Here is a 72,089-nt window from a genome sequence, read left to right as displayed (position 1 = left end):
ACACAGGCTTTAACTTCAGATGACTTCAGATTTAGTACTATTACAAATCTGGCCTTGTTTTTGGACCTAGACCCAATTTTCAGTTGCCCCATCAGTTAATTGCTAGTTTTATGTTTTAAGAAAAGGCATTATGGCTCAGTTGTTAAGCTCAATAAGATTGTGCATTGTGCTTCTTCTTTTGCACTTTTGCATGTATGTGCACTACACTGCATGTATTCCCCTGTGCATCCTTATGTACTGGTGCATAAATTAAAACTTCATGAAGAATTAGTCTCCCCTACATTTACAAACATAGCATCCAGTTCCTTGGAGAAAAGAAGTTTGCCAGAACTAATATCAGTCTGGACACCACCCCTCAGTCTCAAAATAAGATTTATGCAAATGAGCACCCGGATTACAAGTATTAATATTAACACTTCACTACTACACTTATTAAGTGAAAAAAGTAGGATTACATGTCACCACCCCTTTCATCAAATGACCTCTGCTTAGTCATGGTTAGAAGTGAGCGCATGAGTACAGTAGTAGTTTTTCCACTATGCAATGCTTTCAATCTGCTGAATCAATCACTATCCACAGATACATTTCCATCTTTTTTCTTTGTCTGTTGATTTAGGCTTGCTCAACTTTGCCTGGGTCATTTTGGGAAGTACTACAACAGACGAATACAGAAGTCGCAGCAACTATTTCACAATGCATGTAGAGGGGTTGCAAATTCTAATCTCATTTGACAAAAACACAGTTCAAATTCTCCTGCATTATTGTGAAATATCTCTTTTCCTGTTCGGGGGAATACAGTACAGCACAAAGCACACAGTTGGTAATTACTTGAAGTTACAAACCCTAAAATAACATGACTGGCCCAATTACAACATGGCCCTCATTACACAGCCCTACAGAACAGAGGGAGAAATCCAAGAGCAATCCAAACACAGATGTAAGAAAGCACAACACTTCAGGCAGGTGTTGAGTTAGCTCCACTATGAGGGACGTCCAGCTGTTAGAGGAGCAAAGGGCGCACATGTCCTCGTATACTTTTAACGCTTCATGGTTTTTATCTTCATTTTTCTAGTTTCATCAGAAAATTCCACCTGTAAAACTTGTATCATTAGTGGTGGAAATAAAGTTGTGCAGAGTTCTAGTGATATCTTAAAACTCCTCCTGTATAGCAGTAATTTGTAGAGGCATATTATTTGGGCTAGAACTATAAGTTACTCTATGTGACATGTCAGCTGTATTGTGAGAGTGCTTTAGGGGTGGGCGATTTGCCAAAAAATTTATATCATGATTTTCTTGGAGCCAGATTATGATTTTGTATCTTTATATTGTCTTGTTGGGGTAACTAAAGTCGCCTGTTTCTTCATTGCAATTGGTTAAATCCACCTGTGAAGATTTGTGGAGGTGTCTGAAAATTGTTGAATCATGATGTGTAATTTCTTTCTTTTTTCTTCAAAATAGCACATAGTGTCAAAAAAGTGAGATTACAATTCCGTTTTTTTCACCGTAGTGCCCCTCCTTATTTCTGGTTAATACTCTACCACCTTAACGATGGTCATTCCAATCTTGAATTCCATAAGCAATTTAATTATTTTGGATTATTGTTTGTTGCAGATATTTAAGCAATAGTACGTGCTGTAAATTTGAATGCTTTGAGTACATTTGACATCACATACTTGCCAAGGATTATCCTTAAAAACGTCACTCACACACGTTCTCTTCGACCCGTGCCCTCCCCTGTGGTCAGGAGGAACTCTGGGCCTTCGCCAGTGGAGTGTTTATGCAAGCCCCTTCAAAGTGAACCAGTGAAAGGGTGCACTGTACAAAGGACAGGAGTGTAAACAGCCCACTGTTGGCATAACACATGAATGCACCAGACGCCCAACTGCTCAGAATCCTACAAATATACACGCATATCTGACTGATCTAGACATACACTCAACACATGTTTTATTGGTCATTCCTGGGTTAACGTTTTCTGCCACTATACTCAAAGTGGTCATGTAGATGTAGTTTGCATCTTTCCTTAAAAAACTAAATTCCTTGAAACCCAGTCCAAATGTCATGTTGTTTGACTTGCTGTTATGGTTAAGAACTACATCCCAAATTAGACCCTTTTCTTCTTTCTGCCCAAAGCTTGACAGGAAAAGTTTGCCACTGGAATTCTTTGCTCGCATATAGATCACTTATGATGGATTGTGGATGAACATATAATGAGCTGCATACATCACATGTGCAAACTTTATTGAATTCAACCACATGGGTCAAAGTCTGCATAATAAAGAATACACAAATAATACCACTCCATGTTATAAAGACTCCTCATGAGACATCATATCATTTGTTGTGGTGACCCTTTAGGTTAAAGGAAAATACTATGACTATTCTACATAATTGTATCAAACTGGCTTTTTGCAGAAAATGTTCTGTACAAAACACTTTTGACAGCAGTGTAGTGAAACAAGACAGGACACAGCCCTCACTTATCACACCTGACTGACTGACTCTGGCCCTGTGCCAAAGGAAATTTTCTTGGGGAACTTTAAAACTGGTTTGAACACAATTTTATATGAATGTTTTCGTTAACCCCTCTGGTGGGGTTCGAAGCAACTTTTTAATCAAGTAAGTAGTTCTTCATTAATTTGACTCTTTTTTTTCAGTGGCAAAACCTCCTCTAACGTGTTGATAATATATTGGAAATGAAGGAAAGTTGCTCCTCTCCTTCTTCTCACGTTTACGAACACTATTTTTGCTAAGTGCTTGAAATAATGTCTTTGCTTGAATCCTTACATGAATTAGTTCTATAAACACAGCTATAGAAACTATTGGTGTGGTAGTGTTGTGGAGTGGCTGGCACAGCTTGCCCTGGTTAAACTAGGCCTCTCTGGGGGAGCAGCTCCTCTCCCCAGACGCTGCCAACTCCCTGTGCTGCTGCAGCTACATGTTCAGTGATGTGCTGGAGCCTGCCTGTCTTTACCTCTGCCTCACAGAACAGCACTCACAACCTGCTCATCGTAAAACACCAACACTGAGGCCATGTTGTGGTTTGTACAACATTCACTTATATGTAATCAAATCTGTGCCCCTTTACAATGTTTAAGTGCAGTGTTTGGATGTTGTATTTTCTTATGACTTTGCAAACCAGCTGATCTGATGGAGCAAGGTTGAGTCGTAAACATTCACAGTACAACTTCCAGGAATTGTGACACACCAAGACACGCTTAACTTTTATACTGCTTGTTTAAAAGCAACTGCTTTAGCAAAGCACAAAATTATTTAACACATAACGTTGCCTCATATATATCATGTGTACCTCTAAAAATCACATTTTGGTAAATAAGCTACCTGTTTGTCTCAGCAGACTGGATAAGGTCAGGTCGACTATTGAATGTGCAAAAGTGACAGTTTTGATAAACTAAACGCATGTGTGCGTGTTAAGAGCATTCCTGCGGCTGTGTAAGTGTGTGCATGTGTGCGGCACGCCATTTCTGGAGGCATCCTTAAGAAGAGGAAGAGGAGGGGCACCAATTATCAACCCCAATAAAACAACAACAAACAAACATGATCATTGTTCTGGGCTCACCTCCGCGCACCACACCCCTCCATAAACCTTATTTCACCAGGACCACTGACACTGGGAATGTGCTGTGCTGTGCTGCATAAGCACTCTCCTGCTCCACACCTGTGGAGCGGCACGCTGCCTCCACGTGTACCTGCGCCTGCTCATGAGGCTATAGGCCACACAGGAGACGCAGTCCACAACAGCATCCATGTACACACATATGGCATTTACTGTGTAGGAGCTCCAATAAGGAAGTAGTATTTGCTTGTTAATTAATAGCAGTAAAAATGTCTTGACTTTATATAGTGCTAAGATTCCCAAAGTGTTCTACATTGCATCAGAAGTTACTTCAGTAACCCTGGCTGCCCTGGGGCAAACTGACAGAGATATTGCTACCAGTCATGATGGCTCAGATTGGCAGCCTTGCTTCCTTTACTCTACCTCAGGGCAGCTGTGGCAGAAGGAGCTCACCACCACAGAGTAACCGTGAATGAATAATTATTGCTTTGTGACACTCTGAAGGCTTGTAAAGCTTGTAAAGAGCAATACAAAAGAAAGGTATATTATTATGATTAATTCCTGAGTTGTTTGTAATGATACATTTGTGACATTTTAATGAGCTTTATTCTTTAGAAGGAAGCATTGAGGGACCTAAGGCTTTCATAAGGGAAATAATTATAGTATTATTCATGTGTTCATAAGTAATTAAAATAGTATCAAAGGCATCAAAAGACTTTTTGTAACAAGATGAGTGATATTCCGTTTTTTTTTACCCTTCCCAATCCAAATGATATAAAACAACTTTTAAAGGACCTATATTATGTAAAATTGGAGTCATGCTATAATGTTGTTACCTCCTCAAAAACATGGAGTTGTGTTTTGGTTCATTCACACATGCTTGAGCAATACTGCATTATTAGTCAACATCTCCAAAGCTCAAAATGCTCTGTTCCACCTTGTGATGTTGTGAAGCAGTAGTTTCATCAGCAGTTTTGGCACTTCCAGGGCTGAAATTATCCAGGTGATTCTAGTGAAGGCGTGTGGAATTTAAAAACTCAGTGGAGCACTTCCTGTACTACCACATGGCATCACATTGTGGAACAGAGTGCTTTCTGTTTGAGAGAAGAACTCAGCCTAAATATGCAGGGTTTGTGTGTTATACATATGTGAATGAAATAAAACACAACTCCGGCTATGTTTGTGATGAGGCAACAACATTATAACATAGATCCAAAAATAGTGTAATATGGGCACTTTAACTGTTGCTCCTTGTTCAAATACACAGCCATCTCCCCCCTGTAGGCACCCTATTCAACCTCATATTACATAAATGCATGTGTTTGTGTATGCATGTTTTCTCCCACTGAGCAACCGTATCTCTGCAGACTGTTGTTTATGTGTTATTAGCCCAGAAAGGCGGGCCACTGGGGAGATCATCTGTAAACATGAAGCTTGTGTTATAAGTAAGTGCACCCTTTTGAACAGCCAGTCTCCAGAGATAGTTTGAGCAATTTGTTTTTCTCTTAGCAACATATACGCAGTTGTTTTACCTTCGAGCGAGGCATTTACAAATAAATAAATGCTGTCTTATTTAATTTGTAGAATGGCGACATGGGAACTGAAGAAATAATGTGGAAGATGCAAATAGGCCTAACACTTTTATTGGCAAGTTTTAATATACTGCGTTTTATGGGCTAATATTAAAAGTAGAGCAAATTATGCTGAATGATTTATTGGACTATGAAGTGAAGCAACTTGGAGCATGTGTGTGAGGGACTTTGCGTGTTGGCTGTGTTAAACCGGGTTTGTTTGGTGCTGACCAATCAGGCGTGAGCATTCGGACATCAAAGACATGACACTGCCACCATTCAAATCAATGGCCTACTTTTTTCTTTCTGTCCAACCCACAGTATGGGTACACAGTTTTTTTTTTTTTTTTTTTTTATTATTGTCATTATATTTGAGTAAAACCAAAAAAAAAGCTCCAGAGTTCACATTGTACAGTTATTCTGATATATTTCATTTTTTGAAATACTCAAGTGGCAAGTATTGTAGTATAAGCTGCAATTGCTGTAGTTTTATCGTGGTAGTAACACTTTCAGCCTAAACAAGCGTTTCCCATAGTCTAAAAACAACCTAGACTATACATTGGCATCACAAATCATACTTTATTACCCACTGACTTATCATAAACATTTGAAAGTAACTATACTGAGCAAAAAGGACTTCTTTAAGTAATAAATGTCAATTATACTCCACAAAACATATAAGATTAATTTATTAAAATCTTGTGCCACCATAATCTCCCCAGAATCTATAGGAAACACTGGATATATTTATGTTTTGTTTGACATATTGTTTGTTATAAATATAGAAAGATTAAATAAAAACACACAAAATGTATATTTGTACTTCAGCTTGATTACACATTTGGCATATTGTTTAGCCCATATAAATAGTCAGAATTTAGCTGGCAGCAAAAACACATTCCGCCTTAATGGTTATTCTCCAAACCCGGAAGTGCAAAGTTTAGCTGTTTTTTCCTGCTTAAATGTAGGTACATGCTGCACCTCTGGGTCATAATTATAACATAGGCCCAGCGCAGACGATGACCCAGCTGACCCACTGTGTTAGGACCTCAGTGGGATAGGAGCCAGGCTGCAGCGGTCTCCACCCTTGTTGTTTGGGCAGTACCGAGTTGATGTGGTCAACACTATTTTAAACATTACCAGACTGTAATGGCCTCTGGAATTTTACAGGTCGGGTTCTTCTTTATTTAAGTAAAAGACATGCTTTTATTGTGGAGGTCTTAGTAAGTCTAATTTGTCATCATTTGTGGAGGAAAGACTGAAGGACTTTCACAATAGTAAATGGATTGGCTGCTGTCTGCTCTCTGCCTATCTATCTTTATGTCTGTTGCCATCAACCTAAAAAAGTGGCACTGTATGTTTACAAAGATACAGTACCTGAACTTTGCTCTTTGCTCACTAAAGCCCTTATTTGAACCTCTCACACAAACCACTTTGTGACTTTCTAACTTTGCCCCAATTAATGCAATCAGCTGTTTCACTCAGAATGATAGCCCACTTCATGTGTTCTGGATATTTCCTATGTAGTTCAATTTAGTAAATACAAATAAATGTCCTATATTACACAAAATGGATTCTTGTCAGCTTTTAGTCATGTTATGTTACCTCCTCCTCCTGTGAGTTTGAGTTTGAGTAATCCTTTATTAATAGTCTGTCTACATCCCCAAAGCTCAAAATGCTCTTCCACCTTGTGATATCATGAAGTGGAGGTTTTCAAGTTAACAGCTACCTTTTATCCTTTGTTTTGTAGAGATTGGCAGTTCCAAGGCTGAAATTATCCAAATGATTTTAATGAAGGTGTTTGGATTTTGAAAACACAGTGGAGCACTTCCTGTATTACCACATGACATCAGAAGGTGAGAGTGTTTTCTGTTTGAGAAAAGAACTCAGCCTAAATATGCAGTTTTTGTGTGTTAAACATGTGATGAAACAAAACACAACTCCAGGAATGTTTTGAAGAGGAAACAACATTATGACATAGATCAGAAAATAATATAATATTAGCGCTTTAATAGTTCATGTGCATCATTCATACATCATACATGACAGAAAACCTCTTTTTGTCACACCAAACAACTAAAACTTAAGTCCGATTTTATATTCACTTTCCAATCTTCAAAGACTATATGACTGTATATATGACTCATGACTGCTCTCCCAAACTAGAGTTACGTGTTTATATGGAGCAAAATTCTAATTATATTTTGCCTATTACTTATGATTTTGGGAAGAGTCTGCTAATGACCTTCCCAACATTGTCCAGTTCACATCTTCTCTTTATGGTGTCTTGTTTGTGTTAGTTCTTTATGTTTTATTGCTTGTGTCTGTCTATGTCTGTGAGCTCTCTGGAGGCCTGCTGTCCCGGGACAGTCTGAGCTGCTCTGCACCAGGAGCAGTGCACACACTCCCAGATCCCTCAGCCCGTTCCCACAGCAGGGCAGACACCAGGCCTGTTTATTTAACCATTAGCTGTGGGGGAGGGGCTCTAACCTGAGTGCACTGGGGGCAGCTTTTAGGAAGATTGCATTGGACACACTCACTTTCCTCTACATGTTTGTTTTAAAGAGCCCACTTTCACATACTCCCAAAGAATGACATACCATTTTATGCTACTTTTCAGCATGTGATGGCAATAGTGTTTTTCTTTGTGATTTGTCTAGCATTGATGTCGTTTGTGTCCAATTTACTGCACTCAAAATTATGGACTTGCTTGGGCTCGAGCTTGTTGACTCAGTACTCTGATGCGTCTGTACCCACACTGCAGCTGTCCCATGGAGGAGTTTGTAAAACCATAATCATAAATTATGGGTCAAAAGCACTCCCCCATCTGAAGTAGCTTCACTACTATAACTCGATTATATAAAAATGCCAAATGAGAACATTTTGTACCAAATTGTCTTTTATGAACTTTTAATATAATGGTTTTCCATCATCATTGGCTTACTCAGAATTGTACTTTGGCAGGTGCTGTGACAACCCCAAAAGCAGTGAAGATCTTCTCCTGCTTTAATATTATTAGTAGTAGTAAACAGTGGGCTATCATGTATCTGTTTTTACCTCGGGCTGTTGAGGAAGTGTGGAGGAGAGTGAGAGGGAGCGTCTCTGTGACAGCGAAAAGCCCCCGGCCAGAACTGACAAACACAGCTGCTTACTGCCACAGTACATCTAGCAGATCTGTGCGCTCCTCTCTGCCCTAAAAACACGCACATATTTAGAGGGTTGCTGTTTCACAGTGCCACCATGGCTGTCTCAGGTTGGATAATAACTCTTGGCCTGTCGGATTGTGACAGGTCCAAAAAGCTGTCAGCGCCCCACTTACCCTAAACCTGCAGCGACTCAGGACTGTGCTTACGGGATCTGAACAGGCAGTCAGCCCAAGCTCTGGTACTTTTATACAAGGACAAAACAGTTTACACGTGTTCCTGTGAAATGTTTGTGAGTAAAAAGATCTCAGAAGAGTAAAGTCAGTTTGCTGAGGAGGGTATTGAACACTATGAGAAATGATACTTTAGTTATAAATACATTAGCATAGTATATTACTACAATTACTCTGTAAGTTACTTATTTAATAAGCTGCCACTTATCCTCTACTACACTCTGTTATTATTTCTTGACATTTATTCATTCACTCCTTTAGTAAAACCTTTCCAGGAATGCATAGGTAGTAGTAATATTAGGTGAAAGGATATGCCAAAAAAGAACTTAACTTTCCAAATGGAATAGTAAACGTTTGATAAAGGAGTAGGACTCAGAGCTGCCTCCATCCATCTGCTCATCTTTACACTGCATCATCTCACGGAGGTGGAGAGTTTACTTGCATCTCCACTTTACTTTTTAAGTTCTCATTTTTTTGAGCTAGAACATGGGTATCCAAACATTGTGCTTGTTTTCCTTCAATAAATGTAAAAAGTAATTGAAGCAGGCTATGATCAGTTTAAATGTTTAAACATGTGATGATAGTGATTATGTTAGACATATACAAAAATAAACAGACAACTCCTCCCTATAAGGATAACTTTCAACAAATAATTAACAAAATGGCAACATAATAGGTATTATTGACATGTTTACAGGAGCCAAGAATACCCTGTCACTTTATAATTCACTTAAAGGGTCCATATTATGCAATTTTCTGGTCTATGTTATATAGGACCTTTAAGTATGACCATGGCATTACAATTTCTATTCTTATAAACTTCAATGTGTAACACATTATCATCCTCCATAATGTTAACATCATGGCTGGAACCCCTCCCCATTCTGTTATGCTTCCATATCCCAGATGAAAATAACTTGCAGAGGAAAGTTAATCTCCCACACAAACGACAGTAACTCAATCTGCCTGCTTTCTGGGAGGCCGTTTGTCCTCATCTCGCAGAATTAGTTGTCCACTTATGACGAATGAGATTAAAATGGAGTTAGTTCTTATTAAACTCAGAAGTGTACAAGAGGTGTCTGTGTGTTGCGGGGTGAAAAGGTGCAGACGCCAGTGCATGGGTGTGTGTGTGTTTGCATGTTTCTGACATTAGGCACAGGGTGTGAAGGGCGGGGGCTGCAGATTCCCAAGCAGGGCCTTATTGGAGATGATTATGCTCATAAAAACCCCTTCTCTGTAAATTGACCCCTCCCCTCGTTCCCTTCTCCTCGTCTCCCTCCTCTTCCTCCCATGTGCAGTCTAAACACACTTAATCAACAGCAGGTGGGTCCTCATGCATTTACCAGCGCCTCGCTGACAACCTCCAAAACATGGACTAGACTGAAGGACATCTTTCATTTCAACCAGGACTAAAAACAGACACAGACAAATGAGTGAGCTCTGATGGATAGTTTACTGAATAGATAAACTTTGGTGGTTAGATCCTGGCAGGTGGAGACATCAGTGATGAGATGTTGCGATAAAGGATGTATTAAAGGTTTAAGAACTGGTGCTGAGGAGGAGAGAGGTGAGGATCCTGCTGAGTGTCCTGCTGCTGCAGTGGAGATGGGGCTGAGAGTAGCTGTAATTCGTATTGTATTGATTAGAGTGGAGCAAGAGTTTATTGGTGATTGGTAGGTAGAAAACTGTGGTTTGCTATGCTCCATGCTTGGTGATAGTAAGCTACTATTGTAGTCACAGCTGCCCTGGGTAAGACTGCATTGTCCCCTCTGACCTCCACTAAGCACTATGTACATACCACAGTCCCTTGGAAAAGTGGGTAAAGTGTCTTGCTTAATAACACAACAGCAATATTCACTAGACTAGAGCCACTGCTGCCCCACCACAGCTCCTAGTATTCCCACCAATCTCCCATAAAGAACTATAGACCCAAGTTTTCAAGGTCTGGCATAATCGGGGACCATCAAGGAGGTATAGCTGAAGGTAGGGGGTAGTGTCTGCCTGGCTGAATTATTCATTTTTGTGTAAAAAAAAAAAGTCTGGTCCCTGACGGATATGAATAAATGTTTCAATGAAACCAAATGTCTAACAAATTACTTTCTTTTTACTTTGTTTCCTAATTTGTCTCCTCTGTGGGCTCCAACCCTTTCCCAGCACCGCCCTACACTTACTGCCATTGGTGTCTCTTGATTCAACAATCGGATACGCCAATGCCAGGGATCTGCTAGGTTAATACGGTTACCCGGATAACAATCTCCCCCGTGATAGATGGCCACACAGTGTATATGTGTTGAGTGATTGAGCAAGTGGCTGAGTGAGTGAGAGATAAAGTGAGCGCTAGCCGTGTAAAAATGTGTGTGCGTCCGGTCTGCTGGCTAGCTCTGGGTGTGTTAGCGAATGGAATGGCCCGCCGGATCCGTCAGAAGAGAACAATGGCTTTTAAATGAATCGGGGAGCTCGTAAATCACACAAAGAGTGAAGCCCAAATGCAGCGCTGATTGCCTGGACGTCAAATTCGGAGGCGGACGACGGGATGGAACGGATGAAGGGGAGAGTGAACGGAGGGCCCCAGTGAGACACCTTGTTAACGCCTGAACAAAACGCCTCTATTAGGAACCAATGGCCTACTTATGCAAATGACTCTGCACAGGCAGTAGTACAGTAGCAAGGTTTAAACTCCTGTCCTTGGGAGGCGCATAAAGCCAGACGGGACGCATGTAAATAATTCAAAGCATTATTTTATATTTTAAGGGCTCCACTGGCTTGTTTGTTGGATGTAGAGTAATGCATAAAAATCTTGCAAAGTATTAAGCTGCAACAAAAATGGCAACATTAGAAATTTACACACAACTCAAAAAGATGGACAATATGAACTTAGACATCATAGACCCTATACTTGAAAAAAATATCAGGGGTTTCAATTAAACCTCAATTCGTCAAAAGAAGACCAGCATTGAAGTTAATATAAAATGTTTAAAACACTTGTAATTACCTTATCTAACAACACACTTTTTCACAGTAATGTATAACATAAAATAGACTTCTGTCTGACACTGACGTAAACAAAAAAAAATGCTCAAAGAATTTTAAGTGAAGATAATATAAAATGGTACCAAATGTTTAGAAAATAAGCACTGACATATAACAAAGCACAGACCTCTGCCAAGGCATTGACACAGACATGAAAATGCTACAATTCTGGGTTTTCAATTTCAATATTTTTTACAATAATGTGTACAACATAATCATATCCGTCAATGATACACTGATTGTTTGTTAATTTACTGAGTGAAAAGGCTTAATTGGGTCAAATTCATAGATTTCTTTTGCACCAGAAAGTCATAAAACCAGTCCAGACTTTGTTCTTTCTTCACTCACTCTCCAATTTGCACACTTTGGATTAACTCTACATAAATTTGCTGCGTTGAGATATAATGTGGCTGCTTCTTGTCTTGTCTGTAGTTGTGACGGTATGTGTTAATGCTGGGGAGTTGTAAATCATTAGAGCCATCTTCATTATGGTTGGTGCGAGCGTTGCCTCAGAGCTCAGATGAGTGGTAGGCGCAGCGTAATTACAGGTATGTGGAGAGAAAACATGCAATTAGACATGTCGCCCAGGCTTTTTGCACACTTCTGCTGCTCCTGTGTGTTCAAACCGCTTATTTCTTACACAAACTCAATCCAGAAAAAGTTGGGATACTGTAGAATGGAATAAAATAACAATAATACTCTGTAAATCTGCTGAAATAATTTTAATATATTATGTTGAATGACAAAAACTAACTAATTTGAAAAGGGGTGGCAGTAATAAATAATAAGAAAAATGGTATGAGGGAGCAAATGTTGGATAAAAATTTCTTCAGTTCTACTTTTTGGAATGGCCTTAGCCCTCAATAAGTCATGCTATATTAGTCATTTGAACTAAGTCACTTCCTATATATATTCCTGTTTAAAGTGCAAGCAGTTTCTTTAATTTTCATTTTCTTAACTGCTAAAACTAGAATTTGCATTTTCGTTGGCTGGTTTTTCACCCTCTTTATACAACAACAACTGGACATGACCCAGTGACGACTGTTAGGGTGGACCTCTGTGGGCACCGTGATGGACTAGGGTTACATGGGAGAGGTCAAGGGTCGCGATTTGTTGGACAGTGCTTCTCGGCTCAGCTGTCAGTTGTCAGGGAAAGCGGACAACGAAAATAGAAGAAAGAAAATGAGTGTGAGAAAGTGATGACATTGAAGAGACAGGTGTATGAATGAGTGATGTATGTTGCGCATAAGAGTAGCATTTTCTGTTTGATTTATTTAAGAGCAAAAAGTAATTAATGTTATATAATTTATGATACAACTTTATCACTACACCTTAACTAGCCTTAATAACGCATGAACAATCACTTACTTCATGATGAACAGTTTATTAAAGAGCCCATATTACGTTCTTTTCAGATATAATGTGTTAGAATGTGTAATAATGTTAAGTCATGTTGTGTTTTGTTTAATTCACACATGTTTAGCACACAAATCCTGCATATCAATAAGTTCTTTCTCAAATAGAAAACTTTGAAAACCTTCTTGATGTCATCTACTAATACAGGAAGTGCTCCACTGTGCTAAAAGCTCACAAGAGTTGATTTTGCACAATGCAGGACCTTTAAGAATGATTTAGGCCTAGTAACTTCTTAATCAATACCTTAATTAACACTAAGTTACTAAGCAAGACCCACTGTTAATAAACTATTTGTTCATTATAAATTAAGTCTTTGCCCATGTTTTATAAAGGTCAGTTAAGGTGTGGTTGTTAGAAAATGTTACTATTGGGATTTGGTTCCACAGTCTCTGAACTCTTATCCACTGTGGTTATTGTGGACTGTGCGGCTGCTGGTAAACAAGTGAGAGACTAAGAATGAACTTTGAACTTTTCCCTTCTGGGATGGCCACAGTGTCTCCTATATCATGTAGAAATTTGCATATTGATTGGGCAACTTTATTTACATGCCTGGCAGTTACAGTTCTGGTTATATACAGGAACTTTATTCAGAGGTCACTTTCTGTCTTTAAATGAAAGACACATTTTAGGAGCTACCTTGTGATACTTAAATTTATATTGTGTTTAATATTATCTCGAAGGTTGGCCGTGGTCTTTGCCTAGCCACAAGAATCTCCACCTTATACTAAAATTGACTGCTGTTGGCCATTAGCTTTGGTAGGTACATTGCCACATAACTTTCTGACCTTCATGCCTCAAACAAGGTGTTAACTTATTGCTCCATAAACTCAAAAAACGTATGTTCCATTGAACTCTGAGCAGTGGTTCTCAAACTGGGGTTCGTGTACCTTTGTGGTATGGGCTTCTTCTGATGATGGCTTTTGCAGCTAAGCCCTATGGGTAATTATAAGACTTCTGAATGTCTGATACCTAAAGTCTACCCACAGCATAGAAAAGCCTGTTGTTCCCAAGACAAGTATGTTTTTATAAAGACAGGTGCCCTTTAGCAGAATGCAGAGTAGTGTGGTAAACTAAGCAAGTGACTATGGGTTAAACAGGTGGATCTTTACCATGGGAAAACAACCAGTCCAGTTGGTTGTTGCTGTGTCCACATTCAAGTATTTTGTGACGCAGTGGTTATAGCATAAGCACACTGATGTACACTAGAGTGCAGGTTAACAGGGGCGTGGCCGAGCTGTGATAGTCATAATTAAGAGCCTTAAGGAGCAGAGCCCTTTAGGCCCAGCCCAGACACTCTCCTCAGACAGATCTGTTTATGGTTCATTACTCACAATTATATGTCGCAGCCCACTTGCACTTGTCTCACACTTTCCCCAATACTTTAGTCTCTCCATCCATCTCCATTTAGTTTATGATGTAAATACAGATACAGAAAATATTTACAAACCTTCCATTTGCAAATGCCTCTAGGCACCGTCGTGATGAATGAAGCTCTTTGGGTCAAAGCTGAGGTTCACTCAGGACACTAGACAAGCCTGCCCTCACATACATCTGCAAAAACTACACTATTAATATTGTATATATAATCATAAATATTTGTATATTTTAAAGAGTGAGCCTGTGTACAGTATTCATCCATTCATACTTAATACTACTTGTTTTGTAACTGCTGAACAGTTGAACTACAAGACACTGTTTAGGTCATACAAAACTATTTTTAAAGTCATATATGGTACAAGTCAGGGTTGAAACTACTTTTACTTTTAGTTCATCTTCCCACTGAATACATTTCCACAATTTAGTGCTCCCACTACACAGAGCTATGTGAAGGAGGGAAGGAAACAGGTGAAAATGTTTGGTCCAATTTTAAACACGGGCCTGTACAAACACACATCCCTCTTAAAAAGCTTGAACAACACAAGACTTAAGGGAATTTCTTTATACAGCTAAATAGCAACCAAATTTACTAAGTTACACCTCCAAATGCCCCAGTCTTGCCTGATGATACTTTTAAGTTGCACTATGTAACTTTTTTACCTTTTTGTAGAAGATCCACCATCTGCTTGTCTCCATTAAGATGTTACTTTGCTTGCAGATGACGCTTCCAGACCATGTTACAGGTCAGGTCTGTGGAGATGTGACCCCTCTACATGTTTTTCAAGGACTTTCACTTAGGAATAGATAATGCACATTTAGGCGTGCACTGAAAGATGTTGCCTGATGTAGATCTTGCATCACAATGCAAAATAGAAAATACAGTACAATATAGGTAACAGAATTGGGTCATATTGTCTAGACATTTAATACATTTACTAAATCTTGTACAGGGCAAGAGGGCACAAGCTCTGCATCCCAGATCCACCTATAATTTAATCTAAACTGGTAAAAACTGGCATTGCAGTCCGAAAACACCCATTTCACAAATACTGAATAAGTCCCTCTAGAGTGATGGTGTATTTCATAATAATAATGATAATGTTTGAGCACATTTGCCAGAAACATACCACATCCCGGTGTGAGCTACAGTCTGTGAGTCAACAACCACAAGAGGCAAAACGCACAAACTCCCCTGTTGTTACAACAGTCTAAGCTGTGCTCTGACCTGCATCTCGGCAAGTGTGCTACTGATGAGAATATAACATGTCAAACATTCAAAAATACTGGGCTCTAATAAAGAGTGCGTAGGACAGGGGTATCTACTTTTTTCCAGCAAACAATGCATATCAAAAAACAGACAAAACAGACAGCTGATCAAGGGCCATAGACTGCTGCTCACTACAGTGAATAACTGAAATATGTGCATTTATAACAGATTAGAATGATTTTTCCTTGATTTTATTCAAGCTTAGATCCTAAAAAGGACACACTAAATAGTTGATATTGGCTTTATCAAGGTAGATTAAAAAAAAAAAAGCATGTCTGTAAAAAGCACTGCTTGAGGTAATATAGGCCAATTCACTCAGAAGCATAAAGTCCAAGAAAAATTGGTCTGAAGGCTACATTTGGCCCCTGGACCATAGTTTGGACATGCCTGGTATAGGACTCGAAACAGTCGAAGGATAATAAAAAAGAAAGATTTAGATGTATAGACTTTTTGTTCCAAGCAAATGCTTAGGCCAGTTGCCCCAGTTAGCTGCAAAATGAAATGTCAAGCTTATATTCTTTACCGGATTTTTATCCATGTGGTTGAGCAAAATTTGTTCTGCACCAATGCAGATACACTGTAAAACAGCTCTGCTCTTACGGTAAAAATGAGACAACAGTGTGGTGTCTGTAATTGTAAACTGTTGATTATGCATGATTATTTTTGCTAGCTTTACCGTGATGGCAAAACTCTGCTATAGCCTCTGAAAGTTGTGAAACTTGCTTATAAAGAATCCAATTATTATCATAATATGACAAACCTAATTCAGATTGTCCAAGAATCCACCAACTTCACAGTCACATATACTATTTTATTTATCCTGTTTTATTACTTGGCACACATTTTCTGCTTTACAGTATATTAGGGCTGCAGTCAACTAAAGAAATTGGTCGACCAAAGACTTGTCCTGTAGAACGATTAGTTGACTAATTGGGAGTGGCAAAAGTCTCAAAACTATTATGTGTCTATATCCGTCTGGCAGAACTTCACAATTCACACACTTCACACACTTCTGTTTTCTGTCACCCCATATAAATCCTTAGAATCTAAAAATGACCAGTCACAACACAAATTTTTGTCACTATCGACCAGTTAATCGACTAAATGACTAGTCCTACTAAGTCCTTTAACATATTATTCACTTGTTTTGCTTGCTTTTTATTTACCATTTCCTGTGTTGCATGGAAAGCCCCCTTAGACAGACAGCGCAGTCCTGATGCCGTACTTTGTCTGGCTGTGTCTCGGTTCAGCGGGCTATGTAAACACGTGGGGTGGATTACAGCTGGCCTGGTAGGAGAGCAGTGGGACATGCAGTGTGCGTAGGTGTTCAACATATTTATGTAAGCACGCTGCCATATGTGTGCTGGAGATCGCAGTTACTGTACAAGACCAAATGAAGAGCTCAGGAAGGGCTGCTTCTCTATCTGGTGTGTGTGGGATGGTGTGCGATTCTGGTTTAGGGAGTGAGGAGGATAGTGAAATCTGGAGCTTGTGTGGGTAGTGGATGCCTCATTAAGCCTGTATACTCTTGAGTGCTTATGGACAGCTGTGGAGATAATTTCAAGCAAAAATGGGAGTCAAAAGATCTTGTAAAAAAATAATCTAAATGTGGACAATGAAACAAAGTATAAGGTAAATGGTTTTAGGAATAAGTAGAACAAGGAAAATCAATGGAAAACTAGACAAAAAGTGTCTCAGTGATAAAGCTATACTGTGATTGTGTCTTCTGGCAAGGCATTTCTTCCACCGTGCTTTTATGGTCTAGTACAGCTTTGGTAGATAGAGAAAGCTCTCGGTTGACATTGTGTTGCCTATAGCTGTTTTAACTAAGTCATCAGATGTTATAATACTCCCTACAATGGAAGCTTGGTAAGACTTGATTGGAGTCCAACATAATAATATTCATAGGCATGATGACTAAGTGTCTACCACTCATGCTTTGCAGCAAGAAGGTTCTGTGTTTGAGCCCCAGGTCACCCGGGCCTTTCTGTGTGGAGTTTGCATGTTCTCCCCGTGTCTGGTTGCGTTTCCTCCGGGCACTCCAGTTTCCCCCATCAACCCAACAAAACATGTTCCACAGGTCAGTGACTCCAGGAAGAATAGCTGGAAGCAGAGCTAATGGAGGATGAAATAAATACAAATAAAAAAGCTCAAACTTTTTGGGGTTTTGTAGTTTAGGGGTCTATTTTCACAAGTACTGCAAAATCCTTACATAACTCAATCGTAAAGAATCCATTTACATGAATCCTTCGGGTTCTGGTTTGCTTATTATTACTCTGTTCTGTAGTTGAACTCTTCTTAAGTTTTGTGTAACAAATCTAACTCTTGGCAAACAGCATTTTCTACACCATATTTCAGATTAGGTTGTGTATACCTTTAACATAACACAGGTTTTTGAGTGTCTGTATATGTCGGCGTTCCTCTTGCTGCACTCCCACAAATGCAGTGTTTTCAGAAGGAAATACCTTGACAGGTTTTTGGAGCAGCCGACTGGGCACCTCTCTCCCCTCTCTCTTTCCCCCTCTCCCTCACTCCTCCCACTCCATCCACGCTCTTCCTTTGGTGTAGTTTTTGGTGTTATTTTACACTCGCACACCCTTCCTCTGGCTTAGACCAACACTCTCCTCCCAGGCACTAATGTTGTATAACAGTGATCAGAACACATGGAGGACTGGAAAAGTATGAGAAATAATGTTTTAGTCATTATAGTTACTTTTTAAACTTGTTAAGAAAATTGACTTTGCAGGGTAAAGGTGCGCTATGGCACGTGCCTAACTCTCTTGATTGCTTTGCTTTGCCTAGATCTTGTTTATAAAACATTCGTTTATATGGAATTCTTAAAAGTGTACATAGAGGCAAAACACAAACTTCTTAAAACTGCCTAAGCTATAAACGCTCACAAAGTTTAAAGTTTTTGAACTGGACAGCTCCTTTCCATGTTAAGTTGCCTTTTTGTCCTTGTTCTTCAAGGTATTTTTGAGCAATATGAAGAAAGATAAATACGTTTAATGCCATACTGTAAAATATTTAAATAAGGCAAGGTAAAAACAAGCAGGTGATGGACCCCCTCACTAGAAATGTTACATTCTTCACCTTTAAGTCTGTTTCATATGTTGTTGGTTAGTTTGTCCAGGGTTCCCACCATCATGGAAGTCCTGGAAAAGTCTTGAAATTTTGTAAATTCAATGAAAGTTTTGGAAAAGTCACGGAATTTTAGTATCTCTCACACAACTACAGTGTTCTGTCTGATTAATTCCAAATGTATGCGACTTTTGTTTAAAAGAGATGGCAATAAATGCACCAACAGTATTTTGAATGTTAAAAAACTATAATACCAAATCATAAGGTGGGTGGAAAGGGTTAACATTTTATATTTAGCACTAAAAATATGCTAAATTCTACACATTTCACTTTAGGTCATGAAAAAATCATGGAAAAGTTTTGAAATTTTGTTATTGAAAAAAAGTGGGAACCCTGTCTGTCTGATAATGGCATTTTCAAAGTATAGTCAGAGTACAGACTACAAGGTTTAGTCACTGTACAAACTAATAGTTATTGGACTACTGTAGTTGCCCAGCCCAGTTACTACTGTTGTGTTATGCTCTGAGTCTTGCAGCATGTTTTGTTCAGCTAAGTTCACTTTTCTAATTTGGGTGACTGACAGCTTTCTTTACCAGTCTGTCTGATGTGGGGATTAATCATGCGAACTGTGGGAAGTAGCTGTATGGTTTTTACAGTGTACTGCTTAGACAGCAAAATGGTCCCAATTAACTGAATATAGAAGAGCAGTGGGGCCACATCTATCTTGACAGTAGATTTTTGACAGCAATTTAAACATTTTCTTGTTGAAATCGCTGTAGTAAATCAATCTTCCTTGTGCCATGGGTTTGCTAGTATTGTCTGGCTTTGTGTTGTAGTTGTAAGCGTACAGTAGATACTATGAAGATAAACAGAAGAGATTGTAACTGGAGTACACTGGAGTCCATTGCTTTGTTGACACTGGTCTTGTCCTATCAGTTCTTGCATGTTTGAACTATGCTCCTAGTTGGGTAAGTCCTTACAAAGGGATTTGCCACTGTCCAAGATTACATTCTTGCTAAAAGATTTCTAAACTAATAACTGGGATGATGCAGAGGAGTGGTGGTTAAGGTCTCACAGCAAGAAGGTCCTAGTTTGACCTCCCAGACTGACTTTGTAGAGTTTGCGTGTTCTCCCCTTGTCTGTATATGTTTTACTCTTAGTATTTCAGCATCCATATACCTTCCAACAATATCATATTTGCTCAGGCCTTTCACTCAATCTGATCTATATTCTTTTTTGTGAATATTGTATACACACTGACAAATGATGCACTGACCATTAAAATTCTCACATGCTATTTCTCATTCTCGTATTTATTGATTGGGAGAAACTTAGGTTCAACAATCACACATAGTACCTACACTTACCTTGAAAACACAAACAGTACAACATATGCCTCAACAACAGAGATTAGATAACAGTAATGATTCAATAGTTACATTCTCTGTAAAAAAAACTAACAAAAAAGAACATAAAAATGACAACAAGGAATGGTTTGTGATCGTGCATTATGTTTATACCTTTGTGAAGTTGGAATGAAAAGCTGATTTCAGTTATACATAACTTAAAATGAGACAAAATAGGCTACGTTCAGACTGCAGCCTGAAGTGACCCAAATAGATTTTTTTGCGACCTGTATCCGATCTTTTAATGACAGTCTGAACGACACAGATCCAATTTTTTCAAATGCAACCCAGGGCCACTTGGATATGTGCTCCTAAAGCCAACACATATCTGATCTTTTGACATGCAACTTCAGTCTAAACTGCCAGGTCACATTCATCGCATCTACATGTCACAAATGTACACAAACGTTCTTCTCGTCATAAGAAAATTGTGTCTGAACTCAGTGTCAGTGAAGCAGCGAAGCACATAGCAATCCCACCACTCTTGGCTGCGTCTCCGCACCCACACGTTCCTTTCTATGGATGTTGCTGCCACTGCCCCACAAAATGCCATGGCCAAAAACCTCGTCCTTCTCCTTCTCAATCTCCTCCTTAAAACAAATAAGCTGTACATGTTCTGGGTCAGGTGATCAGGTGCTCAATGCTCGCTTCCATGTTTAGGTTTTGTGTGACGTCGTTGTGTCGTTTAAAGTTCACACCGGAGATCACAATACAAATCGCATTTAATTAGAAATTTGAATGACCTTTAAAAAGTCATATTTCACAAAAAATCCAAATTGAGCATTAAGCCCTGCAGTCTGAACGTAGCCTTAGTGAATGGTGATGAGCCTCCCTGTACATTTGGTATTGCAGGTTACAACTCCTGATTTCCATCACATACACTTGTCACATTTGTTACCAAAATCTTTCATGTGTTTTTCATTTGGAACATTTTATGAACTTGGACAGGATTTGTACTTGAATTTGCCTATTTTTTGGAGAAGCACCAACATGGATCTCTCCTCACTTTCCTTTGTACGTCTATTCTGAACCTGCTTTCACACAATCAGTGATGACAGTTTAAAGGCAGAGACGCACTCACATTTTGTCAGCGGCAGAAGTGTCAATGTCTCCTAATGATAGAAGGTGACACTGCACGGGTACGCACACACAGGAAGCACTCGTCTAAGGTCTCCAAGAAACAGGAAGTACCCGGGATGAGCTGTTCCACTCACTTTCAGTAATACCCAAGTCTGCGACAGCTGTCAGGAGGTGAGGTGATAAGACAATCGTCACGAGTGGAAGTGAGCAGAAAAAAAAGGAAAGATCGTGGAGAAAGTTGGTGCTGTAGTTGTGCAATCCAGAGGTAAAGATAAGTATGTGAGAATGTGCTGAAGACAAAATAATCTCAATTCAAATGTAGAAACATATTGTAGCATCCAAATAACAATTTAACCGCACAATTGTGTATATGTCCTAAGTTTGCTTTGGGAAACACAATAGCAGTTGCTGGTTAGTTGATTAACATTGCATGATTACTATTGTTTTGATTGCAAGACAAATTTAAATAAACTGTGATGTTATTTTTTTACACTGTTAAGTGCTAGTACAGCAACATTCTACATTTTATCTCACAACATGGCTTCTCTCTATGGAGATTTTCTCAAATAATTTTTCACTTTTTCACTCCAGACCGTCAATAAACCATAGACTTTCCACACATAGAAGTGCAGGTATTTTTCATCTTCAGACCACTCTCATGTCTGTTTGCCAATTTATGTTATACCTAAATATTTGACATGCCTTATTAACCATCCTTGGAGTCCTTTACAGTGTTTGTCAAATATTAGCCCCACTCACATAAATGCTGCCCCAGCTGTAATTGAATAAATGCTTAACAAATTCTTGATTAGGATGTTGACACTATCGCAAATTGAAACACACTGCCCCCAGCATAATTATCACAAAATGATCAATTTGCACAAACACATTTTATGGGATTTCACACCAGGAAAGGTCAATTACTCAGTGCAGCATTAATTAATCATAATATTTAGCACCGGCGGGCCTGCCTCACTGAGTGGGAGAGGCGGCCTACACAGTGAAGGGGAAACGGGGGAAGCAGGAGAAATGGCCTTTTGCCAGATCATAAGCTGCATCCTCTAAGTTATTCTCAAAATATCCCATTAATCAAGATATAGTACTGCAACGATACTGCTGTGATCTTCTCTTTTACAGCTATACTACATCCAGAGTTTAATGGGGGAGGGCTTTAGGTGATATCCTGTTATTCTATAGGGCCAATGTGCTACTCACATACCTCAAAGGAGAAAAGAAGTTGAATATTAAAGGTTGTTTGTTATGTTACTTTGTGGGTTACTAACAGATTGAATGGAAGTGAATGGAGGCTCTAGTATATTGTCGCAGCATTAGATAGATAGCTCAGGGTGAACTGGGGAAGCAAGAGGACTGGCCTGCTGCCAGGTTTCTCGCAATGCCAGGTGCAGAATGTAGGGTACAGAGGTGTCCTTCGGGCTCCCCTGTGGAGGGCACCCGCCTATACCCCACCTCCACTGTCCCAGTACCCTCTACTGCTGCTGGGACACTTCTCCTCCTGCGCTGCCCTGGATTGCACTCAAAACAAAATGACTTTAAAGGAGCTTATTATTATTGTGTTTTTATGTTTTCTGAGTTGACTAATGTCTTTTCTTGACCAGCCCACAGCGGCCTCCTTTCATCCTCCATACGTTGGACAGTTTTATGGCTGCTGTGTTGTGACAGTGTGAAAGGCACAGGAAGGAAAGAGAGTGTTTCCCCTGATGCCCCGTGGACCGGGGCAGATAAGCTACATATAAGAGCTCACATATGAGCCACAATCACAGCCCCTCCTCCTCGGGATGTCCCGCACAGTGCTACTTCCACCATGACTGGCCCCGATAAACCACCTCCACACTCACACATGCTGTCCTGTGCTCCATATGTCTTTGACCTCATCTCTACACATGTAAGCCTAGCAAATTATTGTGGTTCATTTGTTTTATTCTCTACAAAGATATTTATTATGTTTACACTTTTTGAAAATGGTAAATCTTCAGTAAATATGGAACACAAATTTTTCCAACTTAGAGAGGATTTTGTTGAATGAATTTGCGTTAGGTCACTGTTTTTTATTGATTTATTACTGAAGCACTATCACCCTTGCCTAACCACTTTTAAGAGCTATGTGTGAATGAAGTCCATATTGGCTGATTTCAGTGTGCACAAATGCAGTTACTGCACTTGTTATTAGAGGACTTTTCTGAAGGCCTGGGAGGGTGCCACTCACTCTGTGTATGTTATTTTCTTAGATGGCGAGCGTGTGTGTGTGTGTGCGCGCCCTGACGTAAGCCGCTCTATCTGATGATGCCCTTCTAATCCCTACAGTGATGTGTCATGAATATGGAGTTTAAGTCTCAAATCCCCAGGGACACACAGACTATACATAGAGCTGCTCCTTCTCTGCTCACAGCTCCAGCAGCTGGCCTGTCCCGCCTCGATACACCCCGCACTGACCCCTGCCACAGGAGAGGGTCCCGGCCAGGACACCACAGAAAAGGGTGATTAAAGACGGAGGTACAGTGGAAGAATATCCAGGAAGAATCGCCTGAGCAGTGCAAAATGTTCTATGTGCTCATAGAAGCGTTAAACGTGTGACAGAGATGCTTATTTTCATAATTCTGCTCATTTTTCTCATTTTTTAATGTGTTAGCAAGTTTTTAGCATCCCAAACTAAAATGTAGAGTTTTTTTTTTTTTTTTAATGCTCAATGGGACAACTGCACATAGCATTTTAATGATCACACATGTTCATATAGCCTTACCAGTCTGCAATGTTTTTTTCCCCAAAATGTTAGCAACATATAATGTCATAATTAAACAAGACACATTTCCTGAACATCTCAAAGATTTTACTGTGTGAGGCTGTTGGTTTTTTATAGTTTACTTTTACTGTGGAACACTTCTGTGGAAAACCACAAAACTATGTGGCAAACAAGCTACATTGTTCCTTGATATAAAATGAAGCATCTCATTTCTACTCCAGGGCCTTTTAATGTACAGTGTGCAGCCATGATTATATTCCCAATGAGCTAAAACGTTTGCATTTTTCTCTAACAGAATGTCACCTCAAAATGATCCTGATGTGATATATTCGTGAAAAAAAATCAGTTGTGCAAACATAAACCGTGGCCTCTAACTCCCACTGTGATATGCAGGTGATAACTGACATAATTTAAGTCTAATCACTGGATCTGCTTCGCTCTACCTCCATGTATCCCGACATACCCCATAAGCCTGCCTCCCCATGTGGCTGGAAGATAATATAGTGAATATAGCAACTCAGATATGAACTTGCAAGTTAAAAATATACAATTTTAATAGTAGCTATTTTAATGTTAATATAATTTTGTATGTTTACAACTTTCGCTGATCATCCAAGAAAAGTCTGGACCCCAAGTCGGACAGGAATGTGAACAAGAACGTCTACCCCTGGGTTGGGGTGATGAGGGGAAGAGAAGTGGAGAGAGGGAGGGCTGACAGGATGAAATGAAAGGGAAAATAAACATTCTGTGGAGGTTTGCATATATTCATTCAATCCAGGGTTCTGAAACTGTGATACAAATACATCTGGATTAATCCTGGTTTAGACTTGGTTTAGTCCTAGTTTAAATCATGTTTAACAAAAATGCATGATACTGTGAGATACTCCCTGGAATGTCAGAAAATATATGACCTTTTGTGCCATTGTAACTTAACATTAACATTAAATGACCATTAACTTAGCTTATGAATTAGTCTAAACAGAGAATCCCCCTTTATTCCTAAATATTTTCCAGTGAGATGGTGGGACATCCAGGGAGGCCCCACAGCAGGAGCTGTGATGAGCCTGACGCTGGATTTGGAGCAGGATCCAGCCCCCCGAGGGTGTGAGGGTGGAGGAGACCTACTCACTGGGGGAGGGGGAAGGCGAGGGAGAGCGGGGTGGCTGTACAGTCCTGGATCACCTTCAAAGAGCTCCTGTCCCAACGGAGCATGGTGCAGAGAGAGAGAGAGAGGAGGAGGAGGAGGAGAGAAAGTAGTTTAATGGCACTATATTAATCTATCTAATCATTTTGTAACCGTAATGTTACTTGAGTACTATTTCTTATCCACGCTGTTTTGTTCATTAGTGCCTATAAATATGTAATATTTATGGATTAATAGTTTATTGGTGCATTATGTAACTTATGTGACAGAAGGTCGCCTGCATGTCTCCATGGAGATGGTATTGTGGTTTATGGTATGTGTTATTATTTGTCCAGAACGTTCCATAGTACGGCATTGAATGTATCTGAAGACAAGATGACTCCAAGATGACCCTACCAAGAATGCACATTTTTAAAGTGTTTTTGAACAATAAAATTAATTGAACAAATGAAAGATGGGTATGTTTAAAGCCATACTGTGAAACATTTTGGACAAAAAAATAACATGCGTGAAGACAAGCAGGTGCATACCCCCGCCAGAAATGTTACATGATATACCTTTAAATTCATATAGATTATTTAAAAATAACAAGTTAAAGTTCAAAATTCTGTGATGCATGAGTGTTTGGAAGTTTTGATACTCTTTATTTTTGTCATAGTTGTTAGAAATATAAAAATAATTTGAAGTGTAGTTGTATGCCTTGTATCTTATTACATTAACATTACATTATGATTCAGATATTATGACCAAACAGGGGTGGCACAGCAGTCCTGGATCACCTTCAAAGTGCTCCTATCCCAGCGGAGGGAGCAGATTCCTATAGAGAGGAGTGTAAAAGGGGGAAGGGACCAAAACAAGGGGAAGTGTGCAAAGAAAGAAGCGATTTGTACTATAAGTTGTGCGCACCACATGCAGGCACTTGCCCTTGATAAGGCAGGCTACAGGGCGCGAGCTCCATGTGCATGAGGGGGACAGGGACAAAGGTGCCGCTGTACCTCCCCGGAGCTCCCGTGTTTAGGTCTGAAAGTGTTTGTTTGTGTAACTATGAAATATCTTTATGGTCCACACATTATATAACACGCACCACAGATCTGCCTCTAAATATACAGGCTACAAGGACATCACCATTCACATTATATTGTATTACTGGAGATGACTTGAGTGAAGTGCATTGAAATTCAAAGACATGCATGTGTAAATAGAGAAGACAACAATTGTTTTGTTTTGAATGTTCCACTTTCATAGAGGTAATGAAGTATCATAACCTCCACGCTCCATGCTCCGTTTGCGTCAACATGGCGGTTTACAACAATATGAAGTACTGAGAAATGGTGTGGATTTTCTCAGAATCATCAATCGAAGCAACAAACTATTACTTATCTCAGGTAGAAGAAGTTATATATTTTGTTTTGAATGTTAAGAGAATTTGGAAGAGGAGAGACGTGATACAAATGAGTGGCTGTGGTTGGATCGTCTCAAGTTTGGACGGAGAATTTTCACCCACTGTTGTCCAGTTCTGGTCTCTTCTGGATTCAAACAGAATGTAGAAGGGACTAGCTATTCAGGCATCCTTTAAGTAGCAGTACCTCTACTTCAGTAAAAGTTGTGACTAGTCTTCCCACTGGTAGTAATGTTTTTGTTTTCAGTATAGTCGAGTGGCTTGTGGCTGACCGCAAACCACCTGACCACCTTCCTAAGGAGGTACCACTCCTGTACAGTTGTGATGACTTTTGAGCTCTAGTGGTATCTGCAGTACTTGTACCACAGTTGTACATTTCACTCAGTATGCACCTCACTGTTAAATGGCGCGTTTTATAGATTGTGCCTGTGTGCATCGGTGACAGACCTTCATCCCCAGTCTGGGTCAGCAGTTTGTTTAGCATCAATTAGAGGCTCTGTGTTCCTCAACGCAAGCGTGAAGAAGAATTAACATGCAGTGGCACATTCCCACCACTATTTCACTTTACACTGCACCTCAGCTAAGGCAGTAGAGTGCACTGGACTCAACAAAGACCAAGGGAATCCTGGATTGAAAAAGGCCTATATTAGGATTGGGCAAAAAAAAAAAAAAAAAATGTTCTGTACCTTTCTTAAACAGTTTTAGGTTTGGATCTATATCAGAACTAGTATAAGACCACATGGTAATATTAATGAAACTACTATTATTTATTTCTATTGAAGGGTTTTTATCATCATGGTGGAATCAAACTCTGTAGCAAGTATCAAGTCTTTTCTTTAAATTTTGTTAGAATTTTTACTACCGACAATAGTCTGAATTAGGACTAATGTGACTAACAAGAAGGTTTAAACAGTGAGTAACCAGGAATGGACATGACCAAGCTAGATTTGAATCAGGGGTTAATTTAAGTAAGAATAAATAAAGGAATAAAACAATATACTTCAAGTGTAAGAGTAGTAGTACCATCAGAAGAACCAACCACCAGACGTACCACACTGTACATATCTGCCTATAGTCCTGTTCATACAGTTGCTCATACAGTGTGTGTTTGACTGCTCTATTTTACTCCCTGTCTTCTCCTTTCCTCCCTGTCTCTCGTTCAAGGACTTGGGTTTGACCACAGCCATTTCCCGTAGCCTCCGCTGCGCCTAGCAACACACTGCATACTTTCCATAGAACATGCATTTAATATGGGAGAAGATATACTGTAGATACTGGGGAAAGTCTCCACTGAAGTCTGCTAAAACTCACGTGTCAATCTCTTTGGTTTAGCTAACTTTCTTTTAAGGTCCTATTTTACGCAAAATGTATTCTTGTGAGTTTTTGGTCATGTTATGTATGCTGTTACCTCTTCAAAAACATACCTTGATTTGTGTTATGTTTTGTTCACACATGTTTGAGTAGAGATGAGCAGTTCCAGGGCTGAAATTATCCACATGATTCTAGTGAAGGTGTATGGAGTTTAAAAACACTGTGGGGCACTCCCTGTATTACCACATGGCATCACAAGGTGGTGGAGTGTTTTAATTGTTTTAATCCGTGGTAAGACTTTTGCTTTATGAACAGAAAAAAGGAGTGGTGTTACGTATTCTATTATAAGTCTTCAAGTTATCATTGTAGTAAGACAGTAAATCCAATACACAGACTATTGTCCTGATAATTGCCTTTGAAATGCCTTGCTTTACTGTTGAATTTATGATAAGTCTTGGCTATATGTTTTAAATTTTTTTTAAATAAAAAGTTCTATAATAAGATTGTAACATTGAACAACTTGAGGACATTAATAGCATCCGGGGTCATACTTCAATGATAATCAGATATACTTACTTAGTTACAAACTTTAAAAGTACTTATTATTCCCAGTTCATTTCTATTCACATACAGACTTATTTTCAATGTATTCTTTACACAATGTCTTTTCAGTATTGTTCTCCTGCTGATTAGGGCTACATTTATGACGGTGGTCTGAACAGAAGATGCAAAAGTGGCGTAGTGTCTTCACTTTTTATTCTGTATTTAGACAAACATTTTCGGGAGGAAATCTGCGCATATACGGTGACGCAAAAGTGTGTGGAATTTGATTGGGTATGCTTGCCAGTTGACTAGGTGGTGACTCTAGGTGGTGATGTATGTGACATAAATGCATACGTGACGTGCACAGGTCTGACCAGAGTTTTGCGTTTTGAGCAGTGTAGAGGGAAATGTTAAGGGGTAGCATATTCAACTTTTCCACTCTGGAGGTTGGTTTCAGATTTTTGTGTTTTTAAGACCCAAAAAGGCTGCCACCATCTAAACAAAAAGGCACTTTCGATAAAATATTTTGACATTTTTACCTGCAAGCGTTCTTGTGTAAACAGGCCCTAGAACTTCCTACAGAAAACTATTAAACTCCAAAACCATGTGACTCTGGCTCATTTCAACACAGTCAAAGACCTAAAAAGACCTGGAAATGCAAGTATTTACTCGTCACTGTCTCTAACTTTTATATTGTCTGTTTATGTGAAATGTTTTGTCTGTGGGTTGTGTTGTTAATGAGTCTTGGCCAGGACTCCCTTGAAAAAGAGATCTTTGAATCTCAGTGGGACTTTCCTGGTTCAATAAAAGTAAAAAAAAAAAAAAAAAACTGACAGTACCTGACCAGACCATAACATACAACTATCAAATTACCAATTAATTGTCAAGGATAATAATAGCACTATTGTAGCTTTGAGTTCTGAATGAGTCATTATCATTTAGCATTATTCTGTTAGAAGTGATTAAAACAAGCCCAATCGTTTTAGGACTTTTGGACTGAATTTGAGCCAGGAATTATACCACACACTCTCTCTACAGAATCCTTCATTTTGGCACATTCAGAATATTGTACATGATTATTTTCTCCATTCTTCGTCTACTCCCTCTGCGTTAACCAGGAGTTCAGTTTCAGCCCCTTTGAGTCTTTATTGTATTCTGTGATGGGACTGGCATGTTGGTGGGTTGCTGCCAGAGAGGTTTCCCAGCTGTGCCAAGGTATGCCCTGCTCCATTCTCCTGCATCGCCCTGTGCTGTACTTGTGTATAAACAGTGGGATAAGTGTGGTTTACGTGTGGCTCAGGTGCTGGATGCTCCGTGCCCTGACTCGTCTGTGCCAGGGCCCTACAGGGTGTAATTATTCTGCCCTGGGTCAGCACTTCATCTGGGGTAAAAATACCTACTCACTTATGGGAGGAAAGCAGAGGGGAACAGGGATGTCTTCACACGTTCACCCACTGCACTACAAGCAGACTATTTCTGTTCAAGGTGTAACGGGCTGGGTTTGTCCTCTGACACAGGGGGAGTCATGAGGAGTGTTACAGTCTGATTACTGCATTGGCCAGGTGGGTTTGGTACAAGGAGAATGTATTTTATTTTAGACTGACAATGCAGTCATCCCAATACAAACCATGCCTCAGATATGCTGCATCTTAAAGGTCCACTATGTAACTTATTTCCACCTGCTTGTGTCCATGGAGATGTTATTGCTTTGTCCTGAATATTTCACTTTATGACATTAAAAGTTTTAAATTCATAGTCTATCTCCACGTGATGCCCCCAGGCTAAGTTACATGTCAGCTCTGTGGAGATGCAATTTCTCACATGCAGTAGAAAGAATGTTGCTTTTTGATGAAAGATTTTCAATGAATAACAGCAAGAGCAAGTAATGTAATGCCATAAGATGAAACTTTTGTGAGATGACAGGTTCCGTCAACATATTTACATTGTACTGTTTGTTGCCCTGCATAGATGCAAAGGCACATTGTTAGTGTGAGTGAGTGATGTAAGACCTTTTGACCTTTAGATTAAATATAACTTCAGGAGGTTGCTTGGGGACATATTTTATGTGTTCATCGACTGCATGTGCCTGTTTAACTCTCAACTCACCTTTTCATCTTCACAGTGAAAATCTGACCCACTAAACACTTTAATGCCGTTCCAATATTCCAGTAGTTTCATGCAGCTGACTTTGAGTTCAGTACCTTTCCATTTTGTGAGTGCTCCTGGCCCCGCCCCTTTCACACCACATCTGCCTCTCTGCCTTCGGAGTCAAGGACGACCCGGGCCAAGCCGGCGTACACAAGGCGGCTCTGCACCAATCAGGAGGCAACCAGCGCTTGTGTCAATTAAATGGTATGTGCTTATCCCGCAAATCACAGACACATGTTGGTGTTTTTCTCCCTCCCTCTCTCCCTCCTTGTGGCTGTAGCTCTTTGCTCCACCACCTAATGCAGTGTAATCATCCTCATTACCTAATGAGGGCCTACTGTACACACAAACTCTCCCTGCGTCTCCATTTCACTACTGCACAAACACATGTGCAAAGTGCTGCCAGGTGCTCACACTTAATAGTATGGCTGTAATAGACATGTATGTGGATCTGTGTTTGACTGTCAGTGGTGTAACCAGGTATCTAAAGCCCCCAAGGCACTGAGTGAGTGTGATCTCTAGTCAGCATAGAGGTTGATGATATATTGCCCACAACATAATAATGTGATTATTGAGGATATCGTTTATGATTGCTGATAAAGATAAAAAGCACTCCTGTGTATAATTTTACAATGCACACACATCTGGTCAATACTTGAACCTCAACCCTAACATTTATAGGTCTGTATTAACACATGATAACCCCCTCCATTGTTCTCCCACTCAATAGTGATGGTTGTAATTACATGTATTTGAATGCTTTTTACTGTCACTATACGCACTGTGCACTATACGGCGTGCAGCTCTCAAAGACCTCTAACACCACAGTAATACTATTGTAGTGAGTATTATCAACAGGACAGTGCGCACTGAGAGGGACTAGCAGCTGGGGAGGGGGGAAACCCCTCATTAGCTCCCTCCACTGTATCTACTTCCTCTAATCTCTCACAATAACATAATCTCTTTAAAAGTGCTGCAGCTTAAATCCAATCTGCCTAAAACCTGACACGTGAATGAGGTCACAGTAGCCAAACATAAACATCTCCATGCACAGACCACTGTACAATGCATGCTTTTGTTATAAATGTATTTTAAGTTACAAGTGTGTTTTAAGTCTTAAAGAAAAACTAAAACTTTTTTTTTGGTGGAGGATATGTGGAATTTTGGTGGTAGCGGGTCTGACTTAGTAGTAGTTCTACTGGCTGCTTACCTTGTAGATCTCACACCAGAAATATGGGGTCAACTCCCAGCTCAGGTTAGTTTACTCTATACCACTGCCTCGTCTTCCCTCATGTTAGAATATGGTTTAAATTTCCACTAAAACGTCATATCCATTAAAAACATTATAACATTTGAATATGAACTTGAAGCAGATAATATACCTTTATACTATCCCTCTTTACCCTGAAGACCCATATTCAAGTGTGAACATGTCCTAGTAGCACTATCAGCCACAGACATAAGACACTCCACTGTTCTGACTCAGTGTCTCTGCTCTCACTGTCTCCCATGATCTTGCCCTGTCGTACAGTCTCTTTATTTTTGATGGTTTTCCATAGTGTCTCCTGCTTCTAAACCACTTACAGATGTTGGCAGCGTGGAACGTTATGGCAGCTCCAAACGAGGAAATCTAAATAGAGATCAGGCTGTAAAATAAGAGAGAAGAAGGCCTCAGGAAAGAAAGGAACTGGGGAGGGCGAGAGAGCATATGTGTGTTTGAGAGAGAGATAATGCACAAAGCACCAAGCAGCATTACGGTAGAATTATTAGAATGAGTAAAATCTTATTGGGTATTTAGGAGCCAGGATTCATGGCTGCCTTTCTTTTTAAGTGTATTCCATATTTTTAACAAGATCTAAATTACCTCATTCCAATAGATTTCTTTAATTGTGTTAGTCGGTTTGTTAGTAATGCAGTAGAAACATGACCAGATTCTCCATGTATTTTCAGTTGAGGTCAACAATGGGCCAGTGAAAATTTGGAACAACCCCAGAATAATTATTTTAAGCATAATCAGAATAAGGCCAGTGCTAGAGAGCCAGTGCCTTGGTCGGGGTCTGTCTGTTCCATTTATCCTTTGAAAAGAAATACAATTTATATTGATATTTTTGTACAGACAATTTTCCCAGATTTTGTCATCCTCCAACTTTATTTAGGATTCTTAAATGTACCCCACATACTTTCAAAATAGCAAAGAAAACATGGTAACGCTTCTATAGCTGCTAATGTGTTCCCCTAAAAGTCTATATAGTTCAAACCACAAATTCATATTCGCCTCTCCACTAACTGCTCCCCAGACAGATTTTTCCATTTAAAACAACTATGTAGTATAGTTGGCTTTAGGCACATCAGATTTAGGCAGTTAAACAGTAATTCGGTGAGGCCTGCTGGGACAAAGTTTGGCAGCAGTATGGACGTCTACTCTTGGCACTGCAGTGGTAGAGCCCCTGTCACCTCCCTCCACCTGCTTTAAAGGAAGTAGCCCAGTCCCACTGGATCACACAGGAAATATGTTGAAATGCCACATCCTGCTCCCAAATCACTGTCAAACTCATACAAATGTTAAATACACCACTGTTTCAAAAAGAAGAGTAAAAATGTCCAAAACGTACATAACCTTTTTATCAGAGAGTCCATCACCTGTTTGTCTCCATGGATGTGCCTAGAATATTCCACAGTATGTTCATTAAACCTATCTATCTCCATGGAGACAAACAAGTGATGCTAACAGGCTAAGTCAAATCTGTGGAGAACTGACTTGTCTTACATTAAGAATGTTTGTTTACAAGGTGTTTTTGTGCAATAAAAGACCTGAAATTGAATAAATGCAACATAGATATGTTTAATGGCATAATGTGAAACAGTTAAAGCAAAGGAATAACATCTCCACCGAGACATATCAGACTCTCCAGTTACTATATGGGGGACCATTGGACTTCTGCAAGTGTCTGATCCATACAGTGATCAAAATCTTAATTTGAACCCAGTTGTGAAATACCTGTTTACCTTAACCAGATACATTTGGACAGTTTGTGGTTTTATTCCACTATCATCAAAGTGAGTCTTTGACTTGAAGATTATTTGTTGTTGCTGTTGTCTGCTAATGCACTAAGCTGTGATTGCAAAGTTGAGTGACCTGGCTGTCTGGTCGCCCTTTATTCCCCTCCTTTCCTTCTTTTCTTCTAGACTTTATTTATTAATGGATCCATTTAATTATTCAGCTCACATCTCAGGGCGACAACAGCCCACAGAGCTGTACACAGGCCACATATCACATGGTACACAGTTAGGTGTTGCTAGGCAGTGACAATGTAAACAACTGAAATCATAGTAGGTTTCATCTGGGCTTCATCTTGTTTATACAGGCCAAAAAAAAAAAAAAAAAGTCAATGAGTTGATTTTTTTTTTTTTTTTGAGTTAGGGATCAAAGTACACTGAGATAAAGTATTTTGTTTGTTGAATTGTCTGCATTTACATCAGTTCCAGTTTGTCTACAGCACTGATATCAGGAGCCCGCTCCAGCAAGTTGTTTAGAAAACATGTTTTGTAATTTGCGAAAAATAACATGAATTATTATATATTGGTTTTGTATACTACTATTTCTACTACTACTTTATCAACAAACTAAATAAATACATCCTAAACAGTATTATTACATTGCAGTACAACTTTCAGTGTTTTGGAACTAAGGGTGCATTGCAAAGGAGAGAGATCAGTTTGTCGACTGGACAAAAATTTTGTTGAATACGTTTTGAAGCTCATCCAAGCTGCTTCCTCAGTTCTGGTCAGAATGCTAAGGGTGTGTTCACACTAAAATTGGACCAAAACTAGAACTAGAACATGACTAAATCAAATCTACATTTGGACACAAACTGGAATAAGTACTGTACTTATATTCTGTGTGTTTTCCTCATGTTCTGTGTGTTTTCCTCATGTTTTCCTTTACTCCATGTGACTATATGTAATATTTCCTGTTGACCAATTTTTTTTTCCACAATAAATGCTAAATCGACTTATCGTTAAATACATGATAGATGGAACAATGTTTTTGAGGGGTTCAATATTTATTTTGTGTACTTTTTCTTTGGGAAATTACTACTGGGAAAATTTTAGTGCATTTTTGGCTATTTGTAAAGACTTGAGCTGTAAAAGGTTGAATTAATAGTTTTTATGACTCATTACAGATTCAAACTAAGTACTAAAGTGTTTCATTCTGCTGTTTATTTATAGCAGCTCATGTTTTTTTCACAATATTGTACATTTAGAATAGTATCTGTAGTTTAACTTGTGCTGTGTTTAGTTGCAATATTATCGTTTAGCACCAATGTTTACTTTCATAATGTGTTATCGCGACAGGCCTACCACTAAAATGCCTTTCTCATGGCTGGATGAAACATGGCATGTACAACTTTAAAGACCCTATAGAATGAAGTGGGCTGGCTGTGGTGGAATGGGGGCAGGGGGATCTGTGTAGTGCCCAGTTTGCAGTTGAGGTTGATGGTTCAAACGTATCATTGACCCCTCAGTGTCTGCTCTTATCTCTTCCCTCTCCTCTCTAGCCTTATCCCTAACAGTGGCCAGACACGGATCAATCCCACCCGGAATTGGGTTTCACATCCCGGAAGCGCAGATGTCCACATGGGTCACTTTCCATCGACTGCTCGTCCGGCTGCTTCCATAGGTATCCATCATAGACGCCATTGACTGGTTGTGACTGTAAAGGTACGAAATCATCACAAAGAGAGACTTGCGGTGGTGGTGAGGTCAGCGAAAAATCCGTGGTCGTTATCAATCTGCGCTGTGTGGCTGAAATTAAGCCTTTGAAATATATGATGTTAGTGTTAAGGTGATTAGCTATGCATACAGTATGTTAGGATATGGTTTCAATAGGATATACAGTCACTCACTTTTACATACATGTGTTAAAATGTACAACACAAACTCAAAAATGTGAAACTGGAGACTGATCAACTGGGGTGTGCAAAAACACTGATATATTATGACTAAATTTGGTGCTACAATATTGTGACTGTGAACTGCTGTATCAGTACACAGACGAATATTTTTTGGTTTCTTTTACCAATTTTTTATGTGACCGCACCACAATTGTGTTGCTTATTTAGTGGAAAGAAATTTGTTTATGCAATTGACATAGTTGACATATACTCTGTTTAGATGAGTAAAATAGATGTAATTCATATTAACTTTGGGTTATGAAGGTGGTGGTGGTGGTTTAACAAAGAAATATTGTTGCTAAAATGTATTTGGTTCTTTGGTAGATTATTGTGTGCTAATATTGTATCGTGAGCCATGTATTGTGTATCATATCAAATAGTGAAAGAAAATGTGATTCCTAGAACCCTAGTAACAACACATCTCAAGAAAAGTCAAGGACTTCGGTTTGTAATTAAGATAATATTGTACAGTATGTGCCCTTTTAAAATGTTTCCATCAGAAGTAATGTGACCGTTTCTGCCACTGTTCAGATGTGTTTAGACTCTTCAAATATACCACAAATTAGAAACAAACTTGGAATGTGTTGTTGGTAGTTACACAATAGAAGCCTGATTATAATTTGAGAGCAATGGAGGATGCATGCGTGTTTTCAGGATGTTAGGGCGTTGCAGACAGGAGATAAGTTGCAGATGAAGCGACCATGTTGATAGTAGCGGCTTGGCTCCTGACTCAACCTGTTAATTGAAGGAGTAGGAACAGTAGGTGTGTTACATGCCGTTAAGGAAACTCACATTTGTCTTTTGTCTCTGACTCTGACTGCCTTATATAGGTTTCACTTGTGGGGACATTATAATCATTTATGACCATTTGCTGTGATGGCTCATCCTAACATTTACCATCATGACTATTTGCCTACCCTAAACCAAAATTAATCCATCCTAAAATCTTTGTTAAATTAGGTCCTAATAAAATTTAGTCCTCACGATGTGATAAATGCCTAACTTTGGTTCTTTTCAAAGATGATACATTTAGGAGATGTTATTACCTACCTTGACATGCACCACTTCTTTGTAGGTTGCTTAGGCTGACCACATCTCCTGATGCCTGTTGGTCTCTGAAGAAGCACGTCCCAGGTGTGTGATAGGAGTGTCACGGATGATGTTGGTGCTGCTCTGTATGATTTTAGTTGCCTCCTTAATCCAGCATTTGGATTGAACATGAATTTAACATTTTTATACAAAACTTGAATGCCTATTGAATTTATGTTAACTTGTACAAAAGGGGTCTACCTGCTCTTAGGACTTAGCCAGCGGTATAGCTGGTTGGTTGACTGACATTAATAAAGCATGAATTGCATTTAAATTACGTCCAATGCTGGGTGCTGGGTTACAGTAGCCACATGTTTTGACAGTGTCAAGACAAATATTAAAAGATGAAATGTTTAATTCTCTCTTTCCTTTGTGCTTCAAAAAGCCCATTGTACACTGTTTTAATCTCCTATGTTGTGCAGGTCTCAAGGGAAAGCCTGCTTTAATTCCCGGAGAGATCTCTGTGATTTAGCGAAGCAGGTAAGTCACTTCCAATGAAAGTCAATGTGCTGTGTTGCACTGGCTCTGTGTTTGTGTGTGTTTGTGTGTGTGTGTGTATCTAGGAACACCTTTTTCCAAATTGTAATTAAATCATGATTGCTCAGAGGGAGTTCAAACACTGGAAGCTGCTGGAAGTGAACACAACCATATGGCACAGTTAATAAAGAAAATATGTTTTATATAAATATTAAATATGATCTATAATTACAAGCCCAGCTCAGGAAAAAAAAGTTTGTAATTATAAACAGCACAACACTGGTTTATAAATCCTTTAAAGAGCACAATTTGTTGTTAATTTGGAGTTTTTACAATTTCACTGCTATCAATTACAATTAATTGATATCAGTGTGTCTGAAAAAAGTCAGGACAGTCAACAAAAGGGTGGGGTTGTATCAAAATATCTGACATCTACAGTTAGTAGTGTGTCTGCCCAAAGGTTATTGGTTTGATCTTAAGTCTTATCTGTACAGTACTTGACCCATATTTGACCCTAATGTCTGTACACTGCTGTGTGAATGGGTCAGTGGATCCTGCACTTTGAGGGCAGATAGAGGTGGAAAATTGCTATCTAAGCGAGCCAACCCCTCCTACTTTCTACTCAAATACAGGAGCATATGGGACCCATGCTCACAGTAAATAATTTCTTTATCAAATTTTTGTCAATCCATACACAGTCGCTTATTTGTAGCACGTGTCTTGATAGCAAAAGACTCAAAACTGAATATAATCCTGTTGGTAGCGTTAATGATGAACATGAATCATTCTTTTTTTTAATAAATTTTCCACATAGTCTTTGAACTTTGTCTGCGTCACTCAGTGTATAGGTATAGGTCTTGGTCTGGCTTGTGGATCTTTAACCCTGAGTCTTGCTGCTTGCTGCTGAGACAGTGAGGAGCGGTAGTGGCTGGCAGAGCAGAGCAGAGCGGAGCAGGCTGAGTGTAGATAGGATCTCAGTGGGGGGGCACGAACGTGTGATTGGAGACTAAAATCATTACAGTACGCCTGGTCACTGTGTCCTTGGCTCTTCCGCTCAGCCATGGACCCACTGCTTCTCTCTCCCTCCTTCTGCCTGGGACTTCCTCTTTCTTTGAACATTTTTACATAAATCTATGCTCCAAAAACAAAACAACACACCCCCATCTCTGCAAAACTTTACAAAGTCCCTTCAGGTAGAGGAGAATGTCACGGTTTGCAGGCTGTTAATAATGCATACAATTCTCAGTCATTCAAAGTGCCTCTAAAAGGTGAAATGCGTCACAGACTTGAAGTGGTTCTTGTATATTCTGTGATGCATTACATTAGAAGAAATCTGTCACTCAAGTTAGAATTAGGTGTATTTTATTTATTTTTTATTATTATTATAATTTGTAGTGTTTTTTTTTCTATGCAGCCGTCTTTTTAATTTGCAAACTACATAACTAGCTACTAACACTTTTGGTCAAACTTGTCAAAATGCAAAATGTATACATGTATTAAATGATGCAAAAAAGTAATAAATTATAATTGTTTCATATGGGTGTTTTGTTTATCAAATGACTTTCACACCCAATTTATCATAATATAACTGTTAATATGTTTAATACGCACAGATTTACACCTTTCCTTGGTTGGGATTGGGAAGAATAGAGTGCATCATATGCCTTTCAAGGAGTGTATTATAACTATGTAATAATCGATTGTACAAAAGCATGAAGAGGAGTGCGTGTGTGTATTGTGTGAACCTTCACTGAAGCGTCTCCCCTGTTCACCCCAGCTGCACTCTTGCCCTGGGCTGCAGTGGACATCCAGAGATACAAGGAGAGAGAATGTAAACTAGACTGGCTCTCCTCGGTCTCATTGGTGGAATTGCTGCCTAGCGGTTTTGTCCTTGAGAATGTGCAGACACGGGGCAGATAATGTTCTGACACCAGAAACTCTAGACCAGAGCGGATCCACTCTTACTCCCATCTTCTGGCTCTCTTTCCTCTTCTTCTGCCTTATTGCCGGAAGTGTGTCCCCAGCACAATACAGCTGCATTTTGAATCAAAGTACTACAGAATATTGGGATTTTTTTTTTTTAAATAAACTTTTTATGCAGTTGTATATTTCACCAATTTATTTCAGTATTTCATAAAGGCAGATATTCTGATATTCTCTAAAAGTTCAGTTATCTCTACAGTCGCTCCATCTCTGAAGTAATTTCTATAACCTTTTGTCTACTGTAAGAATACACTAAAGCAGGGATGGTTTTAAAATTATTATTATATGACTCGTTCCGTACAATCAGTGTTGACACGCTGTCCTTTAACCATTAGTAACGCCCGGTGCCTCTGCTGTGCGCACGCACGTGGGATTATTTTGATTTCAGCGCCTTAAACGGTGATTGTGTAACACCCGCGAGCCTTTGAGTGTATTCAGACCCACGCGCTCACAAAGGCCTAAAAAGTGATTTGAGTACTTAATGTAAAAATGTCTTCCCGGTGCGTTGCAAGGTCAAAGAGCTCGTTTTACTGCGCGCTGCTACTGCGCTCACGCGCAGGTTACGCACAAGTCAGCACGGCAGCGCGTGGGACACAGGAATGTCCCTGGACACAGTGGCCACAAAAAATCTTTAACATCGTCAATCTGGTCAAAGAGAAACTCGCCGGGCAATCTAAAGATTAAACAGTAGAGAAGTGTAGTCAGATTTCAGATTGTCTTATGTGTGTAGTTTTTTGTGATTAAATCCTCAGTGTGGTAAAAAAAAACATAAAATAAAATGAGTTAGTCTGCGCCTTTGTAAACTTTTTTTTTTTTAGTTGTGTCGTATAGGAACAAACAACTGAGAGAATATAATGCCATTTCAATGACTTTAATAAGCAAAATAGGAAACAATTTCTTTCAAAACAACCAAAAATAAGACACAACAGAAACCAGCCTGAATGAACAGTTAAAATTTAAGTGTTCAACTATTATTTATATAAACAGGGTTGAAAATTGATCCCCATCATCATTGCAAAGTACATGAAATATATGAAAACAAAACAACAACCCGCTGCTGCAGTTTCACTTCGATTTCAACACAGTTGAATCAGTAACGAAAAAGATTGTTAAATGCATGACTTTTCAACAATAGTTTCAGATGCAAGCACCATGCTTATTCGATATGATCTGACAAGTTTGTTAATTTAAATCATTAAAATAAAAACTTTAACTATGCATCTGGCCAGCAGAACCAGAATCATCAAATAATAATAAAACAGACAAAAACAACGTATCATAAAACATACAAATAGTTTTCATTTTGAGAATTTGCACAACCTGGATCCCCTTTTTTACTGACCGGCAGGAAAAAATCAGGAAAACATTTATTAACATTCCAAACGTCTAGCGTTTTCTACAAGTCCACATCAAACGTGATCAAATGTGCTTCTAAAATAGTACAAATATAAATTATCATGGGGCATGTGAAGCTACAGGTGGCCAATTAGAACGAGCTTTGTCAAGTTGGAGCACAGCGCTTTTACGCAGACTTGCGCACACGTTTAATGGGCGCGCACTTAAAAAACAGTGACAAAGTGATGAATCCAAAAAGTAGGCATGTTTAAAATAGCCATACAATATCATAGTATGTCTTCCTGGAGGGAGGTACGCACAAACGTCAAAATGAAAACTTGGAAATCATTATCCAAAAGTGCACTTGACACACACAAGTTCGTAATAAATGCAACTGAAAAAATGCACTTCCCTTTCTTCCTCTTTCTCTCTTTCTCTCTCCCTCTGAGCCCAAAAACTCAAATTGTAAAAATAGAAATAACTGAAAAAAACAAACAACAAAACACAACTTAAAGAAAGACAGAAGTTTAAACCAGCCTCCTAAATCTTCTTGTTGTGCAGTTTTGCGGTTGCATAATATTTACAAGCCTAAAGAAACCCACGCCACATGACACTGCACCGGCAGTTCTGAAGTTTGTTCCCTTTGCATTAATCTAACCCCAAACTATAGAGAAGCGCAGATCAACAACATGCTCTTAATATACACGAGAAGATGAAAGTACAAAATAGAAATTATTACCGTACATGTCCAGCATGCAGGATTAATATTTAATGCAGATTTTTTGTTTCAATATATATTTGAATATAACCAAGCAGGCAATAAATCAATGAGATGTTGCATAAAATGTCCCCATGACCGGTCTGAAGAAGGGATGGGGTTTTGCATAAAGTGATGTCTCGTGAAGGTTGCTCAGTTTCGGGCCCACTCAGAGTGTGTGAGTCAGGCTGTGGTCAGGCCTGCTCTCGTTGTTTACAAAGTTCTGTCACTGTGGACAACAACACAGAAGACACCAGCAGGAGTACTTGTTATAGTCCACGGTACTTACAAGTCTGTTAAGATGAAGACTTAAGAAAAATATCAGGCGCTCCTCCAGTCTCTTCTACAAGCCTCTAATCTACAACGATGCTGCTGCTGCTGCTCGGACTCAATGCTCTTTGTATCTCAGCTGACACGTGGGTGACAGATGGTTAAATATGAGAATACTAGATGGGTTATTTTTCTATATGAATATAAGTGTTACCGTATTAGTATAATCATAAGGGTATGGGAGGTTGGGGGTTATAAGTCAGTCATTGTGAACTCACATGAAGAACTCTGGAGAGGAGGGGTTGTCGCTCGTGGAGCCCGCCTCACGGAACCCGGCGCTGGGCCCAGAACCCGTGAGTTTCTCACACTTGAGTTTGTAGGCGTCCCTCTCTCTCGCCAGCCGGCTGATCTCCGCCTTTAGCTGCTCCACTTGGTTCATCAGCTGCGTCTTCTCGTTCTCCAGCACATGCTTCTGCTGCACGCGCTTAAACCGGCACGACTGCGCGTACCCCCTGTTTTTCAGGGTCCTCCTCTTCTGCTTCAGGCGGATCACCTCGTCCTTCGTGAAGCCCCGCAGGTGTCTGTTGAGCTCACGCACGGACATGGACACGAGTTGGTCGTCAGTGAAGCGGTCCTCCACGTTGAGACCGCCGGTGGACTGGCCGAGGTGCGCAGGGCCGTGCGCATGGTGATGGTGGTGATGGCGATGGTGGTGCAGTGTCTGGTGGGACTCTGGAGACACGGGGGACGGGCTGTCGGGGTCTTGGCTGTGGTGATGATGATGTTGGTTGTGCGCGTGACTGTGCGTGCCTGCGTGCGCGGTCAGATCGTCTGCGTGGTGCGGGATGGCCCCTGCGTACGGGTGGTGGTGCTGCTGGCCGTGGCCATGATGGTTGTGGTGATGGTGCGGACCTCTGTAGCCCTCGAAGCCCTGCTGCTGCAGCTGCTGCTGGACGTGCGCAGGCGGGGGGTGACCGTGGGCCGTGGCTCCAATCAAGGCCTCCACTGCATCCTCCGGGGTCAGGCTCAACGTCTGTGGGTCGACCTGCTGATGGTACGCGCCCCCGGGCATCCAGTAGAGCTCCTCCAGGTGGTTCTTTTGCTCCGTGGGGCTGAAACTGGGCGATGATGGCACTGAGCTGCAGGGCGTACTGATGGGGGTGGACGACACGGAGCCCTGGGGCTGTAGTCGGTTGCACTGACGCACGCCAGCGCGCTCGAGCCCGGCCAGGCCTTCCTTCTTCACGTCAAACTTCATCAGGTCAAAATCATTGACATATTCCAGGGCCAAAGGGCTGCTGGGTAGCTCTGGGCCCATGTTCATCTCTGTGCTCATGTTGTGGTCGCGACTTTTTTGCAGATATGCAAAGGTGTTTGCAAGTGTCGCAAAAACTGACTTAGTAATCAGCGTCTCTTCTCTCCTTTCTTGTTTCATGCAATAGTTCTTTTGGCTCCTCCACAGCTGCGCACTGACTTGCTGTAGCATGAAACACAGTGTGGTTGGCGGCGGCGCAGAAAAAGGAAAACGAAAAAAGTGGTGGAGGAAAAGTTTCAGACTAATGCTCTGCAAACGGTTTGCGTCATGTAGCCTACTTCTGCTGGGCTAATCGGGCAAACGGGGTTCGCGAGAGGTAGAAAGCTACGCGCCTCAGAGCAAAAAAGTAAATACCTCAGTCCATTCGGTAAAGAGTTCATAAGAATCGTTATAAATAACAGATGAAAAACCAATACCACGCTTGCTCGCGGAGACGGGCACCAGCCCTGGTTGTAAGTCCCTTTTCTCCAGGAAAATATCAGGAAGTCTTCAGCGCAGTAAATAGGGCGTCTGATTTTCGCTGAGAAGCAGCTTTTCCAGCTCTGCACCGCAGAGATTCAAAGGCTCGCCTCTCTCTCTCGCACTCTGATTCCAGCAGACTGCGCTTGCCCTTGCCTCCCTTTATCCTTATAGCGCGTGGTGACGTCGCTCTTAGAGGCAGGATCTGGACCTCTGAATTGTCCAATGGGAACAGTCCGTGGCAGCCCGAGGAACAGAAGGGAGCGCGAGGAGGGGCTCGACAGCACAGACAGTCAGCTGACCGACTTCCCTAAAGTGGGAGGAAAGTGTGGGGAAAGGGACAGAAATGCCTTCACTCAATATCGCGGAGCGAGAGCATGGAGCGCGCCAGCCTTTTTGTGTTGGAAACATGACTTTCAACAGCAAGGAAGTAATGAGATTTTTAGCCCATTTTCTTGTTTCTTGTAGGCTACCCTATTTCAGTTACACAATGACCAATTAAACAGACTATAATGTAGTTTATAGTTTAAGAGACTCTGAGGCTATGTGCGTCTGGTGTAGTTTACTCACTGTCATCCACAATTTGAAACCACATGACACGGCCCCGTGTCGTGTTAGGTGTTTTGTTTTTAGTTTTTTGGCTATATTTGACTTACCTGCTTGTAAACAGCGTATGTGGAACTGACTTACGGAGTCATTATATTAACAGTAGTTCAGCTTATGTATGAACTAAAGTATGATTCTACCGGGGAAATTGAGATAAAGTTTAAGTTTTGCGCTCGTTAAGCGTACCAGCTTCCCTATGCGCGCGCTGGAGTTGAGTTAATACGGCCAAGCAAAGACGCACTGAGCTGAAACCGGCTCAAGGCTGCCCCTGCGTGGGCAACTTGTGAAGCAGTCAGACCAAGTCTCCGCACGAGGTGAAGCTTGAGTGCGCCTTTTCGTTTCGCGTGGAATTTAATCTCAGAGCTAATTGTACGATTTCAAATGTCACATCCTCTACCTCTGTGTACAACACAGGCGTATTAATCTCTGTCGTTGATCCGCAGCGTGACACGCGGCTCTGTCAGCTGGAGTCTACAGGTTGTTGGATCAGATGGCGCGCATCATTGATCTCAGCTATAATTGCCTGGACACAAAAACATGAAGTAAAGGCAAATGTGTGCGTTCCTAGGGGAAACGAAACTTCCTGTAAATTAGTCAATTGCAAAGATCGATTGGATTATCATTTGGCTTTGCTGCTCATATCCACGCTTGAGTTGAGCCCTGCGACCAGCGCCTATTGATCAGGTGGACGCACGCGGAGCCTGTAAACTGCACGTTCTGTAATGAGCAGTTTATTTGTCCGGTTACTATTCTTTACCACTTTGTTAGTGCGCTGCAGCTGCGTTTCATGGTGTCTGAACAAGCCATATCATTAATCATATTGTGCACATTTCCTTTGTGCAAAATAAAGTACACAAACCTTTTATTCGCAGGCCTTAAGGAGCTGCAATAGAAAACTTAACATTTGTATTTAATGTCTTGCCATTAGACATTTAAGCTCGAAAAGTCCTCACGCGCAGAAAATTTGTTTATTTTATGTTTTACGTTATTCTGTCAGACAAAACGACACATTATTATTATTATTATTATTATTATTATTATTATTATTATTATTATTTAATGCATTCTATTTCATTTAATTTTTAATAATTTTATTTGCCTTTTGATATAACCAATAATGTGTTCAAGATAATTATTGACTGATAGATATAGCCTTGTAATTACAAGTTGAAAGTTGATTTTTAACTAGCCCAATTAAGTAATCTAATATTAAGAAAAAATATATATAATATCTACCTATAATATCTTTTTAGCCTATTATTTATACCTAAACGTCCTTAAATTCAGCTTTTTAACGTCACTTATTTTAATTCTAATAAGACGATCCATTTCGAATTACTTTTCTTTCGCCTCTCTGCAGATCCACCTGTGAAGCGCCGAGTTGAACCGAGCCGCGCCGCTCTAAATCTGATCCTTCGGTGGTCGGGGCAGGTTGATGCGGTGTGAGCGCCCGGCTTCGCCCTAATAGAAGTAGACTGGGCCGCCGGCAGCTCTCCCCTTTGGCAATAACGCGCTGTAATGGAGATACGAGACGTTAAAAGCGTCCATGTCAGCAGCATAACGGTGGTTAATGATCTATTAAGTGATGCGCGTGCTTATGGACAGCGAAAAAAGTGTTGATGCTTGCTTATTCGGCCCTAATGAGAGTCCCATCCTACGGATTTTAGGAATGAATAAGAGAAATAAAATCACCTTTAAAATGTTGCATGAACAGTTGAGGCGCAGAGGCTGCCGCGGCTGCAAGGCTCTCCATAGCTCGTAGGCCGACTGGAGTGGCACTGCAGGCCCGGTCACGTTGTGGACATGCGTGGCTTTTCCACTAAAACAAACGGATATGTTATCTTTTTCGATTGCTGCATCTTCGAGAATGGAGCTGCACCAGTTATCAGGCCCGTGGTACTTTAAGGACAAACTTTTTTTTCTGGGATACGTTTTGTGTTGCGGGTCATTCGGATGGGCGTAAATGTGAACTCCTGGCCCATTATTCCTGGAAATGTTGCAGCGCCTAAAGGAAAGACTTCCGAGCCGGCGGCCAGAGGCTGCTTGAGGACTGCTCTGGAGTGCTGGAGGGATGGAGATAAAGAGAGGCTGCTCTGATGTGGGGGTGACGCGCGAGGCTGGAAAGTGTTAGTTCTCTCGAACCTGAAGCATGACCATAGGCTCTAAATGCGCTTTTACGCAGCATTTGCAACGGAAATGTTCATCAAAACTAGATCCTCATTTTTCTAAATTGTGTTCTGTTACTTTTCCAAAATTAAGCAGAGGCACCGAGTATTTTTGTGTTAGAGGTACACGCGTACTATTAACGCCAGATAGGCTATATCCAAGAATGAATGTATTTATTATGTGATAAAGTGCTCATAGGAGGAGTTTGTAGACCAAGTGTGAGTTTGTTCTGTAATGTGCCCTCTTTAATTACGCGCACACTGGATCTTTAGTCTTTCTTGTCAAGCTCCAGACAGATCGATTATCTGTGTAAAACATGTATTATTAAGATGTGTCGTCTGCGTAAACAAGCTGTGCAGCCTTGGAACAAGGCGCACATCCCCATCAGAGGTAATTGACTCAACAGTGTCTTAAGAGCACAGCAAGAGGCAAGATAAGAGCAAAATCTAACAAAGCATTAATATGAATAAGTATTGATTTAACCATGAACGTCACATGTTTGTCTTTAAACTGCACCTTGTGGCGTTTTTAAATGTCTCTACTACTTTGGACTTGATAATTACTTCCCACTCTTATCACCACCACAGCTGCTGTCTGCCTGTCCGCTCAGAGGCTGTTGCGGTGTGTGTGAATTTAGGCTTATTTCTTGTGACAAGGCGCCTCTGGTGGCGCATTTGCACACTGCTAATAGTTTGACGTGGACCATCAGTGCCAAGACGTCTTCTGGCGTTTCAACTGCACCTCTCTACTATGAGACAGCGACGCTCGCATGGTTATTGTATAAGAAATGATACGGGCCAAAGCATTATAGCGGGCCTTTTCTAAGATTAGATGTCACTGATTGACATGCTGTAAATATAACAACAAATAAATGTCAGGACACACTGTACTGGCCAAATCCCAATGGATGAAGAATAATAAATCTGCCTTTTGCTGTGGTCATTTCATTAATGTAAATTGCAATGCTATGTACAATATTCTGGCAAGTGTCCAATTGGCTCTTTACTGGGGCTTATCCATAACATCAGTTTTTATCATAAACCAAATCAGCATGACCACAGAAAGAACCAAATATCAAAGCGTGCCAACACATAATTAAAGGCCACATGCTCAATTTACATGTGTGTTTTCAGGTCCCATAACTGGCTACTGTAATCTTGAGGAAACATAGAGTAATGTTTACCATAATTGAAATAATCTTCTCTGAGGCCACCTGTTTATTTGTGAGAGGCTTGTGGCTGATGAAAACGGACAGACAGGTCTAAATATCCCAAACCGGGCATGTTTTGTGTGAAAATGATCTGTCTCAAGTATCACCACCCAAACTTCCTTTTGTTCATTTTCTTAAATGGCGTACACATGGAAATGCCAAAGCATGTTTCTGGCTTATGTTATGGTTTCTTAATGGGTTATTCTGGAAAATGTGCATATTTATATAGTCTCATTTTATGCTACAAACAGATGAAGGAGGTTTAAAGGATCTCATAATGCAGTGATTCAAAAACTGTACAAAGCTGAAAGACTGGGTTGGTGCTGTTTCTTTTCGTGAGTGTATGCTCTGCTAAAAATGTAAAAGTTTAATGTAAAAGGACTTGCAAAGCTTTTTTCTTATATGTTTACGCTCATATAATGCAAGTGTTCCAGGCCTGTATGCCAGTGTGTGTGTGTGTGTGTGTGGGTGTGATGGATCTGCAGGTGGGTGGTGCTCACAGTATCAAAGATAAGAGCCGACTGAGCACTTCTTCTCATTGCAGAATTCCTGTCTCTGAGAATCTTCCTTGTTCTTGTCTCCACAGTGATGGACAAGCTGCACCATCCAGGATCAGAGTCGGCACTTTTATCAAATCTCACCTCTCTCCCCCTGTCCCTAGGCTGTTCTGGTGACCCCCGCTGTCTCCTCTCCATCTTCCCCTCCCCTTTTGGACTTATACTATTTTATTTGTTGTGTCAGAAGTTTTTTACATTGTTCAATTATGAATGGAAACATGGGATACGAAACCATAATTATAATATTTTTTTATATTTTTCCAGGAAAATTTGGCTAATAGAATAGAGCTTTGCCCCAGTCACAGAAGACACTTGCCACTGTTATAGCCTAAAACAAATAATTTTTTTGAAGTGTTTTTTATGCTTGTGCCCTCTGTCTTAATAAAAAGTGCATTATGGCTTTATATGCTGATACATTGATATGATATAATATGAATAAGGCCGGCTATGAATTCCTTATATTATAAGTGGACAGTGGGTACATTGGATGTCAGTTCAGCCATAGAGGGTCACAAAACTCTGTGTTTAAACTCCATCCACTAGCATTGTGTAAAAATGGCACTGAAGCTGTTAGTTCCCCTCTGCCTCCCTTCCATGTGCTCCCTCACCCCTCTCTCCTCTCCCTTTGGCCCGTCCCTGGCCCTGCCCACCCCGGGTCATTTATCATGGGCCAGGAGGGGAGCCCCCCAGGCCTGCGGGCCCCTGTCAGCGCCTGCAATCGCCTCTTTGTGGCTCCCAGCAAACAAGTGTTGGATCAGCAAAAGTCTATTAAAGCCTGGTGGGCCTTTCTCAGCCAATTGGGCTCGGGTCACTGAGCTGCTCTCCTGCTACTCCGAGAGCTTTGTGTCGCCACCGCTGGCTGACACACATCCCACCAAGATTAATGATTTTTAGCAGCACTTTGGCTCTCACTCTCTCCCTCTGTTTTCTACACTCATTCCTATCCTTTAACCCAATTCTTCTGCTCCTCCTCCTCTCCTTCATGGTGAATCCAATCAATCTATGCTCTAGCCGTGTAAGGTCATATGTCCATATCCATATGTGAATGACTTCTCTTAATAGCCTCTCATTATTTCCTGGATAGCAATAATTCTCTCTTATCAAAGTCTTACTTGTCAGATTGTTGTTGTTTGTTAAGTTTCAAAGCGATTGGGGTCAAGTCGGACAAATGAAAAGTGATGTTAAGAATGGGAGTGTGCTTGTGCATTACTGTGCTGGCAGGCTTCCCCACAGGGCCTCTGGAGGCTGGGGTAATTTGAAGTCTTCTAGCCTTTCATGACTTCCATGTTGATATGTTCTCAGTGTTGTTTCCAGTAATTACTGCAGGTTAAGTGCACGTCCCGGAGCCCGCTGGAGCTGCTCTATCCCTCACCTGGGACATGACTCAGCAGAGCGCAGGTCGTCCGGCCATTTGCCCTGACCACCGGAGCACTGGACCACGCCCGGGTCCACTCTAAAGCCACAGCACCAGCTCTGTTTACCAGGGCCATGTTCACTTACATCACCTAATGCACACAGCCTTATTTACCGGCACGGGGGCGGCCCTCATTGTCTGTAGACGTCTTCATGGTTTTAAAGTCCAAATGGATGCATTAAAACATATTCCCTTGTGACTTGGCCCTACACTGTTTCTCAAACTGAAATGTCAATGACCACACAGAAATTACTTTAAAAATCATCTCAAAAGTCCATCTTAAAATGCACTATACATTGTTATGCTGTATTTGTAATGTTTTATAAAGTATATAGAATTACTTTTGCAATCGTAACTGCAAATGTTGCTAATACCAATGCAAAATACATGTTTACTGTATTGATGTCGCCACAGCCAACAAGTTGAGTAGTGATTGTTTTATTGACCCTTCCTTGTTCTTGCCTGTCTCCAATCGGCATAAATGATAAATGGACAGAGTCACTTTAAACCTTTGTTAAATCAATATGAAATCACTACATTTTTAGAGGCACTGATTTGGCCTGCTAATGCAATTCATATACCTCTCATTTATTTGCATATTAGTTGGTCTTTTCATTACCTCCGCCAAGGAGGTTATGTTCTTGCCGGCGTTTGTCTGTTTGTTTGTTTGTTTGTTTGTCTGTTAGCAACATAACTCAAAAGTTATGGACCGATTTTGATGAAATTTTCAGGATTTGTTGGAAATGTAAAAAGGAAGAAATGATTTCATTTTGGGGGTGATCCGGAAGAAATCCTGGATTCTGGATCACTTTGAAATTTTTGTTAACATTGTGGTAAATGGGGCCAAAAATTTTGTTTCTCAATATCTCGGTTAATTATTGACCAAACCCCATGACATTTGACTCAGGGATGGACAATGGGATCCTCTTTCATATTCTACAGGCTGATCCGGATCTGATCCAGAAGACTGATTTTATCGCAATTTATATAAAAAATGGGGGTAGTCCTTGGCGGAGGTCTGCGCTCTCTGAGTGCTTTTCTAGTTTGTATTGTATTGCATTTATTTTTCATCAGGTGCCCTTCCTCTTTTCTTTCTGGCTTACACCCCATTTATGACACAGCATACTGACTATTACACAACACTTCCCCAAATAAAGCTGTCCCTGGCTTTACTTCATTGTGTGCTGGTTCAGTCCACCATCCACCTGCCCCAATCCTACACTTGTACTGTACTTCTATTTATATATGTGTATATTTGTATGTGAGCCTCTGTGTGTAAATGGTTATAGATGGTTGGACAGCGACGCAGTGGCAGCCTGAATCATTACTCACAGAGATAGGGAGAGACCCGGACTGAGGCGCCCCTGTAACATCCCCATGTACACCTCCAGGTCATTCATTTCTAAGCAGAGTACGTGGCATTTGAGCACTACCACCCTCCTTTATTAAGAGGTACTGCATGGGCCCGACTCCTCCCTCTAAAGGCTGGGTGAGGGATGGTTTCCGATTGGGCGCTGTGTGCTATTGTTTGTGCCTCTCTGCTTGGATTTTTCTATCGGTATTTTTCTTAATCTGACATTTTTCTTTTTGTTTTTTCAGGTAGATAAGTGGAACCATGCAACCACCCAACACGCAATTCACAAGACCTAAAGAAAGCTTCCAAAGGTAAACAGTAGCACCTAAAAAGGCACTGTATAATTTGTCATGATTTTATATACATGTAAAAATCCTAATAGTAATAACAATAGTAGATGTATTCAACAAATCCCAATGCTCCTTTAATAATAGTAATTATCTTGCTTTGTTTTGGATGAGTCATGCATACTTTGAGTAGTCGTTTATTGTCCCAGTGCCCAGAAAATATCAATTTTCACCTACTCCCTATCCCTGCCCATAGCTCTGTATACTTACCTGTGGGGTACATTTGGAGGTCAAACACAAATGTACAAAAGCAAATGTGTAAAAAGCAGTTCTGCAGTTTTTTTGTTTTTGTTTTTTTTGTCATTTTAGATCAATATTGTGGTTGACACTGAACAAGATTGTGATCTATGTGTATGGCAGTTTATCACTAAATATAAAATATAAAGCACGATATGTCTTATGTGGTAATAGAGCTGGTAGAAAATAATATATAGCATCACTAACAGTTATATATACATCTACTATTACTTGGCTTCTTCCTCTAACTTGCTTCAACTATCACTAATCATCAATTCAATACTATAGTACTTGAGCATCTTGAATAATCATAGACTGTAAAGAAGTGGATTAACGGAGTGTGACACCACCCACAGTGTTCGGCTCCAGTCAAATGAAGCTCATGATGCTAGCAGTTATAGGAGCCAATTTATAGCTGGAGTTTCATATTAGGAATAGGAATTTTAATTACAGACAAAATAGGTAAATACAACAGCACTATCATGAAGAGAGGGTTAATACAAATATGACAAGGCTCACAGCAGCAGTTACAAAGAGAGGGGTGACAATTTTTCAATGTAAAGTCAATTGGAGCTGGAGTCAATGAAGCTGAAAGCGCGCCCATGCTCACTTCCAATTTGGAACATGGTGGCTAACGGGTTAACTATGTCCATTCATATATACAGTGTATCAAAGTAACCCATCTTAAATCTTGTATAACTAGAACCCTTTATACATACTCTTCATAATGACATATTTATTAGACACTGTGTTGTTTTAATTATTATATTAACAAATATTCAGGTTGTGAAATATATGAGCACATTATATAGGGACTTTTAAACAATGGCGAACTTTTGTGCTGTAAGATTATAGTGTAGAAACACTGGTGATTCGGTGAAGTACCTCTAGTCTGTCTATATTTACCCAGCATTTGTAAGTGTGTTGTATCCATTTGATGCTCCATGTCCCTGTATATGCATGAGCCTACTCCGGTATGTCCTATGTATGTATGTGAGGCAGAGTATATGTGTATAAAGAAGGGGAGAGTCTGTAAATAAATCCGTTTGGGGATCGGGGGGTGCGCGAAGATGAAATATTGTCCCCGCGATGTGGAGCAATGTGAAAAACTCGCCAACGCCTGGGAATAACAAATCTCCCGATGTCGGCTTTCCGCAAAATAAATACAGTGGCCCGTACAAGTCATCCATCTGCACTCTGAGCCAGAACATAGACGCCCCCAATACCGCGCAACACACACACATGCACCCACCACCTCTTGTTCATATTTATTTGTTTGTCTGCTGAATTAAATGACACCCGAGGTTGGAAAGTAGTGCGTTTTTTGTGAATGAATGAGGATTTTTCTTAAAAGGTCTACGTCATAATGGGTGGGTGTCTGAGGCGGAGGGTGGACGGGTGTTTTAACTAATGATCGATTGCAAGGGATTTAATAATTAAATTTCGCACTTGACAATTTAAAAGTCTAGCCACACGCAAAGCTAGGCGAGGCGAGAAAGAGAGGAAGATGGAAGATCCTGCTCCAGGCCATGCATCAGAGGGAGATCTGAAATGGTACAGAGAGGAACAATCCAGTGTTTAAAGCATCTACTGTTGTGCTAATGTTCTGTTGTGTTCAGTTCATAAAGAATAGCAATAAAGCACTCAGTGAATTACATTTAAAGGGCCCATATTACGCCGTTTTCTGATCCATGTTATAATGTTGTTTCCTCATCAAAACCATACCCAGAGGTGTGTTTTGTTTCATTCACGCATGTTTAACACACAAATCCTGCATATGTAGGCTGAGCTCTTCTCTCAGACTGAAAACACTCTGCTCCACTTGTGATGTCATGATGTCAATACAGGAAGTGCACCAGTGTGTAATATCAACTCTGGAATTGCCAATCTTCATTGAACAAAAGGCAAAAGATAGCTGTTAACTTGAAAACTATGGCTTCATGACATCACAAGGTGGAACTGGGCATTTTCATCTTTGGAGATCAATTTTGTGCAATACAGGACCTTTAACTGACAAGTCAACGCACAGGAAAACTCAAAATGACCATGACCTGACTATGTCATTGGAGAACATACTCTACTAAGGCACTGTATTCGTCACAGCGTTGTTATGATAGTGTTGTGATAGACTCAAACATGTTTTATTTACTTATTTGCGTTCATTATAACATTACGGAACTACTTTAAAAATAACTCCATCCTAATAAGCCTTAATAAAGCATGAAGAATTGACTTATAATTCATAACTTAAAAGCCATGTTCCCATTTTTCCCATGTATTTGAGCAAAATTTGTTTTGCTGCAGTACAGATATATATTGTATAAGCTGCTCTTGATGTTAGCTGTCCACATCTAATTATAAAGTGTGTTTTTTTGTTTTTTTGTTTTGGTCAGGAATCAGGAAGTATATGTTAGCATGCTACTTGTTGTTAGCTTTAGCATGGTGGCAAAACTCCACTTTGATCTCTGGAAAGAAAAAGCGCTTATCTCATCACAGTGAATAATTTAAATGCTCAGATTTCATAAGGTAAGTGAAGAATAACTTTGGAAACCATTTAAAAAGAACGACTTATTACTACTTACTACTTACTTCTTTTGTTTGTTGGTCTCTTCATATAAAGCGTCTTTAAGTATCTTGAAAAGCAGGTAGAGTACTTTTAATTACTACCCTAACACTATCCCCTAGTCCTAACCCCTTTATTAAGTAATTACTAAGTCTAAATTCTGAATAAATTCTTTGTTCATTATGAATTAGACTTTATTCATGATTTATTAAGGCTAATTAAAAGTGCACTAATTATATAGTGTTGCATTATGGGACTATTTTGTGCAGCTATCTTCACTTGTTCTCCTCTGGGCCTTTGATAACTCATGTGAGGCATTATGTATCAGTGTTACAATAAATAAACAAAACAGCGTACAACATAAAGGCAGTCCTCACAATGAAACTATGAGATATTGGCCATTTTCCACTTTGCTTTTTCCAATTAAGCTCTATTCTTTTGGCTTAATTAGGTCAGAGTAGGCAGTGTGTTTGTGTGCGCAGGTCACTCTGTCCCTCCCTGGGATAAATATTAGTCCTCGTTGTTTGCAAATAGGTGATGTATGGCGCCCATATCTCTGGGTGATGAATGTTTTTTAGAAATTTCCTCTCCTTTATCAATTGACTAACAAAGCCATGTATCACTGCCAGTCTGCCCCATTCCCCACATAAATTAAACACGCCGTTCTCTCCGCTCTTCGGCCTCACTTCTACCACATCTGTGCCTCAGCGCACACCAAACCACTTTCATTATTGCTCCGCTAAGATTCTGTTCTTTTACTGCATTTTCAAGCTTTTCAAATGTTTCTGGCTCAATAATTGTAAGTGGGGTACAGAATATGTGCTCAGGGAGTGCTACTTGAAACATGGCTCAGTGGTGTGACCAGCAGCAAATATGCTGGGCAACTCAGTGTCATGAGTTTAAGACCCTTTTTGTAGCTCAAACTCTTGCTCCCCTTTTCTATTGGTTTGTCTTGTTTAGAATAGACAACCCTCTAGAAATTAGTCTGAGCAGCACCAGATCTGTGTGGCATGGAAGCAGAGTGGCAAAGCAAGAAGGTTCTGTCCACTGTTCCTGACAGGTTGCCCCAGTGGAAGTGAATGATGGGTCAGATGCAGAGGATGAATTTCCCTATAGGATCAGTAAAGGCTAACTTTAACCCTAGCATCAAATAACCTTTAATCAGGACATGCTACATATGTGTAGCATTTCTTGCTTTATTCTAAATGAATTATTCTGAATTCTGAACCTAACTGTTTTTATTGTTGTTATGGAGCACAAGTGACTGGGGCCTATCCCAGTGACTATGGGCCTTGATAAACCAGGACAGTGGCCACACTGATACATAAAACCATTTTTCAGACACCTGAAATAACCTGAAACAAATAAGTACACATGTAAGTACTTCATCCTCTGCTGTATGTTAATGTTTTCACTCAAGTGGTTTCTAGTCTGCTTATATCACTGCTTTGGGCATCTTATTTAAATTACTTTACTGAAGATGTGCCAGTCATAATGCAGAAAATGTGTGACCATTTACTTTATCTATTCCCTCTTTATTGTCTTGTCTTTGTGTGCTAAGTGCCTTCAAGCCCAGGCTGCAAGCGTCACTGCAAGCTGACAGTGGGCCAATTATGTGCAGGCGCCATATTGCAAACTCCTCATCATTAGCGTCTCATCGTGGCTAATGATGGAGCTACACATAAACACAGAGCCATCTCCATCAGGCTGCCTGTTTAAATGTGGCTTGTGTCATTAAGCACAGCTGTAGCACGCCGGGATATGGGACTATATGAGGCCCACCAAGTCAATGCAGTGAGCTCTGTAGGCGTCTAACTCTCCCATGATCGGCCCCTTTAAATCTACAATGATCAGCAATCGAAGGATAAGTGGAAGAAATCCGGCCACATTAAGTAATTAACAAGTCTGTGGTGTAGGCTCGCGGGGACACTCTGAGGGGTGCTTGAGTTGGTTCAGGCTCATGTTATTTGGCTTTCACTCCCTCACTTTTTCTGTCTCCTCTGTCTGTTTATGTAACACTCCCTTTTTTCCTCATCAGTTCTATCAAATCGACAATGGCTTCAGACAAAGACAAGTCTGTAATCATGAGATAATATATGTATATTGAAGCAGAGGAGTCAGGTTACTTAATAATAACTACACCTTACTACGCCATAATAAAACATGAAAGGCTTATTATTTAATTAACACATGGTTTATTAAGAATGATTCAGGCTGAGTAACTACTCAATTAATAGTCTCTATTAATAGACTCATGATGCTATTTGTTCATAATGTAATTAAGTTTATATGTAATTAGTTTAATATTTGCTAATAAGCTCTACTGGTCAATTTATCATTTCACATTTGTGAGTTTTTTATTATAATTATAAAAATGCCATAAACTAATAAGAGACACGGAATCTGTGTACTTTTTATATCATTCCTAAGATGCAAGTTACCACATCCTCACAGGCCAGTGGTTTGCAGGAAAACCAGAATAGAGAGTTGATCTGTTGACATAATGTCTCAGAAGAGATTGTGCCCAGTGCCGATCAGTAGAATCCTGTGAAACATCTTGGTTGACAATTCTTTTACTTATAGTTTGAGATATTTGATGTGAACCACATGTTTTTCTTCAATAATTCATACTGACTTATGATCTATTCCTTGTCACTCCATCATTTCCTCTTGATGCGATATTGACATCCTCTCTCTCCCTTTCTCCTTCTCTCCCTCTCTCAAAGTAACCCCTCGGTGTCTCTCAGAAGGACAGGCCTGAGCTGTGTGGACAGGCCATGGCTCTCCTTACAAATGCCTGAACAATTGGAGGTAAATACGTCGGAGACAGCCCATTTGTTTTGGAGCAGCGGTGATGCATGCTTTTGCAGCGAGCAGCACATTTTTACCACGCAGCCCAAAGCAGCCGTGAGTAATGGACTGCTCCGGCCTGTCCACTCAGACTGCTATTTTTATTATTGTCTCCCTTATAGTTTTCATTTTTCATACGGGTGCGAGAAAGAGGGGTGGGGGGTGTTCAAGTATGCTCTGTTCATAAAAGAGGCGGGAAACCATGTCCACGCTTCCCCTTCAAACTCGCTCCATCATTATCCATCATAGAGTTTTTTTAAGGTGGACTGACAGATTTTGTTGGAGCCAGGAAGAGACAAATAAGGGTTTATCAACAGCTGGGACAATAATTCAGGTTGGACAGCTTCATTGTCCGCTTCATCTGTCAGTAGTGAGATGTCAGGAGTATCCAACCGGACATGGACAGACTGAAGGGTTTTGTAATATACAAAACTCTCTCATGCATGCATGTTAGATTTTTATTGTTTTAGTTGCCAATTGGTCATCACGTAATTCAAGAGGTCAGGAAGGATAACATCTTAAAGACACTGTATCTGATTTTTACTGTCTTAAAACATGAAAAACACTAATTCATTTCCCTTACACATTCCAAGCATCCTAATTAGTCACAGCAATGAGTTTCTAAGCGCTTTTCACAACTCTCCAAGACCAGAATGGAGCCTTGCCATTATGGTAAATCTAACAACAACTTCCTGATTATTGGTCACTTATATGTCTTCTAATTAACAGGCACCCAGTACAGGGCCTTTAAGTGTTGATATATGAACTATTTGAGATATAAACTGAAGTCAGTGTTTGTAGTTATTGTGGTATAGGATATAGTCGTTGGATGAGGCAAAAAAATTATCCGTGAACTTACAGATGTTGGAGTGAGTCTTTATCATTGTGAGCTTATATTATGCTATTTTCTGATCTATGTTATAATGTTGTTTCCTCATCACAAACATACCTGGAGTTGTGTTTTGTTTGATTCACACATGTTTAACACACAAACCCTGCATATTTAGGCTCAGTTCTTCTCTCAAACAGAAAACTTCCACCTTGTGATGTCATGTGATGTCTAGATTTTTTTGAATAATTTCAGATCTGGATTTGCAAATCTCTACTGAACAAAAGGTAAATGGTAGTTGTTAACTTGAAAAATACCTCTGCATAACATCACAAGGTAGAACAGAGCATTTTGAGGGACTTTGGGGATGTACACAGATAAATAATGCAGGATTATTCAGACATTTGTGGATAAAACAAAACACAATTCCATGTATGCTTTTAAGGAGGTAACAGCATTATAATATGCTTAAAGCTCTCAAGAGTCCATTTTGCATAATATAGGACTTTCAAGCATGTATACTATAGTTTTATTATTATTATTTTTTACATTTTGGTAACCCTCACTGTACTGTAAATAGGTTTAAGGTTAAGTAATAGGTTTTCTATATCAATATAACTAAGTATCTTTATAGAGAGTAAATAAAAAATCAATTAAATGTATTGTGCTCTTACATAGGGAGCTGCACCACTTCATAACACTGAAGATGATGTACTAAGTAACTAAAATTATCCCCTGTGCTGGCCCTGTGGGAGAGGCCTGCTGTTTTGCATTGAGCCTCTTGTATGGGCACCTATAATGGCTGCTCTTAATTCGTGTGACAGTTTTACAGGAGCTGAGTTATGGAGGCTGCTTGTTAGACCCTAGCCAAGCTTCATACTGGGCTATATTAACACACATTGTACCCCCTACCACCCCCACCCATGCCCTCTACTCAAAAATACTCTATAGTTAACAAGACGTAGTAAATGTATATATATGGCTCCCATGTAGTAATGAGGCATGGCAAGGCAACTTTATTTGTATAGCACAATCCTTACACAAAGTAATTCAAAAATGCTTTGAGCTGTGCTTATGAGTAGTATTAACTTATATTTGCTTAAATTTATTTGTACATTTGTTGTACCGTCATTACTGCTTTGAGAGTGTTTACCAAAGACTGGGTCGCGACCCTCAGGTGGGTCGCAAGAGATTTTTTTGGGGTCGCCTTGTCAAGATCTGCATGTAGATCTGCAATATACAGTTCTGCCTATACACCTCCTCCTGCACTCCGGAGATATGTTTTGTATAATTTCTAATTGTACTATTTTGTTATATTTTTCTGTATTTTGTTCCAATATTGCTTGTTCACTTGCATGTTGAAAAGAAAAAGAAATGGGCTACATTTAATGTCCAAATAGGCGACTTATGTATCCTTTTATTGCTGGTTCAATTACTGTTTTTCATCGTTTAAAACTTGAGTAATACTAATTGTTCAGAGAGACACTCAGTCAACAATAAAATATCCTCATTAATGTTCAATAATGGTCAAATCCTCCTTTATTTTGTCTAATGTTTATTGACTTGGGTCACAAAATTTTGTTATCCCTTTCCATTGAGTAATTAGGGACAATAGTAATTAGGTGTGCCCTCTAACCCAAAAGCTAATGGTTCAATTCCCACACTGCATGCTCTGAATTAGATTTGTAATAATGATTTAAAAAAAACATAACTTTGCCATTTCATAGGTTCAATGATATGATTTTGTTTAACTATTTATGAACCTATTCTGATCACATCATTCAAGCTGTATTCAAACTATTACCTATAGTTTATACCATAAGTAATAGTTACTTTTACACATGTTGTATTAACTTTAAATCTAACTTTAGTGCAATTTTAGATTCTTTACCCTCTTCTACTCCTGTGCCTGGCTCTGCTCATATAATGGGAGCTATTTGTACAAGCTGGTCACCTGATATCCGATTTATTTTTGCTTTGTCCCATTTCTTATCTCCACTATTGCATCTACAGGGCCAACACCTCACCTCACACCCCACCACCCCCCTCTCCCTCCCCTCCTTGCAGCCTCAGTACCAATGGTTGCATGGTACAGCTTTTGGTGATCCATCTTTGTCAGTGCACTAAAATGATAATGCCAATTAAAGGCGAGGAGTAATTGCCCTCTGCTGCCACTAAACCCCTATAGACCCTCAACAGGAGCAAATATGAATGAGACCCGGGGGTGTCCCTGGAGAGGTCCCCCCGCTCCGCACCGGGCTGAGGACAGGTGGGGTGGTAGAGGAGGAGGAGGGGTGATTTGTAACTTTTAACCTCCACTGATCACCAATGGCCTTGACAAGCAAAGAGCATATAGGAAGAGATATCTCACACGCACACATATATGGCAGTAGTGGCTGTTGTTCAAGGTCGCTGTCAGACGACTTATGGCCCCACAGACTCTCAGGGAGGGGGGCCTAATGGGAAGTGAAAGGACCATCGCGCGCCGGACGCTAAGATCACTGATCAGAGGTGACATGGCGGCACTCCGGGGTCAGCCAGGAAGCCATTATTACCACACAACCTCTCCACAAATCCACTTTTAGGGGCACTGTCCTCTTCCTAATAATACGCACTACACATGGTTTGGTTTTCAACACGTACCCAATCATGTTTGGCACTGCACATGTCCCCTCTGTACTCTACAACTCTAAGAAAGCAGACTCTTTACTGGTGCCTTGTTGGAAACGGGGCAATTTCCCACACCATTTAGAAAAAAGAGTGGGGATTTAGACTCTAGCTGTATCTGACCGTCAGCACCAAGCCCAGATAAATGAAGAGAGATGTAGAGACGCTATTTTATAAAGGAATTGGATTATGTCTTTAATAACTGAAAGGATGAATGTGATATTATGATACTGTTTATACATTAAAGGGGACATCTAATGCAAAGTTGACTAAATCATGTTATAACAGTGTTCCCTTATTAGTTTACTCAAAGTTGGATTTAAATCAATTCAGGCATGTTTGAGTAATCCTGTCTTCTTCTGCATTCAAGGCTTAAGTATTCAGAAAATCCCTGTTTTCAACTATCCTCTACCCCCAACCAAAGCTCTGTATTAACTTGCAACTATTAAACAATCTCATTATTTATTATTTTTTAATATCTAAGCAAGTGCATGAAAAACCACCTGGTTGCCACAAAGAAATGGAGGAGGTGGGGCCTATTAATTCTGCAGTTCAGTCAAGTCAGTTTGCTAATTAATTTACTAAACTAAATTAAATTAAATTCTAAAACAAATGCATGACATGTCTTCTTTAGCATTTTATCCCAATCAAATGATTTACTTACCATTTACAATGGAAAATGATTGACATTTCTGCTTTTGCCTGAACTACTACTACTGCTACTGCTACTACGACTATTTCTGCTACTACTACGACTATCACTAATACTACTGACCAGTGACAAGCTGCAGGAAACATCTGTCAGTCTGCAATGCTCCGGCGTTAGCACCAACATGGCTCCTGTGACAGCCCATGCATCACTGTGTGCTTATGGCAGTGTGTGACTCTATTATTACTGTTCACTTTGAGGCGTGTGGGTGGACTGCTGGACCAAGCGTGTAGGTGGGAGTTAACTGGGGTGTCGTTACAAACCAGGACCGGGGTGACCTGTGCCAGAAGCCAGGGTTAATAGTGACAATGGGGAACTTGACTCTGGTGGGAGCATTTGAAATGGCAAGTTGTATAAAAATTTGATCTTTGGATCGGCAGCTATAATCTATTTTCAACATTTTTCATCTTGCCTGCATGATTTCTATGACAATGCTGCTATGTTGTCCAATGCTTTTTAAAAAATACAGGAGAAAGAACAGAAGGCCAAAAGTCAGGCTTATTTGGCAGACTTTGGCTCATCTTGGCCAATCACAATAGCAGGAGCTGAACCTAGACTATTGAAGCCCTGAATGAACTTGAAGAATCTTTGAAGCCTGACTTTAGGCTCATGGAAGTTTTGATTTTGTGCAATAAAACACCCATATTATGCTATTTTCTGATCTATAGTATGTTATAATGTTGTTTCCTCATAAAAAACATACCCAGAGCTGTGTTTTGTTTCATTCACACATGTTTCATTTACACACAAATCTTATGTATTTGGGCAGAATTCTTCTCACCAACAAAAAAACACTCCACCTTGTGTCATTTAATAATACAGGAAGTGCTCCACTGTGTTTTTAAACTCCATACACCTTCACTAGAACCATTTGGATGATTTCAGCCTTGGAATGTATTCATTTATTTGTTTATGTATTTCATTCATCAAGTATAAAAAGACATGAACAGTGTCACAACATCAAATATACAAGAAATGAATGAAAAGGAGCAAAAAGAAAAACAATCTTATGTTATCTGCCGCTTTTTCCCTTTTCCAGACAAACATTAACACCGATAGTCACTTTAAAACATTTCAGATCAGTACTTTTCAGTTCAGTCACAATCAATCACATCAGTTGCAAACAGAAATCTTCACTATTACATACAACGACTTTGTTTCCTTTTTCATACATACTGGGTTTTATGCACTGGATTTTATGTGTTTTTTAAATGCCATCATTGTGCCTGATTCTTTTATATCTTTGTCTATACAAGACTATTCCATAAATTAACTCCTTTCACAGAAATGCTTTGCTCCATAACCTTGGTTCTGAATCTGTTTTTTTTTTTTTTTAACATGTAGGTTTCTTTTAAATTTTACTGGCTTGTCCTTGTCTCAAACAGTCTTTGAATATCTACAGATAATACATTGCACGTTGCTTTATACATTACTTTGACGATATTTAAGTCAATTGCCAGTTGCGATCTCTATTGAACAAAGGGTAAATGTTAGGTATTAACTTGAAAACTACTACTTCATGAAATCACAAGGTGGAACAGAGCATTTTGAGTTTTGGAGATGCAGACAGACTAAGAATAAAGAATTACTCAAACCTGTGTCAATGAAATAAAACACAACTCCAGGCATGATTTGATGAGGTAACAACATTATAACATTTTTGCAGGGCTTTTGAGGAACAACTCTCATCTCGTGTCATCCAGTAGTGATTCACAATCCTATCGTCTTTCATTTCATACTGGTTGTTGTACCTTTGAGCAAGACACTTTTCCATTCTCTCACCCATCTGTCTGATGATGAATGCACGAGTAGAGTTCTTTTCTGTTGGTGATTCGAGAGGCCCATGGCTCTGTAGTCGCAGCTACATTACCACAGTTCATAATTGTTATCAAAGGTGTCAGAGCTAGATAAATCAATTACATTAATATTATGCGTAACATTACAAGACAGCAGTAATTTTTCATTCGTATCTTTTACACAGCTGCTTAACCATGTTTGGGACATTTGTGAGGCTGCGGCAGCATGGTTTGAAGCGATGACAGAAGGCGGCAGACATCAGGTGAGGCGCTCCACTACAGAGACACAATGATCTGCATGGTAAGAGTAATGATCACTGCATCCTCAATGTGACAATAATCCCCTATAACTTCATCAACACAATTTACGCCAGCCGGCCACCAAATGCCTTCAATATGTCCTGGATTATGATTCAGCTAAAGTCATACTTGCGCAAACAATAATAAAACACGCAATTGATTCTGGCATCATAACTGGTATATGTAGTGTTAGCTGCACATGGCTGGATGCTAACATTGACTTATTACAAGGAGCGTGGCGCCAAATCCATAATTAGACTCCTTTTGTTGCCCCCGTTGTTGTTGAAAATGTAATTATGAAAGATGAAACACAGCCTTCAATGAGATGGCCGTAAAATAGCATAATTAATATGGGCTTTTGTGAGAACAATCCCCCGCTTTACGTGCAGCAGCCCCGCGTCGGCCGTGAAATTAATTAAGTGTGCCAGGATTTATGGCCTGTGCTCAGAAATGAAGAGAATTAATCGCGGCCTGAAGATGGATGGTCGCTGGAAAATGATGATGCCCCGGCCCATGTGGGGGAGAGGTGTAAGTGCTTTAGGGGGCGCTGTTGGAGGCACGTACAGGCTTCTGACGCGATTACACACCTCCACACAACAGCTGGGACAGACTTATGGACAAGAGGTAGAGCTACGTATCTACAGTGGGGCTTTCACTGCACCTCCAAACTGTATGGTCCCAGCATGGAATTTAGAGTAAGCTAGAAAATGTAATTATAAAACATACAGATTTGAGCAGTGGTGTAGTGGGGATTTTTTAAGTGGGGGTACGCAATTCGTGATGTCATCGATGTGACCTCCAGAACACAGGCTCCAACAGATGTGCCCAAGACTGAACCAGGAGGACTAAACCATGAATGAACTAGGACTGAACCAGAATTAAACCAGGTTTAAACCAGGACTAAACCAAGACTAAACTGGGACTAAACCAGGTCTAAACCATGACTAAACCAAGACTAAACCAGGACTGAACTAGGACTGAACCAGGAATGAACCAGGATTAAACCAGGTCTAAACCAGGACTAAACTAGGATTAAACCGGGTCTAAATTAGCACTAATCTTGGAGCAGGTGTCCACAAAGTGCAATCAGGCGACAGCTGCACTTAGCTCTGTGGGGTGTGGAGCTCTGCATCGGTCCTTTCGCCTACCTTCACCCGACAGTCTGTGCGGGCGCACCTCCGGCCCATCCTGGCACTCAGGCCTGGTTCAGTTCTGATTTAGACCTGGTTTAGTCCTGGTTTAGCCCTGTTTTAGTCCTTGTTCAGTCCTGATCCCCTCATGTCTCAGGTCTCTATAGGACATTACTAGAGATATCATGAACCTATGCAGGTTGTTTTCACCATTGCCAGTAGCTCCGGTTTGACATTTAAGTTGTAGCTATTTTATATTTATTTTTTACATCCACGGTACCCCCGTGTACCACGCCAACTATACCCCTGGATTTGAGTAGATATTTGTGTAAAGTGATTAACAGGTTTGTTTTATTGCATATTGATTTGAAATATGATTCTCAATAACCTTACTAATCCTCTCTGTTTATACACACTTTCAACTAGGATTATGTAAATTGCTACTGCCAGATTGAAATGTATGCATCTGAATATAGTTATTCTAAATAGTCCATATTTCCTCTAAATAGTGCATCAATCTGCCTCTTGATGCTTGTTTTGGTTCCTTTTGGCACTTCACCTTTGGCTTCCACCCAAACCACAATGATCTCAATGTGATTGGTCTGAAGCACTGGTGGCTCGAGCCTTATAGCAGCAGTGGGAACCGGGCCAAATGGATTCTTGTAAGTTTTTGAACTCACACATATCACAAGAATTTACTGGCCAGGTTAAAGGTGCACTATGTAAGTTTTTGGTTTAGGGTTTGTCACCTGCTTGTTTCTATGGAGATGTCACTGCTTTGTCTGGAATTTTCCACAATATGCCACTGAACAGCTATGGCTTACATTTAATCAGTGGTTTATTCGAGGTTTTGTAGCTGAAAAATGCCTAGAAAACCAGGCATTCTGACTGTGAATGGGGTCTGACCGGTAACTTGGTTTGGTTTGGGCTTCATGAAGATAGAAGGGTTTAATATCATAAAACATTGTGAAATCTTCCCGACAAAGCAATAACATCTTCATGGAGAAAAATATTTGATGGACCCTCCACCAAAAAAGCTGCACAATGCACCTTTAAGGATTATACTTTCTGGTGGCCTCGACCTCATTATTTTGCTCTTTCAAGGACACATATTTTTTGAAGTGACTGCAGTGACATATTTTAGCAGTCCTTCCATAGCAACTGCTCAAAGCCTGATCCCTTCCGTGATGTCTTGTTTTCCAATCTGGACTATATTTGTAATAATGTGTGTGATGAGGGCGATTATGACAGCCTCAGTGTAAACAGAGTAATCGCTTCAGGCAGTGTGCGTGCAGAAATGTATTGAGAGTATATGGCCAGGTTTGGATTGAATAATTTAACAAGTTATCCATTTTGCAGAGACTTTTCCACTTAATGTTGGACAGAAAAAGGTGAAAGGTGCCCTTCACTCTGTCATATCCAATAAAGAATGATAGAGTTCATCGTTGGTGATAAGGATTGCTTTTAAATCAGAGGAGAGAGGGGAGAGAAAATAGCATCAAGATGGCTTCACAACTTCCTACTTCGCCTCACTGCTGACTCAGGTCTTCTTCTAAATCAGTTTTGATACTATAACTTTCACATATTTTGTTTAAAGTGCCCATATTACACTATTTTCTGATCTATGTTGTAATGTTGTTTCCTCATCAAAAACATACCTGGGATTGTATTTGGTTTCATTCACTCACACATCTGTAAAATACAAACCCAGCATTGTGTAGAGTTCTTCTCTCATACAGATAATACTCTAATACTCTGTTCCATCTTGTGATGTCATGTGGTAATACAGGAAGTGCTCCATTATGTTTTTAAACTCCATAAACCTTTGCTGGCATCATTTAGATGATTTCAGCCATGGAATTGCCCATCTCTATTAAACTAAACGTAAAAGGAGCTGTTAACATGAAAACGGTCTCTTCATGACCTCACAATGTGGAACAGAGCATTTTGAGCTTTGGTGATGTAAACAGACTAACAAGAGTTGATATAGCAGATGAAGAAAAAGAGGTAGAGAGCTTCCCTGGGTCATAAAAGAGTTAAAAATAGCAGTGCAGGTGTTCAACGAGGGTTAAAACAGTAGTCTTTAAACACAAAGTTACCCTTACTGGAAAACGTATAAGTGGGCAAGGTACAAACCCGAGGCACTCCGACTGAATGTATTAAAAGTCCTTTATTGCATGAAGGGACGCCAACGCTTTTTGACCAGCAAGATGGTCTTCGTCAGGGCAAAATCCTTTTGCTGGATTTGTACTGGGTTGTACCTTTCCCACTTTTACATTTTCCAGTAAGGGTAACTTTCTGTTTAAAGACCAACAAGAATGAATGAAACTCCTGGTTTGTTTTTGATGAGGTAACAACATTATAAGGTGGCTCAGGGTTCACAAGAATCAATTTTGTGTAATATAGGACCTTGTGTTTATATACTTGAACCAAAATAGAATGACCACTTGTTTTGGCTGTCAAATATACAGCCCATTTAGAAAAAAAATCAAAGAAAATAATAAATCTTGATCAAAATAATACTACCAGTGCTCAAAAACCTCTGATCAAGTATATGGCCCTATCCTGCAATGGTTAAAAAACATGTCAAAACAAATCATGTAATCTAAAAAAGTTTACCATTGAAGTGAGGTGCGAAAAATACCATCTACATTGCCCCACAACTTCCTGTTTCTTGCTTGCTCAGCTGTTATGTCTCAAACAGGGGAGTTGGACGGAAACACCAAATCACATAATTCATTAAACGACAAACAATATTACAGTGCTGTTGTTAACGGTGACCCTGTGTGTTGTCCTAGACTCTCTACACATCCTCCCACTTTCTCTCTCTCTCAATAGAACGTGAAGGTTTGTGTTGGAGCATTGTAATAATGGAGAGCTAATTACCCACCTCCCTTGTCTCTGGACAGCGCCGCGATGTCTGCCTTATAGGCCCGTGTGTGCGTGCGTATGTGGGAGGGATGGTTCAACGCCAGTAATTAGCCTGATCTGCACCACATAGCCAGCGCCGACAAGATAAATGAAGCCAGGGTGGGCGTCTGTTGTTGGACACTTGATTGGGCAGGTACGGAGGGGAGGGCCGGGGGTCTCCTGAGCATGTCCGCACTGATAATTATGTGTGTGTGTCCACAGAGAAAGCACGCCTAAATTGCTGTCTCTTGTCTCATTGTCAGGGTGATTATGAAATATTGTTTAATTTACTGGCGAGTGGAGTGGTGTGTGATTTTGATGAATCGGAGCTTTTATTTCTTCATTCCCTTTATTGTCTGGTGGTTAGGTGTCATGTGTTTTGTGCACTGGAGTGTTAAGAGCCACGCTGGTGGTACCCATGTGAATAAGACAATATTTTGTTTGGGAGAGAAAAGGGTTTGTTTTTCAGCCTGTGGAAAAAATGGTAAGACTATTAACCCTTTTCTCAAACTAGATCAGTTGACCATTTTGTCTATAACTTTGAATGAAGTAAGAGGAGGGAAGATTTTTATCTGAACCTGGAATCTTTGTGAGGATGTTTACTTTAGGCCTAAACAGTTGGACATATATGCTTTTTCTGGTATGTGAGCAGGTCTGTAACTGGCGGTGTCACCGGCCTGTCTCCATGAAGATGCATTTAATGCCATGCTGTAGAACACTCTAGGCAAAGCAGGACATTAGGGCTGGGAATCACAGGCTCACTCAGGATTTGATACAATGCACAATAAATATTGCACTTGATATAGCATAAAAAACAAACAAAAAAACAGATATAATAGTTTTTTCGGACTATAAGGCGCACTGGATTGTAAGGCTCAGTATCAATAATGTTGAATTCTCTCCTCTATTTTCATACATAAAGTGCACTGGATTATAAGGTGCATTAAGCCAAACAAACGGATGACACTTGAGACTGATCCCTTAGTCCAGGTGTCCACAATCCATTGGCAGATCATGGCATAATTCGCCCGGTGTTGCCTCCCTGTCTTGGTGAATGTGTATTATGAATGTGGATGCGGGTGGATAATTTAAGTTTGTTTTATTATTTCCTATGAGGAGGACTTAGATATACATTGAATAATGTATGTGTTTAATGCAGCTTTGCGCTCATTTATTTACTTTTTACAGAAACTAAACTTAAAAACACATGGCTAAATAGTATAAACTATAAATGCTAAACGCTGAAAAAGCCAGTTGCTCCTTGTGTGCTCATGCGGTCAGCTTTGGTTGAGCTAAAGGACACAACTTAGTGGAATATATGTGAATATCAGTTCCAGATCAGTTAGCACAACCAGAATTAATACATAAGGCGCACTGTCCATTTTTGAGAAAATTAAGGGAGATTAAGTGTGCCTTATAGTCCGAAAAATATGGTATTTCTTAAAACACTATCTTAATTTGAAATACACCTATTGTAATCCCCAAAACAGTGAATATATATAATAGATGTATTGCATAAATAAGTTACACTAAACAAGGAAAAAAGTTAAGTAAAATATACAAAAGACAACCTCATAGCAATATATCGATACAGCGGCCCATACTATCAATACTATATTACCAAATATATTTCCACCACAGTATACGGATGTTTCGATACTTTTATGCATCTTGTAGTACATGGAGCTAAACAAATGATAGACCCTCCACCAGAAATATTACATAGTCCAGCTTTAAGTACAGAATAGGATAATATAACCCAAGTGAATAGGTATAAAACACTGGAGATTTTTACAAGCGTATTTTGAGAACATTTTGCATTTGCAGATGTGAGCCAGAGAGGGGGAAGCCTGCGCCCACTCTAATTGATTATACCACTATCGACAGGGGCCCAGAAAAACAGGCCCTCACTTTCCTCTTGATTGAATTAAACACCTTTTATGGGCCAAATCGATGGGGCAGAGATGATAGCACGGCGTGGCCTGTTATGATATGTAGAGGTGTCTTCTCTGGACCCCTCTCTGACGCGCTCACGTGCACACATCCTCAGACAGGTGAGAGGTGCCCGCTGCCTGTTGTAATTCAGGCAAATCAATGCTTTTAAACCATTTAGCCATGCTCAGTGATGAAGCACGGAGAGAAGCGGCGCACCAAGCAATATACGTGTGCGGGCTGTATCAATCATAATTACAGGGACAGTGCTGAGAGTGGACAGAGGCGATGATTGGACTCCAGTCTTCCATTCACTGTTTTATAGCCTGATCAAAGATGAATAGTAAAAGGAGGAGGTGTTACGGACAGCGGCGGTGGAGCAAGAGAGAGTGTGCATTAACAATAGCACAGGAGAAGAGAAGGCCCAAGCCTCTTTTGTAAATGCCAAATTGAGTTAAATGAAGTCTGAGGACCTGACCAGCTTTCATGTCTTATTAATCCAACCATCTACACCAGTTTGATCGAAACTTGTAGATAGCTCTCTGATGCAAGATTAAAGATTACCATTTTATCACAGACCAGCTTCACACTAGATAGATTTAGCAATTTATTAAATCATATTTTACTTAATCTAAGATAAACTTTTGATGTATACTATCTTCTCTCCTGGTAGACATGGGTAGTATCAAGACCCAAAAAAAGGAGGCTGCGGTGGTTGATCGTTTTGCTGCTGCATTGGAAAAGTGAGCAGTTGTGGCCCTTATGTAGAAGAATCCTAGCCAGGCTGGCCCCACCTAGTGCCTCTGCTCAATTTCATTTCTCTCCAGCGACTAGATCAGGAATCGAAATACACTAGATGGTTTGCAAGAACCCCGGATTGTAGACCGTGCACTGGTCATTCAGCGAAGAGCCGTGAAGCCATGATGTCAAATTCAAGCACCTGTCTGGGTCCCTTTTGTGGTACAGCACAACAGTAAACAAAGCGGTCGAGATGGATCTAGACAAAGCCACACATTCTGTGTTGGCAACGATTTCCAAGATCGAGAATTTTCACTCTCTGCTTTGCTTGCTGTTGTGCCTGCAATTACTTGGACAACACTGAGAGTTCCGGCGCATTACATACGTCACGACCAAATAAAAAAAGTACCCGGCCATCGTCGAGTGAACGAATTCTAATGCTGCGAGGTCAGACGGTTTCCACAAAGTAAAACCGGCTGATAAATCAGGCTAGAAGAATCCTAAAAGAAAAAAGAAACTAGTTTTATAAGAAATATGAAAGTGGACACCATGTTTTTTTAAGCGATATCATCTACTAGACGGTGAAACTGCCAAAGATGCAAACAAGTGCAAAAATAAAGTAAACTTCATTGTTCTCAAAGCTCTTGTGTACCCACCTACGTAATTGTTTGAAGTTGTGAAGAAAATGATGTCAGAATAGACCCAAACCACACCTCAGGATTGCAGTGACATCATCCCACAGAGCTGGCCTGATCAATATGGACCAGAAGTGGACTATCTAAACTGTAATTAGCACACAGAAAGCTCGCTCTGCAGAGCCTCATTTTCATAGACTGGCACTAGTTAGCAGCGGGCAGTATGACCTCATGTAGCCACAAGCACACCCCAGGACCACCACAGCAGGCCTACAGTCAGTCTCGGCCAATCAACACGCCTGTCTAACCAATTAAAGAGTGTAATGAGCGTCTTATATAACACTAACATGGCCATTAAATAGGTTTTAAATAGGGGCCAGGGTATCGGGTGCACGGCTGTGGCTTATGGTGTCATGACTTATTAGTATTCAAGCAGCTTTGGTTTCCATTAACTGTGTTCACAAGTGTTTCAGGTGTCTCCATAGATTGGACCCAGGGCTAATTCTTTTGCCTGTTTACAGCAAAAACATTGTTACTTCAGAGACTGTAAGTTAGCATGATAAAGTGTAAAGTAACAAACACACAGAACCAATATATTGGAGATCAATTAGTTTAATTAAAATGTTGTGAGAATATATCATCATGAAAAAGAAAATGTGTAGGAAAGTCACAATGCTTTAGTCTGATTGAGCATTTCTTGGCACACTGGAGTATTATTCAGTCCCTCCACCCTCACAGTCTATGGTGGTGAATCACAAGAGCAGCAGCTGTATTAGCAGTGGTTAGAAGAAGAATTGGAAAAGAGTGGTGGTAATTAAAGTGTGTGTAAATAAATGTTTTTATTTAGAACTTTCTTTTGTACATTTTTCAGATTCAAAGTTTGGGTTCTCACGTCCATGACTTTATAAACAGCTCCTTCATCAATGAGCACAGTTGTTGCTCATAAAGACGACTTTGCTTTCATTTGCGACACAGACAAATAAATAAACATGTGCGAAGTGTTTGAGAAAACAGTGAGTTGACAGAATTACACAGCACTCAGTTTAATACTGGCCCATAATACGGCTAAGGGAACAGGCCCAAGGCACTGCTCACTTTTATTAGTCATTCACTGGGATTATGGACACATTGCTTCCATTACCTTGGAGAGGAGAGGAGCTGTCCCCTGGGTATAGCCCCGCACATTAACATACTCTCTACGGCTTAAACAGATTTGAGCAGACGACTGTGCACACTCTGTCATTAAGACAAACATAAGCCTCTATGAGAATGAACCCATTTTACCAGCACCAAAACACAATCAATATGCCATGGGAATAAGTGGCTCCTTAAGAGATCCATATAAAGTTGGTGGAGGACATTTGAACCGACTCATGACCTTTGTGTCTACTTTTCATTGGAGACATTGCAGGAGGGCTACACTAATGCTTTAACACGAGTGCTAATGGAACGCTTCTGACAGAATCTTTTCTTTTGAATGAAATTTTCTTTTTGTCATCATTTTTAGTTATGCTTAATTTCAAAAAGTAAATTCTATGAAGACTTGACATTGAGTTGATCCCAAAAATGTGTTATTTAAGAGTCTTACAATCAGCAAAGTTAATTTGATTAAATGATGAGTATATATTTTTGTATATTCATAAATCATTATTATTTTTCACTTGGTTTTCCCATTTGGGACTGATTACAAAAGCCATGAAGGGGCATCTTACGGTTCACATCCCTCTCTCAACATAATGAATACTGCCATTGTGCCTTTGGGCAAGATACTTGAGGAGTATCTTGAGTAGAACCCACCTCGCCCCTAAGGTCTGTGTACACTGGTGTATGAATGTGTGAATCTGTGAATGTGTGTGTGAATGGGTGAGTGGTTCCTTGATGTAAAGTGCTTTGAGTGCCGTGAAAGTGGAAAAGCGTGGTATCAAAATGTGACCATTTACCATAAAATCTACCCAATCTTTGTACAGTTTGTTTGGCATGTTACCCCCAAATTAAAATCTGTTATGATCATCAGT

At 40.1% G+C, this 72,089-nt stretch overlaps 1 protein-coding gene across 1 annotated transcript; it reads right to left on the bottom strand.

Moving 5' to 3' along the window:
* Window positions 1-39,843: 39,843 nt before the first annotated feature.
* On the bottom strand, window positions 39,844-43,254 carry mafba (MAF bZIP transcription factor Ba). Its single transcript, XM_020929812.2, has one exon. The coding sequence runs from the start codon at window positions 42,834-42,836 to the stop codon at window positions 41,625-41,627; it is 1,212 nt and encodes a 403-aa protein (XP_020785471.1). The 5' UTR covers window positions 42,837-43,254; the 3' UTR covers window positions 39,844-41,624.
* Between the last annotated feature and the right edge of the window lie 28,835 nt (window positions 43,255-72,089).

Source organism: Boleophthalmus pectinirostris, unplaced genomic scaffold (genome assembly GCF_026225935.1).
Source record: "Boleophthalmus pectinirostris isolate CB_2022bp ecotype Guang Dong unplaced genomic scaffold, ASM2622593v1 HiC_scaffold_8, whole genome shotgun sequence".
Lineage (NCBI taxonomy): Eukaryota > Metazoa > Chordata > Actinopteri > Gobiiformes > Gobiidae > Boleophthalmus > Boleophthalmus pectinirostris.
Note: the sequence above shows the minus strand (reverse complement) of the source record. Positions and strands in the feature narration are given on the sequence as shown.

What these genes read in the sequence shown, in the direction of transcription:
- mafba (XM_020929812.2), bottom strand. Translation starts at nt 42,836, where the DNA reads ATGCTACAGCAAGTCAGTGCGCAGCTGTGGAGGAGCCAAAAGAACTAT.